Source organism: Phoenix dactylifera, unplaced genomic scaffold (genome assembly GCF_009389715.1).
Source record: "Phoenix dactylifera cultivar Barhee BC4 unplaced genomic scaffold, palm_55x_up_171113_PBpolish2nd_filt_p 000585F, whole genome shotgun sequence".
NCBI classification, from domain to species: Eukaryota; Viridiplantae; Streptophyta; class Magnoliopsida; order Arecales; family Arecaceae; genus Phoenix; species Phoenix dactylifera.
The window spans coordinates 148,630-220,718 of NW_024067985.1; positions in this window are offsets into that span (position 1 = coordinate 148,630).

Consider the following 72,089-nt stretch of genomic DNA (forward strand, 5'->3'; position numbering starts at 1 on the left):
GGACTTCGGATTCAAATCTAATCCTAATTGGATTAGGACTAAATACATCCTAATATGGATTAGGGTTTCTTAAGTCACAATTAATTATTAATCTAATGAATCAATAAGACTCCTAATTGGATTAGGATTGAAGAGTTCAATTGAGTCAAAATTGATTCAAGTTCTAATTGGATTAGGACTTACCTAGATTGGATCCATTGGTTCACCCTTGGGCTAAACCTAATAGGATTAGGGCTTGACCACATTAGGGCAATGCAAACCCTAATGTGGACTAGGGTTTACCAAGAGGGAGCCCCTCCCCCTTGATCCATTGGTGCGGCACAAGAGAGGGGGCCGGCGCCCCCTCTTTGGAAAGATGTCTAGGGCTCCTACTTAGTAGGAACCCTAGATGGCTATAAAAGGAGGTGTGAGGCCGGCGCCCTAAGAACAGAAGAACTCCTCCTTCTCCTTGCCGTGAGCCTCCCTCTCCTCTCTTCTTGTGATCAGCCGCAAGCAAGGAAGACCAAGGCCAAAGGTTGGCGGCATCCTCTTCCTCCCTTCTTCCTTCCAACGCAGGGAAAAGAAAGAAGGCTGCGTGGGGATTCTTCTTCTTCCTCTTCTTCAACCTTCTTCTTCCTCCTCTCAAGCACTTTCAAGAGTTGAAAGAAAGAGAAGAGATCAGCCATCAAAGGAGTCTTTGCAAGGGAGCTAGCACCCCGGGAAGACAAGAAAGCTTTGATCGGTTCTCTACTTCGTGTGGATACCCGTAGAGGCCGGACGTTTGAACGGCTTCAAGCGAACCCTCTTCCAAAACCACGAATTCAGATTCGCGGTGATCATCTACCCGCGCAAGGTGAAGATTTGATCTTCCTCTTAGTTCTAAAAGTTTTAATTCTTACCTAATTACGAAAGGTCTCGAAACAAGCGTTCATGCGATGAACGTCGAACCCGTGCATGCCGATTCCGCTGCCATCTGAAAATTTTTGAAATATCAGCGGCATGGGCGGGTTCCCAACATTGAGCAGCCACTGTCCAAGTACCAGCAATTTTTGTTGACCTTGGCTGCAAGACACTCCTACACAAGCAAATCATATAATCTTAGGTACCCAAGTTTTCTTGGGTCCTTCATGGTTAGTCATGTTGGTTCCTTTTGGAACCCATACCCTTTTAATTTTTCTTTTTATTTTTCCTTTTCTATAATTGCACACATTTGCTTTATGTCCTAGAGTTCCACAACAAAAGCAGGTTATTTTCTTAGTTTTACTTTCTCCTGCTTTAACAAAGAAGTTACTAAGAAGTTTCTACTTATTTTTAGGTTTATACCCTAAACCCGCTCTATTAAATACCGCTCGTTGACTATTAAGTATCATATTTAATTTTTCAGAACTATATGTAAATTTTTCTACCAAAGGTTTGTATTTTTCAAGTTCTTTAGTTAGTGTTTGTTTTTCTGCTTTTAGATCATTTAGTTCTTTTGTGAGATCCTTGTTTAAGATTTGTTTATGGCTTTTAAGCTCTAAAATTTTCTTAGTTAATTTTTCATTATCTTTACTTAAGGTATTAGTCTTTTTAGTTAAAAGTTGATTGCTTGTTTTAAGTTCTAAATTTTCTTTGGTGATAGAGTCCTTATCCTTAACTAATTTATCGTATTTATGTAAGTAAGATTGATTAGCTAGCTTTAGCTCTTTGTTCTTAAGGTTTATAGCCTTATATTCTATCATTAATTCATTAAATGCATCATAAAGTTTATCAAAAGTAAAATCAAGATGTGTATCGGACGTTACCTCATTCTCATTGGCCATGAAGCAAAAGTTGGCCTTTTCTTCTTGTTCATCATCCGATGATGATGATGATGCGTCGGAGTCCGATAAGGTGGTGACGAGAGCTTTCTTCTTCTTGTATTTGCTTTCCTTCTTTAGTAAGGGACACTCAGCTCGGATGTGCCCCGGTTTCTTGCACTCATAATACCCAATCCCCTCATTTTCCCTTTCCTTACCTTTATCCTTTCGATAGGAATTTGAGGGTCCTCTCCTTTGATGATAGGACTTCTTGTTGTTGATGAATTTTCTGAACTTGCGCACGAGGAGAGCCTCATCATCATCTCCCTCATGATCTTCTTCTTCACTGCTGCTACTGCAAGACAGATCTTTGTTAGATGATGTAGATTTAAGAGCTATTACCTTTTTCTTATGGTAGGACTCTTCTTCGCTGTGCTGCTTCATTGTTAGCTCGTGAGTCATTAGGGATCCAAGGAGCTCTTCAAGTAGGAGCTTGTTCAAGTCCTTAGCTTCTTAGATTGCCGTCACCTTGGCTTCCCATGACCTTGGTAGACAGCGAAGAATTTTCCTGACAAGATCACTGTTAGTATAATTTTTGCCAAGGCTTTTTAGGCCATTGACAATGTCAGTAAACCTAGTGAACATGCATGTGATTGATTCATTAGAATCCATTTTAAATAGTTCATACTTATGAACCAATATATTTATTTTGGATTCTTTGACTTGATTCGTGCCCTCATGGGTCACTTCAAGTCTATCCCAAATCTCTTTTGCAGAATTGCAAGTAGAGACTCTATTGAATTCATTCCTATCTAGTGAACAATAGAGCACATTCATTGCTTTCGCATTGAGTTGTGCCTTCCTAAAGTCATGGTCATCCCAATCCTTTTCTAGTTTGGGTACATTGACACCCTCTACATAGATGGATGGGATGTATGGTCCATTCACTATAATGGTCCACATCTCATAATCTTGGGCTTGGATAAACATTCTCATCCTAGCCTTCCAATATGAGTAGTCGGATCCATTAAAGAAAGGGGGTCTTTGGGTGGACTGACCCTCAATGTGGGAAGATCCAAATGGGGTTGTCATTTTGATCTTTGACTCTAAGGTAGAAGAGTTTAGGCTCTGATACCACTTGTTGCCCAGATAGACAACCCAAGAGGGGGGGTGAATTGGGTTTTAAAATACTTTAGCTATTTAAAAACGTTGAGGATGACTAATTAATGCTTTACCAAGATGATTAATTAATTGCTATGTGCTGTGAATGAAATGAGAGTAAAGAAAGAGACAAACAATCACAAACACAAGGCCTTTTATAGTGGTTCGGAGCTAACCCTTGCTCCTACGTCCACTCCCCAAGTCTCACTTGGGAATTCACTATAACCCCTAGGATTACAGCCGGTTGTTTTACAAGCTCACAACCAAACTTGTTGTTTTACGAGCTCACAACGAACTCGGTCGGTTTTCCCTGGCTCACCGACTAGAACCGCCCCGATTGTTTTCTCGGGATCACAATCGAACCCTTACACGTTGGTTTTACACTCGGCTCACCAACAAACCTCTACACCCTTGATTCAATCCCCCGATTGAACCAAGCAAAGACAAGTTGTAAATAAAAGGGACAGACAGAAAACACAGCTTCTCAAAAAGCAGATAAATAACAATATAAACTGAAGAGAAGTTAGAAGCCCTCTAACACGTTTGAGTTGGAGTTGAGTAGGGCTTCTCGAACTTCGGGTCTCCTCTTGAATGTGTGGTCGACTTGAATGCAGGAGGAGGCTCTTTCAATGTTGGGAAGAAGTAGTTGGATGCAGTTAATGCCGCTCTTCCCTCTTTTCCGTTGAAGAACAGGTTGCAGAGATTGAAGGCTTGATTTCTTTGAGTGGAATAGTTGTTCCTCCCTTGCTACAGTCCTCTGTGGCTATTTAAGCCATCCCCCACGGAAACTAGCCGTTAGAGACCTTTTTCTGCCCGTTCTGCACACTCTGCACAGCCTGACAATATGTCCGTTGGTGGGTTGGAGTCGACTCGCGCGATCAGGAGTCGACTCGGCTGTAGCGGGAGTCGACTCATGCTTTTCTGGAGTCGACTCGGCAACTGTTCCGGATTTGAATTAAAGTCGCCTCTTCGACTGGGAGTCGACTCGACTTGACCCGGAGTCGACTCGCCAACTTCTGGAGCTGACTTGGCATTTTCGGAGTCGGCTCATCCCATGGAGTCCGTGGATCTATTTTTGAACTTGGTCCACTCGAGTCGACTCGTTAATCCTGGGAGTCGACTCGGCGCTCAGAGCCCGAACTCCTGATCTTCTGTCTTTTGGCTCGTCCAGTCTTGGAGTCGACTCGAAATTCTCTGGAGTCGACTCGGCTCTCAGTTTCCGAACCTTGGCCTTCTGTCTTTTTGGTGGAGCACTGCCTTGGAGTCGACTCGTGCTGTCTTGGAGTCGACTCGGCGCTCAGAGACAGTAAATCGGTCCTCTGTCTTTTTGGGGTCACGATGTCTCGGAGTCGACTCGGGCATTGCGGGAGTCGACTCGAATCTCGGAGTCCGAAAACTGCTCTCTGACTTTTTCTTTGTGTACCACTGAGAGTCGACTCGCGCTTTCTTTGGAGTTGACCTGCCAACCATCGGAGTCGACTCGCGTTCCACAGGAGTCGACTCGAATCTCAGGGTCGAAAAACGCTCTCTGAATTTTCTGTCTGTAACTCCTTAGAGTCGACTCATACTACTCCGGAGTCGACTTGGTAAGCATCGTAGTCGACTCGCGCACTTCGGGAGTCGACTCGCTGACAGGTTTTAAGATGTGTCCTTCTGTCCATCTGTCTGTTCTCAGTCGGAGTCGACTCGTAATGGACCGGAGTCGACTCGAGCCCGTGCCAGTGATTCTGATACGCTTGGAGTCGACTCGTAATATCCTGGAGTCGACTCGAGTCTCAGACTTTGGTTCAAACTCACTTCTTAACTTATCCAAAATATCTTGAACCAAATCTAGAGACACTTAGACAAGATTTTCACTGAAACACTCAATTGAATTCATTAGTAAAACATAAGATATACTCAAATGTTTTGAGCTCATCAAAATCAAATAGGGTTTCAATCAATCACTCCACAGTTACTTAATTAGGACCTTACTCTCTGAGTAAGAGGAGCCTCCCACCTGCTTACCTGGCCAATTGTTCGATTACCTATTATGAAGAGCTCAAGTTGCAAACACTAAGACTTGATTAACCGATATTAAGTCCATATATCTTCCACCGTAGTAGAGCTGCTAAGGTCTTTCTGATGTTGATTTGTCTCGGCTGGACACAGTGGGCAAGTTGCATCGGGGGGCTGGACCTCTCTATAGACATGAGATGTTGTAGGGTAAAGGTGGGGTTGGGCACCAATAACTGTTAGGTGAGGACCCAATGACGACTTTATTTCTACGGTTATACGGTGGGTCTGACTTAACTAAGGAGTGGGACCAATAACTATTAGGTGAGGTCTTCATGACTTAGAGACCAAGTAGCACTGCAACATGCTTAAGAAGCATTATACAAGAGTTGTACACTCATCTATTTATGTGTCACCAATAACTGTTAGGTGAGGTGGCATGTAAATCGGTAGGACCGCAGTACCCACTAGAAATCCTAGTCGTGTAGGATTTCCGTTTTCCTACCAGGGAAGTGTGAGGAAATCGAGAAAATAGTGGGAGATACATTTGTTCTAAAAGACCTTAGAACAGATTAAGGATCAAGTGCAAAAGTCTAACTAGAATCTTTACTCTCTGCAGATCATAATGTCAGCCTCAAATCCTTTGACACGTATTCTTGAGACCAACCGATTGATCGGTACCAATTACAGAGACTGGCTTAGAAATTTCAAAATTGTTCTGAGTTGCGAAAAAATAGGCTATGTGCTCGACAATGATATCCCCGCATTACCAGCACGTCCGACCGCTGATCAGCGTGCGACGCATGAGAAGTGGACAGACGATGACATTAGGGTCAAGTGCTATATCATGGCATCCATGTCCAATGAACTACAATTCCAGCATGAAAATATGAAGACTGCTAGGGACATACTGGCACACCTGCAAGAGTTGTATGGTGAGCAGAGTCGCACAGCTCGTTTTGAAGTATCCAAGAGGCTCTTCAAAGCAAAGATGCGCGAGGGGCAGTCTGTCCATGATCACGGTCTGACTATGATCAAGGACCTGAAGGAGCTTGAGAAGCTCGGTATGAACATGCACAAAAAATTGCAAGTAGATCTGATCCTTCAATCCCTACCTGATTCATTTGGACAGTTTATAGTAAACTACCACATGAATAAGATTGAATGCACTAAGACTGAACTGATAAATATGTTGGTAACTACTGAGGGAGCCTTGAAAGGTTCAAGGGGCAATGTCCTTGCTGCTGAGTTGACTTCTGGTTCCAAGAGAAAGTCTACTTGGAAGAAAAAGAAGCCTGCTAAGAAGCAGAAGAAAGACAAGAAGCCAAAGAAGGAAGTTCAAAAGAAAAAGGCTAATGACAAAGGAAAATATTTCCACTGCAATGTCGACGGCCACTGGAAGAGAAACTGTCCTTCATACCTCGAGAGCCTGAAGAACAAGAAAGGTGACACACCTTCAGAAGGTATAGACTTGCTCATAATTGAAACTAATCTAACGGTTTCTTCTACTTCTAGTTGGGTTATAGATTCTGGTTCTAGTGTTCATTTGTGCACTACCATGCAGGGTCTAAAGAAAAGTAGAAGGCTGGCGGAAGGTGCGGTAACCCTTCGGGTTGGCAACGGGGCAAAAGTTGCTGCTGTGGCTGTGGGCACCTACCATCTGCGACTACCGTCTGGTTTTAGTTTATTACTTAGAGACTGCTATTATGTACCTGCTGCTAGCAGAAATTTGATTTCTGTTTCATGTCTAGCACAGGAAGGTCATGTTTTTACATTTGACAAAGACTACTGTTCTATTTATTTCAGAAATAAAATAGTCGCACGTGGTTTTATGATTAACAGTCTCTATCATTTGCATATGGATGTATCTATAAATGTGTCTGAGCAAGAAGTGAATGCCAAAGGATCCAAAAGATCCAGGGATGAGATAAACCAAAAATATTTGTGGCACCTCAAGCTTGGCCATATTGGAGAGGACAGAATGAACAAAATGGATAAAGATGGGCTTCTCGGCTCATTGACTTCCGAGTCATATCCAGTTTGCGAGTCGTGTCTTCAAGAAAAAATGGCTAGATTGCCCTTTGTAGACATGGGGAGAGGACCACTGAAATACTTACTCTGGTACACACAGATGTGTGTGGCCCATTCGATGTGCAAGCCAGAGGACGTTATTCGTACTTTATTACCTTTACCGATGATTATTCACGGTATGGGTATGTGTATCTTATGAGACACAAATCTGAATCTTTTGAAAAGTTCAAAGAGTTCAGAAATGAAGTAGAAAAACAAACTGGAAAATCTCTTAAGGCTCTTCGATCAGATCGAGGAGGAGAATACCTTAGTGGAGAATTCCGGAACTATCTCAAGGACAATGGCATAGTCTCACAATGGACTTTTTCGGGTACACCTCAACTCAACGGGTGTCAGAGAGAAGAAATCGGACTCTATTGGATATGGTTCGGTCCATGATGAGCTTCACTGATTTACCTATGTTTCTTTGGGGAGATGCCTTACTTATCGCAGTATATCTACTGAATAGAGTTTTCTCTAAATCCGTTTCTACCACACCATATGAGATATGGCATGGTAAGAAACCAAGTCTTGGTCATCTCAAAATTTGGGGATGTCCGGCCCACGTCAAAAGACTACAGACGGACAAACTAGAGGCTAGGACCATAAGTGCTCATTTTATAGGATATCCTAAAGAGTCATTAGGATACAATTTTTACGTCTAAGAGGATCACAATATGTTTGTGAGCCGTCATGCCATCTTCTTGGAAAACCAGTTTATCCTCGATAGAGGCAGTGGGAGGAAAATTGAGCTTGAAGAGAAAGTCTCTGAAAAGCAACGAGTCATGGATCCTATCGAACCCATTCATACAGAGCCAGTACACGATGTCCCTCAACCACCTCGCAGATCTAGTAGGGTCTCCCATCCTCCCGATAGATACTTAGGTATACTAGAAGAGGATATCGAGGAAATGTTCCTAGTGGGAGATAGGGATCACATACAGGATCCCAAAACCTACGACGAGGCGATATCTGATATCGATTCCGAGAAATGGTTGGAAGCTATGAAGTCAGAGTTAGACTTCATGCATTCCAACCAAGTCTGAATCTTAGTAGATCCACCAGAAGGTATTGTACCTATTGGATGCAAATGGATCTAAAAAAGGAAGATAGGTTCAGATGGAAAGGTAGAGACCTATAAAGCAAGGCTAGTGGCGAAAGGGTATAGTCAATGCGAAGGCATTGACTATCAGGAGACCTTTTCACCTGTAGCCATGCTAAAATTCATCCGAACATTGCTTGCCATTGCAGCATTTCATGATTATGAAATCTGGCAGATGGATGTGAAAACTGCTTTCCTGAATGGATATCTTGATGAAGATATCTATATGGAACAGCCTTTGGGTTTCACTTCCAATGATGGAGATCACAAGGTCTGCAAGCTGCAAAGGTCCATCTATGGACTAAAGCAAGTATCTCGGAGTTGGAACACTCATTTCGATGACGCAATCAAAACATTTGATTTCATCAAAAATGAAGAGGAACCGTGTGTTTACAAAAAGGTTAGTGGGAGTGCTGTCGTATTTTTCGTACTGTACGTGGACGACATCCTCCTGATAGGGAATGATATTTCCATGCTAACCTCGATCAAGGTCTGGTTGTCAAAAGAGTTCTCCATGAAAGACCTTGGGGAAGCATCCTATATTTTGGAAATAAAGGTATATAGAGATAGATCTAAAAGGATGCTTGGCCTATCACAGAAGATGTACATAGAGGAAGTGCTGAAAAGGTTCAGCATGGAAAACTCTAAAAGGGGTCTCTTACCCCTAAGGCATGGAATTCATCTCTCCAAGAAGATGTGCCCCAACACATCTGAAGAGATTCAATGCATGAGCAAGATCCCCTATGCATCAGCAATAGGGAGCCTCATGTATGCCATGCTATGTACACGACCTGATATAGCCCTTGCTGTGAGTGTCACAAGCAGATATCAGTTGAATCCAGGTGAAGAACACTGGACAGCTGTGAAGAATATTCTTAAGTACTTGAGAAGAACTAAAGATTTATTCTTGGTTTTTGGAGGATCATCAGAGTTGAAGATAGAAGGGTACACAGATTCAGACTTTATGACTGATGTCGATGATAGGAAGTCAACATATGGATATGTGTTCTTGTGCAATGGTAGTACGGTGAATTGGAAGAGTTCTAAACAACCGATCATTGCTGACTCTACTATGGAAGCTGAATACATCGCCGCATCTGAAGCTGCTAAGGAAGGCTTCTGTTGCCCAGATAGATAACACAAGAGGGGGGGGTGAATTGGGTTTTAAAATAACTTGGCTAATTAAAACTTTGTGGATGGTTTATTAAAAACTATAACAAGTTATTTAATTAAAACTAAGTGCTGTGAGTAGTATGCAGGGAAGAAGATGAGAGACAATGCACTACAAACACAAAGTTTTATAGTGGTTCGGAGCTAACCCTTGCTCCTACGTCCACTCCCCAAGTCTCACTTGGGAATTTCACTGTAACCCCCTTGGATTACAGCCGGTTGTTTTGCAAGCTCACAACCAAACTTGTTGTTTTACGAGCTCACAACGAACTCGGTCGGTTTTCCCAGGCTCACCGACTAGAACCAACCCCGATTGTTTTCCCGGGCTCACAATCAAACCCTTACACACGTTGGTTTTAACTTGGCTCACCAACCAACCTTAAACCCCTTGATTCAATCCCCCGATTGAATCAAGTAAATACAAGAGATAGAAGAAAACAAAAAATAGCTTCTCAAAAAGGAGATTTAAAACAATATAATCGTAAAGGAGTTAGAAGCCCTCAAATGCTTTTAAGCTGGTGAAGAGGTATGGCTTCTGGAACTCCAGTCTCCTCTTGAAAGAGTGGTCGACTTGAATGCAGGAGGAGGAAGCTTTGATTGTTGGGAAGAAGTTGTTGGAGCAGTAAATGCAGATCTCCCCTTTTTCGTTTTAGAGCACTTGGAGAGCTTGAAAACTTGAATGCTTGGAGTGGAATATCTGTTCTCTGCCTTGCTACAGTCCTCTGTGGCTATTTAACCCAACCCCCACGGAAACTAGCCGTTACTCTGCTTTTTCTGGCCGTTCTGCACACTCTGCGCAGCCTGAAAATATGACCGTTGGTGGGTTGGAGTCGACTCGCGCGATCAGGAGTCGACTCGGCTGTAGCGGGAGTCGACTCATGCTTTTCCCGAGTCGACTCGGCAACTGTTCCAATTTTGAATTAAAGTTGCCGTCACGACTAGGAGTCGACTCGTCTTGACCTGGAGTCGACTCGCCAACTTCTGGAGCTGACCTGGCAATTTTGGAGACGGCTCATCCACTGAAGTCCGTGGATCCAAATTTGAATTTTGTCCACTCGAGTCGACTCGACTGTCCTGGGAGTCGACTCGAATCTCAGAGCCCGAACTCTCGATTCTCTGTCTTTCGGCTCATCCAGTCTTGGAGTCGACTCGAACTTCCTTGGAGTCGACTCGGCTCTCAGTTTCCGAAAGTTGGTCTTCTGCCTTTTGATGTGAAGCTTGTCTTGGAGTCGACTCGAGCTGTCTGTGAGTCGACTTGAATCTCAGAGGCAGTAACATGGTCTTCTGTCTGTTGATGGTCGCTCAGTCTCGGAGTCGACTCGCGTACTGCGGGAGTCGACTCGAATCTCAGAGTCCATAAAACGCTCTCTGACTTTTTCTTTGTGTCTGCTTGGAGTCGACTCTTACTTCCTGGAATCGACTCGGTGAACATTGGAGTCGACTCGCACACTTCAGGAGTCGACTCGTTGACAGGTTCTGAGATGAAGCTTTCTGTTCTTCTTTCTGTTCTCAGTCGGAGTCGACTCGTACTAATCTGGAGTCGACTCGAGCTCGTGCCAGTGAACTTGATACGCTTGGAGTCGACTCGTGATACTCGGGAGTCGACTCGAGTCTCAGACATTGGTTCATGCAGACTTCTTAACTTATCCAAAATACTATGAACCAAGTCTAGAGACACTTGGACAGGATTTTCACTGAAACACTCAATTGAATTCATTAGTAATCACAAGATATACTCAAATGCTTTGAGCTCATCAAAATCAAACGGGGTTTTAATCAATCACTCCACAATCTCCCCCTTTTTGATGATGACAAAACTTTGAGTATATGTAAAATGAATTGCTCAATAAATAATGAAATGAAATCCATAAATGAATTCAAATGTCTGAAAATTTAATTTATCCAAGTTTAAAAGGAGTGAAACATTAAATTTCGGAGTTAAAGCTCCCCCTTTCATTTGGAATTATATAAGCCTTCATATTATGCAATCAATTGTTTGGCTTATATGTCATTAATGATTTATCTTGATTAAAATTCAGATTCTCCCCCTCAACATATGCATTCAACTATGTTTTGATTTTCTGAATTTCCTTTTAATTCTTTGAAGTTTTTGAGCTGAATTTTATCTTTTTAGAGAGAAAATCTGTCAATTTGTTCTTGAGTAGGATTCAGCTAATCTCCGAATATCCCTTGAATAGATTCTGGAGATTACTCCATTAGGAGCCCCAAAAGAGAGATAATGAGCCTCGAGGTACCGAATCCACTTAGAACAAATTTGTGTGTGTTTTTAAGAGTTTATCGTTTTATTTATTTCCATTGATTTCTTTTACATATTTTTCAATATTTCTCCCTTTTTACATATTTTATACATATTTCTCCCCCTTTTTGTCATCATATCAAACAGGAGGTAATCACACACAATCAATGGCACAACCAATCAATGGCACATAATTGAAGATAAGATGTCTACTCATTGTATTGATATGAATGTGAGTACATTTGAGCATACAATAAGTAAAGTAAAACAAGACAAAACACAAAAACATCTACGGCCTCCTCGAGGATGAGGCTCCCCCTCTCGAGGATGCATCTCCTCCTCTGGAGGATGTGGCTCCTCCTCTCGAGGATGTGGCACCTCCTCTCGAGGATGGTGCTCCTCCTCTCAATCGGCTCTGCTCCATGAGGAGGGTGACTGCATCTGTCACATGTCCGAGCTGCGTGATAATAGACGTGGTGGCTCTGCTATGTGTAGTGGAGAGCTCTGTCACCGACGCCTGAAGCCCAGTCACGGATGTCTGTAGTGCGTCCAACTTGTCGATGAGTACATTCGACAAGCGCTCAGCCCCCTCGGTGGTGGTGTGCATGTCACGACCTATCTCCTCTCGCATCTGTCGAGTGGAGCTCGTGACCTCACTCATGCTGTGGAACTGGGCCTGCACCAAGGTCCTGATGTTGTAGATCTCCTGCCGCACCACAGCCGTCATGTCTGTCACGGCTGTCAAGGATGGGACCAGGGCAGAGAAAGTGGGCGCAGAAGAGGGAGCAGGCACCGAGCCTCGGATCTCCCGAAGCAGCTCGTCCTTCAGATCTCGGACGATCTCCTGCCGCAGCTCCCGGAGCTGCTCTGGATCAATACGGACCTCCATAGATGGTGGAACTGAGGAGGAAGGTCCGGCAGAGGTGGTAGGAGCAGGAGCAGTGGATGGGAGGTCTGGATGGTCTGGAAGGTCTGGGTAGTCTGAATCTGGCTCAGGACTGGGTGATGGTCTGGTGGTCTGAGCAGTGAGAGTGGACTTCCTAACCCAGATCCCTTCTCTCTTCCGAAACCCCATCCTGTGCATAGTCCCCGTACATAAGCGATCAGTCCATCGCAAGGCACGAGAGGGTTCCCTCTCAGGAATGAGAATCTCGTACTGCCTAAAAAGAAGAGTGAATAACATCCCGTATGGGAGTGAGAGCCTAGGTCTATCTAGGGGCTCACACATATACTTATAAATGAGCTTTGGGAAGTTGATCGGGGTGTCCTGAAGGATATAAGACATAATAGCTAAGTCCCTCTCATTCATAAAATCAAATCTCCCTGTCTTAGGGAAGATGGACCTGGACAGAATGCTCAAAAGGATTCTCACTTCAATAGGAAGTGAGCTAGCCGATACCTCATCTAGGGGGGACTGAAGTGGATGCCCTAGGATGACTGTAAGGGCGTCAACCCTATCCTCAGGATGTGCAGGAGCCACCCCTACTATTGGAAGGTGGAGGATATGGGCAATGAGGTCCTCTGTGACACGCAACGGGACACCTACTACCGTGCCCTCGATACCTCCATCTCCCCGATGGACGGTACTGTAAAACTCTTGAACTAGGCCAGGATAGGTAGGAAGGTCCAAGGTGAGGAAGTACTCTAGGCCCTGGGCTCTAAGCCTATCGCCTATGGTGAACCCTTCCCGGGAGAGATAGTCGAAGTCGACATACCTCCCGGAGGTGACTGTCTTCCCGGCCAACGGCCTTGCGGGAACCGCCCTAGGCGGGGAACGAGCCGGAGGCGGTTGCCTCGCGGGATCGTGCCGCGCCTTGGAGCGCCGCTCGGGACCGGCCTCGGGACGGGACCTCTTCCTAACGACGGTCTTACGAGGCATCTTGACCTAAACGGGAAGAAAAATACCTAGAGGACGGTGAAGGACCGACAGAGGAAGCTCGGGACGGACCGGAAATGACCTAGGAACGGACGGAAACTCAATGTCCGGCGAAGAATCGACGGGAAAAGGGGTTGGAGACGATCGGGGATGACCTAGGAGTCGGCTCTAGGGCTTTTTGAACAGTGGCGGCTTGAGGAAAAGTGTTTGCGAAACGACAAACCTAGGGTTAAAAAGTCGGATCCCGACTGCGAGTCGACTCCCCTGAGTCGCGAGTCGACTCGACCTCGAGTCGACTCCAGAATATGCGCGAGTCGACTCTCCTTATGACTCCCGACAATGTGCGAGTCGACTCCCCCTCAGCTGCCAACTTTGCGAGTCGACTCCCGCAAATGCGCGAGTCGACTCCCCCTTAGGAGCCGGCTCTGAAACTTACTCGAGTCGTCTCTAACCTTGGCACGCACCTAAAAACCATGCCATAATCGTGCCAAATGAGGGAAAATCACCTAATTAAGGACTGATTTGATGATCACTGCATAGAAACTCTATTTTAACCTCATTCTAATCATCAAAATCAATTAATCTAGTGGAAACTCCCACTAGGATGGATCAATCACTCCTAATCCCCTTCTAAGCACACTAAACCTCTCTTCACTTAGGGGTTTTGTAAAAATGTCTGCTAATTGATTATCAGTACACACAAATTGGAGTGACACATCGCCATTCAATACATGATCTCTTATGAAGTGATGACTTATCTCAATGTGTTTAGTTCTTGAGTGTTGAATTGGATTTTTAGTGAGATTTATGGCACTTGTGTTATCACAATTAATGGAGATTTTATCTTGTTTAATGCCATAATCTTCTAATTGTTGTTTAATCCATAAGATTTGAGCACAACAACTCCCGGCTGCAACATATTCAGCTTCTGCAGTGGATAATGCAACCGAGTTTTGTTTCTTGCTAAACCATGAGATTAGGTTTTCTCCTAGAAATTGACAAGACCCGCTGGTACTTTTTCTATCAAGCTTACATCCAGCGAAGTCTGAATCTGTGTACCCTATTAAGTTTAGGCTAGATTCTTTAGAGTACCACAGTCCTATGTTCTTAGTTCCTATTAAGTATTTAAAGATTCTTTTAACTGCAGCTAGGTGTGATTCTTTAGGATTAGCCTGATATCTAGCACACATGCACACACTAAACATAATATCAGGTCTACTTGCAGTAAGATACAGTAAAGAACCTATCATACCTCTATAAAGTTTTTGATCTACAGATTTACCTGATTCATCTTGGTCTAACTTGCACGATGAGCTCATGGGGGTGCTGATTGATTTGTTTCCCTCCATATCAAACTTCTTGAGCATCTCCTTGATATATTTGGCTTGATTGATGAAGATGCCTCCTTCAGATTGTTTGATTTGAAGCCCGAAGAAATAGTTCAGCTCTCCCATCATGCTCATCTCAAACTCACTCTGCATCAAATCGGCAAACTCTTCGCAGAGGCGATTGTTAGTAGCACCGAAAATGATATCATCAACATAAATCTGTACTAATAGCATATCCTTATTTTTCTTTTTCAGAAATAAAGTTGTATCTACATTTCCCCTAGAGAATTCATGTTCTAATAGGAATTTACTAAGTCTCTCATACCATGCTCTAGGTGCTTGTTTTAGTCCATAAAGTGCTTTGTTCAGTTTATACACATGATTAGGGTATTGATGATTTTCAAAACCAGGAGGTTGTTCTACATACACCTCCTCATTAATAAACCCATTTAGAAAAGCACTTTTTACATCCATTTGATATAGCTTGAAGTCCTTAGAGCATGCATAAGCTAATAGAAGTCTAATCGCCTCAAGTCTAGCTACGGGAGCAAAGGTTTCATCAAAATCTATGCCTTTTTCTTGATTATAACCCTTTGCTACTAGTCTTGCCTTATTCCTTATAACAATTCCATTTTCATCTAGCTTATTTTTATATATCCATTTAGTACCTATAATTGGATATTCAGAAGGTCTCTCTACTAAATCCCACACTTTGTTTCTAGTAAATTGGTTTAGTTCTTCTTGCATTGCATTTATCCAATTTACATCATTTTCGGCTTCTTCTATATGTTTGGGCTCAAAGTGTGAAACAAAAGCTAGATGGTTATTCAAATTTCTAAGAGATGCTCTAGTCCTAACCGGTTGTGATGGATCATCTAGAATTAGTTCCTTAGGATGCCCGTGAGCATACCTCCAAGCTTTAGTTAGCCCATGATCCACTATAGGCTCTTGGTTTGATGATTCTCCTTCAATCAACTTTTGATTACCATCTTGTAATCCCATCTCATCTATCTTTTCTTCAAGTATTTCAATATCATCATCAAGATTAGCTTTCTTACTAGAGGAGATGTCACTAGAGTCATCAAATACAACATGTATAGATTCTTCTATAACTAGGGTTCTTTTATTAAAGACTCTATAGGCTTTACTAGTTGTAGAATAACCTAAGAATATTCCTTCATCAGATTTAGGGTCAAATTTCCCTAGATTATCTTTTCCATTATTATGTACAAAACACCTACATCCAAAAACATGAAAATAGTTAACCTTTGGTTTTCTGTTTTTCCACAGTTCATAAGGTGTTTTCTTTATGATGGGTCTTAATAGAACTCTATTTAATATATAGCAAGAAGTATTAATGGCTTCTCCCCAAAAGTACTTAGGGAGGTTACTTTCACATAACATCGTTCTAGCCATTTCCTCTAGTGTTCTATTTTTTCTTTCCACAACTCCATTTTGTTGTGGTGTCCTAGGTGTAGAAAAATTATGGGTTATCCCCTTTTTACTACAAAATTCATCAAATAATTGATTTTCGAATTCAGTACCATGGTCACTTCTAATGGCTATGACTGAAGACTCTCTAGCATTTGTTACTTCCTTATGGAACTTTTTAAACATGGAAAATGCTTGGTCCTTATGTGCTAGAAATATGACCCATGTGTACCTAGAGTAATCATCTACTATGACTAGACCATATTTATTTCCACCTAGGCTTGTTGTTCTAGTTGGACCAAATAAGTCCATATGTAATAGTTCTAGTGGCCTAGAGGTAGAGACACATTTTGTAGATTTAAATGAGTTCCTAGATTGTTTGCCAAATTGACATGCTTCACAAATTTTGTTCTTTTCAAATTTTAATTTTGGCAAACCTATCACGGAATCTCTTTTAACAAGTTTAGTTATTGTGTCCATGCTTGCATGACCTAACTTGCGGTGCCATAACCAACTAGCATCATTATCTTTAGTTTCATTAACAACTAAACATTGGTTATGTTTTGCAAGATCTTGTAGGTCTACCACATATACATTTCCACGTCTAATCCCTTTAAATACTAAACTATTATCATTAGGATTTGTTATAATACATAGTGATGGTTTAAACACAACATCATATCCTTTATCACATAATTGACTAATGCTTAACAAGTTATGCTTAAGACCATCGACATATCTAACATTATCTATAAAAGTAGAAGGGGTGATTTGAACTTTACCAATACCAATGATGTGATCTTGGTTGTTGTCCCCAAACGTCACAGCACCTCCCTTCTTAGCTTTCAAGGGTGAAAAATTGGTCTTTATCACCCGTCATGTGCCTTGAGCAGCCACTATCCAAATACCAGCAGTTCTTGTTGACCTTGGCTGCAAGACACTCCTACACAAGCAAATTATGTCATCTTAGGTACCCAAGTTTTCTTGGGTCCTTCATGGTTAGTCAAGTTGGTTCCTTTTGGAACCCATACCCTTTTAATTTTTCTTTTAGTTTTTCTTTTCCTATAGTCACATGCATTTGCTTTATGTCCTACTATTCCACAACAAAAGCAAGTTATTTTCTTAACTTTAGTTTCTCCAGCTTTAACAAAGAAATTACTAAGAAGTTTTTGTTTATTTCTTGGTTTATATCCTAAACCCGCTTTATTAAATACGGCTCGTTGATTATTAAGTATCATGTTTAACTTTTCAGAACTATATGTGAATTTTTCAACTAAGGGTTTGTATTTGTTTAGTTCTTCAGTTAATGTTTGATTTTCGGCTTTTAGATCATTTAGTTCTTTTGTTAGATCCTTGTTTAAGACTTGTTTATGGTTTTTGAGATCTGAAAGTTCCTTAGTTAGTTTTTCATTATCTTTCGTTAAGGTGTTAGTCTTCTTAATTAAGAGTTGGTTGCTTGTCTTAAGTTCTAGATTTTCTTTGGTAAGATTATCTTTATCCTTAATTAATGAATCATGCTTATGAATATAAGTTTGGTTAGTTACTTTTAGTTCTCTGTTTTTAACATTTATATTCTTATACTCAATCATTAATTCATTGAACGCATCATAAAGTTCATCAAATGTAAAATCAGGATGCGTGTCGGAAGTTACCTCGTTTCCGTTGGCCATGAAACAGAAATTGGCCTTCTCTTCTTGTTCATCATCTGATGAGGAGGATGATGAGTCGGAGTCCGATAGGGTAGTGACAAGTGCCTTTTTCTTCTTGTACTTACTCCCCTTCTTCAGTAAGGGGCACTCTGCTCTTATGTGACCCGGCTTCTTGCACTCGTAACAACCAATCCCCTCATTTTCCCTTTTCTTACCTTTGTCCTTGCGGTAGGAATTTGAGGGGCCTCTCCTTTGATGATAGGACTTCTTGTGGTTGATGAATTTCTTGAACTTGCGCACAAGAAGAGCCTCACCACCATCTTCCTCATCTTCTTCTTCTTCGCTGCTGCTGCTGCAAGACAAGTCCTTGTTAGAAGAAGTAGATTTAAGGGCTATTACCTTTTTCTTATGGGAGGACTCTTCCTCGTTGTGTTGTTTCATGGTGAGCTCGTGCGTCATGAGGGATCCAAGAAGCTCCTCAAGTGGTAGCTTGTTCAAGTCCTTGGCTTCTTGAATTGCTGTCACTTTAGCTTCCCACGACCTCGGTAGACACCGAAGGATTTTTCTGACAAGCTCACTGTTAGTATAGTTCTTGCCAAGGCTTTTTAGGCCATTGACAATATCAGTAAACCTAGTGAACATGGATGTGATTGTTTCATTTGAATCCATTTTAAATAGTTCATATTTATGAACCAAGATGTTTATTTTGGATTCCTTGACTTGATTCGTGCCCTCATGGGTCACTTCAAGTCTGTCCCAAATTTCTTTTGCTGAATTACAAGTTGAAATCCTATTGAATTCATTACGGTCTAAGGCACAATAGAAGACATTCATTGCTTTAGAGTTTAATTGTGCCTTCCTTATGTCATGTTCATCCCAGTCCATTTCTAGTTTAGGTACCTTGACACCATCTACGTATATGGATGGAATGTATGGCCCATTTACTACAATGGACCACATCTCATAGTCTTGGGCTTGGATGAATATTCTCATCCTAGCCTTCCAGTATGAGTAGTCGGATCCATTGAAGAAAGGGGGTCTTTGGGTGGACTGACCCTCAATGTGAGAAGATCCAAATGGGGTTGTCATTTTGATCTTTTAACTCTTGAGTGGAAGAGTTTTTGGCTCTGATACCACTTGTTGCCCAGATAGACAACCCAAGAGGGGGGGGGGGTGAATTGGGTTTTAAAATAACTTGGCTAATTAAAACTTTGTGGATGGTTTATTAAAAACTATAACAAGTTATTTAATTAAAACTAAGTGCTGTGAGTAGTATGCAGGGAAGAAGATGAGAGACAATGCACTACAAACACAAAGTTTTATAGTGGTTCGGAGCTAACCCTTGCTCCTACGTCCACTCCCCAAGTCTCACTTGGGAATTTCACTATAACCCCCTTGGATTACAGCCGGTTGTTTTGCAAGCTCACAATCAAACTTGTTGTTTTACGAGCTCACAACGAACTCGGTCGGTTTTTCCAGGCTCACCGACTAGAACCAACCCCGATTGTTTTCCCGGGCTCACAATCAAACCCTTACACACGTTGGTTTTAACTTGGCTCACCAACCAACCTTAAACCCCTTGATTCAATCCCCCGATTGAATCAAGTAAATACAAGAGATAGAAGAAAACAGAAAATAGCTTCTCAAAAAGGAGATTTAAAACAATATAATCGTAAAGGAGTTAGAAGCCCTCAAACGCTTTTAAGCTGGTGAAGAGGTATGGCTTCTGGAACTCCAGTCTCCTCTTGAAAGAGTGGTCGACTTGAATGCAGGAGGAGGAAGCTTTGATTGTTGGGAAGAAGTTGTTGGAGCAGTAAATGCAGATCTCCCCTTTTTCGTTTTAGAGCACTTGGAGAGCTTGAAAACTTGAATGCTTGGAGTGGAATATCTGTTCTCTGCCTTGCTACAGTCCTCTGTGGCTATTTAACCCAACCCCCATGGAAACTAGCCGTTACTCTGCTTTTTCTGGCCGTTCTGCACACTCTGCGCAGCCTGACAATATGACCGTTGGTGGGTTGGAGTCGACTCGCGCGATTAGGAGTCGACTCGGCTGTAGCGGGAGTCGACTCATGCTTTTTCCGAGTCGACTCGGCAACTGTTCTAATTTTGAATTAAAGTTGCCGTCACGACTAGGAGTCGACTCGTCTTGACCTGGAGTCGACTCGCCAACTTCTGGAGCTGACCTGGCAATTTTGGAGACGGCTCATCCACTGAAGTCCGTGGATCCAAATTTGAATTTTGTCCACTCGAGTCGACTCGACTGTCCTGGGAGTCGACTCGAATCTCAGAGCCCGAACTCTCGATTCTCTGTCTTTCGGCTCATCCAGTCTTGGAGTCGACTCGAACTTCCTTGGAGTCGACTCGGCTCTCAGTTTCCGAAAGTTGGTCTTCTGCCTTTTGATGTGAAGCTTGTCTTGGAGTCGACTCGAGCTGTCTGTGAGTCGACTCGAATCTCAGAGGCAGTAACATGGTCTTCTGTCTGTTGATGGTCGCTCAGTCTCGGAGTCGACTCGAATCTCAGAGTCCATAAAACGCTCTCTGACTTTTTCTTTGTGTCTGCTTGGAGTCGACTCTTACTTCCTGGAGTCGACTCGGTGAACATTGGAGTCGACTCGCGCACTTCAGGAGTCGACTCGTTGACAGGTTCTGAGATGAAGCTTTCTGTTCTTCTTTCTGTTCTCAGTCGGAGTCGACTCGTACTAATCTGGAGTCGACTCGAGCTCGTGCCAGTGAACTTGATACGCTTGGAGTCGACTCGTGATACTCGGGAGTCGACTCGAGTCTCAGACATTGGTTCATGCAGACTTCTTAACTTATCCAAAATACTATGAACCAAGTCTAGAGACACTTGGACAGGATTTTCACTGAAACACTCAATTGAATTCATTAGTAATCACAAGATATACTCAAATGCTTTGAGCTCATCAAAATCAAACGGGGTTTTAATCAATCACTCCACAGCTTCTAGTACAAGAAATTTATTGCAGAATTGGATGTGATGACATCAGATGCCATAACACTCTACTGCGATAATAATGGCGCCATAGCTCTTGCTAAGGAACCAAGGTCTCATCAGAAGTCCAAGCATATAGGGCGGCGCTTCCACCTCATACGCGACTATGTTGAGAAGAAGTATGTCGAGGTGCAGAGAGTAGACTCCGCGGACAACGTGGCAGATCCGTTCACTAAGCAGCTAAGTCAACAGAAGACTAAAGCCTACCGTGATAAGATGGGACTAAGATATATGACTGATTGGCTTTAGTGCAAGTGGGAGATTGTTAGATATATGCCCTATAAGCCAATTTTGGCTGATACATTATTAATTTTGGGACATAATTTGTACTTGACTTTATTATTATTGAATAAATGAAAGGCATCTTTTTCATTCATATTGTTATTGTGTCTATTAATCGTCCAAGAAATTAATAAGATGATGATGCATATTCTCAAGAGTTGAGAATTTGAGCCATGTATCATTAGTGATTAATTTCTAAATGCTCCTGATTGATGGATCATCACGAGGACGGTGATCGATCCGACGAGATCAGTGCACATATTACTTTTCCTGTGGATGGACGAGACTCAAGTCCACGGTGTAGGGACACTGAAGTAATAGTGCAGGTGCTTGTTAGAGAACAAGGGTACTGAGCGTGACCAATACAAGAAGTCACTTAGATGTCTATCCATTCGTCAGTGACTTGCTTGATGTCGCAGTAGTGTGACTGGTCCTTTGACCTGCGATGCTTCGGCTACACACAGTGAGGTTATTGTAGTTTAACTGCACACATACATGGTCTCTAGCCATATGGGTCCATGCAGTGTAGATTGTCTACAGTAGGTTCACTGTAGGAGTAGGGTATGCACCTATAAGGAATCTATCGATCTTGATAGATAAGGAGAGATCCTATGTGATTTATAAGACTGAGTTCGTAAGACCTCGGCCGGGGCAGTATGCACAGTGGAGAAAAAGTTTTCCACTCTCGAACTTAAGTCGAATAAATCTTCACATACGACAGACGATGGGGTTTGACGAGTTGTCCATGACCTCCGTCCTGTAGGGATCCACGATAGTAGGACTGTATCAATATTAACTGCACCTAGAGGTTCATCATTCTATTCTACTGGGTAGCCACTACATGCTGCTAGGTGTCACTGGTGGATGGTGAGACTCATAGGGAATATCTCGATGATCAATAAATACTAATGAGTTGAGTTGGAATCGTTCCAACCCATTGAAAGGAGTTTTCAATGATATTGAGATAAAGATCGCAATATATCTCACTACCAGTCAGAATAGAACCTATGGGGTCACACACACTAGAAGTATTGACCGATCCGATGGTTGAAAAGTGATTATGAATCACAAGTAATCAATTCGATTGATAATAAGTTGAAAAAGAAATGAGAATTGATTAATTGGACTTAAAACACGAATCCTACTTGGAGTGGGATTCCTAGAGTCCTAATTGGATTAGGACTGGGAGTCCTATTTGGAGTAAGACTGGGATTCCTACTTGAAGTAGGATTTCCACAATCTTAATTAGATTAGGATTTTGAATTTATTTTGGATTCCTACTTAGAATAGGATTCCTAGAAATCCTAATTGGATTAAGACTTCGGATTCAAATTAGAGTCCTAATTGGATTAGGACTAAAAATGAATAAATCCTAATTGGATTAGGATTTCTTAAGTCCTAATTAATTATTAATCTAATGAATTAACAAGACTCCTAATTGGATTAGGATTGAAGAGTTCAATTGAGTCAAAATTGATTTGAGTTCTAATTGGATTAGGACTTACCTAGATTAGACCCAAATGGTTCATGATTTGGTTAAAGCCTAATGAGATTATGACTAAACCAAATAGGGCCCTCCTAATCCTCCTTAGAGGAGGACTAGGGCAACACAAGAGGAGGGGCGTGCCCTCCTAATCCTCCTTAGAGGAGGACTAGGGCAACACAAGAGGAGGGGCTCACGCCCCTCCTCCTTTTGCTTCTTGGTGCGGCATGAAGAGAGGGGCCGGCGCCCCTCTTGGAAAGGGATCAAGGGCTCCTAATTTGTAGGAGCCCTTCATGCTTTAAAAGGAGACTTGGCGGCACCCTAGAGAATTCAATTGAAGCCCTCTCCCCTCCAAGCCGTGGCCTCCCTCTCCTCTCCCTTGGATCAGCCGCAAGCAAGGAGCAAAGAAAAGGTGGTGTTGGCGGCCTCATCTTCTTCCGTTCCTTCATCCAACGCAAAGGGGAGAAACAGGCTGCAAGGTGCTTTGGTTCTTCTCCAAAGATCCATCTTTCTTCTTCCTCCTCCCAAGCACAATCAAGGGTTGATCAAAAGGGAGGAGATCAGCCATTAAAAGAAGTCTTTGCAAGGGAGCTAGCACCCTGGGGAGACAAGGAAACCTTGATCGGTCCTCTACTTCGTGTGGATACCCGTAGAGGCCGGACGCTTGTGCGGCTTCAAGCGAACCCTCTTCCAAAACCACGATCATCAGGTTGCGGTGATCACCTACCCGCACAAAGGTGAAGATCTGATCTTCCTAATGTTTCAAATGTATTTAATCCTTATCTAACTACGAACGGTTTTCGAACAACGTTCATGCGATGAACGGTTGATCCTGCACATGCCTCTTCCGCTGCGTCTGAATTTTTAAAAATTATTCTGCGGCATGGGCGGGTTCTAACACTTTAAACTATTGAATAGACAGATTTTTCATACCCATAGTCCATGTGAAGAAGAATAAGGGTCTGAGAGTTTCACCTCCCTACAAGGTTGTGTATATCACACCACAATGGGATACCCCTCTGCAAGCTCCACCCTTATCAGCTATCACCTCCAATGATGGAAACCTACCACTGGAACATCCTGGATACACCTCACAAAACCTCCTCTCTTCTTATCAAGAAAAGGGCTACCTTGGGATGAATCAGAAAATACTTTTAGTAGGCCTCTCTTATAAAGTTTTGTCCTTGTGGGAAGTTTCTAATACTACCCTACTTAAATACAAACCACCCACATGGTCCATGGAAATGAATCAAGTGGTGATATTGGTATCCTCTAATTAATTGCTAAACATATTTGCCACCAAAAGCTTCTCTTGTTACATATACAGTCGAAAGAATGAAAGGTATATCCCCAAGATTTACATTACCCTGATAATATCTGTTGCAAGGTAGCTGCATAGCTTTAAAATCACCATTATGTTGGTTAGATTCATCAACTGCATGCATTTTAAAGCTTTAAATAAATAACATTTTGCATTTGCTATTGACTTGTCCAATATATGACTAGTTGCCGTTCTAACACAATCAAAAGTAACCTAGAATACCCAAAAAAAAAAAACATAAATGATGTACCAAAAAATAAAAACCGGAGCTGCGCAACACGGAGCCATTTCTCTAATGCGCAAAATGTATTATTCAACCTAAAAAACAGAAGACATGTATGTGGGTTTATAAGAGAGAAAAGAAAGAAAGAAAAAGCTGGCCAAAAACTAAATAATTATCAGAATTCCGTTAAAATTACATTTAGTAAGTCATTGCCCTTCTCATCTATTTGGCATATAAACAATTTCTTTAATTACAAATTACAGTTTCTCATTAGGTGGCTAATGGTGCTTGAACAGCCTCAGCCTCCATTTACATCAAAAAAAAATAATAATAATAAAAGAAAAGAAAAAAGAAATCAAGAAATTACAAAAAGGTGAGAAAAAAAGGAATGAAGTGTGAAACAAGGTAGAATGCCAAGACGTAACTAGCTACTAGATTTAGAGATCCCTGAATGGGTTCTCCCAAGTACTTGTCGTATCCATGCAGTTCATGCAACGTTGCCGATCTCGCGCGCTATACGGCCAGAGCCACCTCAAGGACAGGTACCCTTGGAGTTATTGGGGTCACTGGTGCACCCGGAAGGCCCAGAAGGCGTTGTGGAGCCCTTAGGGAGGGAAATCAAGAGGAGCCTGTCATCCTGCTGAGACCCCCGCCAGCTTTCATGGAAAGGCCTCGCTGCGTGCATGGGTTGCATGCTCGAAATCAGCAGAATGACAAGCAGCAGCTGGGCCGAGCAGATTGTTTGGCGAACACTCATAATGCCTCGAGAAAGGATTACACTTATGGCTGATGGGTTTCTCAGGTGAACCCTTCTCTTGCTTCATTGAAATGTAGGCAAAGAAGAGTATTTTTATAAGGAAGTTGGTATGCGGATTCTTGCATGGTTTCTTGTCAAAGTTTTGAATTTGAAACGTTACTTTTCAAACTACAGATTTGGTCAGCAAATGCTACTGACCGGGGCCTACGCGTCTCGCTGACCAGGCCAGAATAATATTAGTCAGCGTAGATTTTGTATTCTGTGTACATCTAGCCTTGAATCTTGAATATTTCTGCTGTGGGCCTCATTGGCCGTTTCACGATTTCGAACCCCGTTCTTGGACTTTGATGTTTCTTAGCCGTGGTCTACAAATGTTTTGAACTTTTGAACATTGAATTCCATCAATTTTTTTTTCCTAGTCATATTAATAGATTATAATGTGGGACTATGTTCTCAACAATGCAATGGTCTACCTCATTGAAATTATGGACACTAGTCTTTTTTCTTGGGGAATGGGGCAATACGGCAGCGGCCGCAACTCTTCCTCCCAATGGAGGTGGTTTTCAGTCCTACAATTAGGATCTGATTAATTAGAGATATATATGTTTAGTTCGCGGTCGAAATTTGAATCGGACTAAATTGAAATGAGCATCGGAATAGCCAAATACGTTTGGTTTGTGACGGAAATTAGAATCAAAATTGAAATTACATTTAAAAGATTAGAAGGGAGTAAGTATTAGATTCAAAAAGTTTGAAGCATTTTTATTTTTTTTGAAGCCTCGATTTTGCTTCACCTCCGCCCGAAGATCTTCTCCTCCTCCCTCTTCTCCGGCTTTGACTGACCGGCCTTCAAGCCTTGACCGAGCTTCGCCTCCACCCGAGGATCTTCTTCTCCTCCCTCCTCTCCGATGTTGACCGACCGGCCCCAAGTCCTGATCGATCGAGGTCCGCCTCCGCCTGAAGTATTGCACTATGCATCATCAATTGCTTTTGGTATTCTTATATCTACAAGAATTGGAGCTATATAATGATAAATCAATATGAAATGATAGTTGAAATAGTTTGAATTGAGTGAAATCCCCAAGCTGCTCAACTTCTAATTCCCTCTAGATATATATGACAGTTTTATAAGTTGAACATTAGTTGCCAATCTGATTCAATCATTTGAATTCATCCATGGAACATGGAAACTTAATTAAACTATTTTCCTCAATATGAAGAAAGTCTACAACCTAAAGGTTACCCTCTGTCATCCCTCTTACTGTAAATTGTTCAAATCTGCTTGATTTGTTAGCGTAAAATTATTTGAATTTTAACCTGTTACCTGCCTCCATCCCTAAATTTATAACCCTTGTATGAGATTGAAATTTTTTCATGAAAATCAATCACCATTTAGCTCCTTGTATGCTACTCTGTGTATGTGCATGTAGGACTCTCGTATTACTCTCCACTTTGTTATTCACATGTAATATGAATAAAGACACTAATATGAATACTAAAAAGAATATTATGAAGTACAAAATAATTATGCAATTGATCCTTAACTTCTTCATCTGTGTTTTTGTGTTGGAAGTTTTCAGTTCCTACTTGTTGCTTTATTCTCAACTTCAGTACTTTAATGCATGCATAGAGTCCATTTATGCCGACGCTTTCAAAAAGCATCGGAAAAAAAAAATCTCACCCTCACCTGCCCAACGCTTTCGTGATGCTTTTGGAAGCATTGGCACGAAAATTACCGATGCTTATAAGAGTCGGTCTGGAAAATGTTATTTCTTTTGCAGCGTCTTTCTCTTATAAAAAAACTTGCAGTGGCAACTCCATTTGTAGTTCCATCAATTATATATATAGCTAATTCAGTTTGGTTAATCCTCTTATATCCATGCCTGAATCCTAGTAACAAAAATATCGAAGCAACCATAGTTCTGTATTAATTGTACGAAGTTGGCTATATTTGAAGTTAGACATGGTAAGGTGAAATCAAAATTAGGATGCAAGTCACATCTCCAAATTACATACAAAGCAAAGATGATGTAATTTGGAGATTCTAGGTCTATGCATTGAATAGTCAGAAATGGTAGTTCAAATGACATGATATAGTACCTATCTGTGACCACTTGATTACATAGGCCAAGAATCTCTAATGTATATGATTTATGGTTGGTAAATAGCTTACAAGCAGGTCATGTCATACACACAACTTTCAATTGCACATCATTAGATCGACATCAAATCTTGTCAACTGCAGCCTAGTTCCTATATATACGCACTACTATACTGCACGTGCCATGCATATAAAGAATTCATCAATCCATACCCTTCTCCATGAAAAAGTAATTGTCATGGGTGGACTGGGTAAAGGAAATCTTGGGGCCAAGAGGATTTTTTTTTCTTTAAAAGGATTTCAATTGAAGATTCCAAGAGAATCTACAAAAGGCCTTTACATAGATGGAAGTAAAAGAAAAGACAGCAATCAAGGACAAGTTGATGGAACAGAAGTTAGGGAGAGGAGGGATAGACGAAGATGTGGCGTATTATTCTTTTTAATCTCCTTAGACTTGGAGACATTGATTAGAGGATAGCACAAATAGCCTATCAAATTAGTAAGGCCACTGGTGAAATCTAGTATTGTATGAAAAATTTGATTTTGAGAGGCTTGCTTGATTAGTGTGGAAGGTTTTTAATAGATGTTAAAGCACTCAATGATGAAAACTTTGGGAGAGATGATTGAGTCAGTTTTACTTATATGTTTTGACTTAAGGTCTTCTAACTTAGTAGAGCATTGAAAAAATTCTTTTAATTGATTTTACTTATTGTAGTTTAATTTGGAATCATCTGATTGAATTGACAAGAGAAACAAGATTTAATTCATGTTTAGGTTGGAGTAACTGGATCGTACAACGGTTTTGAATGTGAAAATAAGCTTGAGAGTTAATCAAGTGGGTGTGCTTGAGGCAAATTAGGTACAAGATTTAAAAGTTTATCTTTGGCTTTGCTTGAAATTTGAAATTTTAAATCTTTTTCAGTTTACAATACAAAATAATATTTTGGTTGAAATTCATTTAGTGAATTCAAAGAATTTAAGTGGTTTAGATCAGAGTACGTAGTAGAAGTGTGATGGTCTAAATTATTTTTAAGCTAGTTAGCAATATTAACACTTTGAATTAGAAAGTTTATGATAGATGATTTGATTTGAATTTCCTTATAGAGGATTCCATTGATAATGGAAAGGACAATAGTTTTGATTCTTGAATATTTTGGATATTGCTGCTATATGATTTTCGCTAGTAGGTTCCCTATCTACTATGATAAGAAAATTTTTAGCAGCTTGAATCTATGGCTAACAAATTGATTCTTGATTTTGGATCTTGATTGTTTTGGTATGGATCTCTTTTCTATAGATCTGAAGCTTATACTCCTCTATCTGTTTAAAATAATTTGAGGTTATTTATCAATCTTAAAAAATATTCATGCTCAAATTTTCTTCTGCTAAGGCAAAATTGGAGTAGTTTATGATCTTCTGATGGGTTGATTAATTAAGATCAGTCAATATCTTTGAAAAGAAACTTGGTATTCTTTTCCGAAAATAAGATGTTGATTTTTGTTACAAGAGAGGAGTTTGATTTAGATCATCTATAAGAAGAATCTTGTTTTAAGGTATTAAACCTTATTCTTATAATAAAACCTAATGATAAAATCACATCGATAAGTAAAATACTTAGAAAATTGAGAATGAGATCATAATAGAGAAACCCTAAAGTTTGAAAAATTTTGGTAAGAAATTTTCGAGGATGAAATTTCTTTTAGGAGGGAGAATATAATACCCAACCAAGAGTCAATTGGGCCTAGTCCACTTGATCGGCCTTGGTAGCTTGGGCCAGCCCAAACAACACAACATCTAGAAACTTAGAATTGAAAAAAAAAGATGCAAGTGCACTGCACGTGGAGAGGAGAAGAGACGGACTCCCAATAGGGGTGCAAATGGGTCGGGTCGGACTAGGTAATTAGTGACCTCGACCCAACCCGGTTCCTTATTTCAGTCCTAAAGTTGGACCCAAACCTAATTCAATAGAAAATCAGATCGGGTCGAGTTCATTGCTAAAATTTCTCACCCAACGAGTTATTCGGGTCGAGTCAGGTCTATCTATAATATGATCCCAATCCAAAAAATTCTGATCCGGGTCGAATCTGGGTCGGGTCCCAACCCAAAATTACGTGATTTATTTTGATAAATTAATTTGTTCTACAATCTATTATCCATAACTAGGAAAGAGAAAAAATGATTTCAGTATATAAGACTAAAATGAGAATATGTAGAGTGGTACTGCATATGGTTATGCAAAACTCTACATTATGCAAATATATTGCACCTTCTGGCTTTCCTTAGGCTTCTTATCCTATTGATAATCATTATCTTATTATTAATACACCTAGTGTTGGCATGTAATGCCATTAAATTATTAGGATTTATTGCTTCTCTTTTTGTAGAGTTACTTTTTTCTTAGAGGTACCTCCAGTGCATCCTCCATTGACCTCACTCCCTCCACAGCAGCAGTATCCATGATGGTAGCTGAAGTCAAGAAGGAGCTGTCAAGCCTGAGGAGTCTAGTTCAGGATCAGTACTTGAGCTCACAGCTATTAAGGAAGACACGAGGCAAATGCAATATACTATTAGATCAGAGCTGCTAAGGCAAAGTCAAAGTGCAGAAAGGCTTGCAAATGTATTGATAGATAAGCTTGACACAATCAATGAAAGTGTGACCCAACTGACCCAGACACAAGCTAGGACGACTTCAGAGATTATTGCACAACTAGGGAATGTCTCTAAAGGAATGAGCTTGGTTTTGCAGGCTCAGTGGTGGAGTATGGGCGCATCATCTTCTTCTACTAGACGTCCATAGATTTGTATTTTTATATTATCATTTAAAATCCTTTTGGACTTTCAATCAATGTACTCAAGTTTTGTAATCAATGAACTGAAGTCATTTTCTGAAAAATTGAGCATTGTGCCTTTTGTGTTATAACTTTGTGTGTTATGTGCCTCTACATTGATTCTTTGATACTTCACCTTTTTGCTATGATGACAAAAAGGAGGAGAAAATATGATACATTGAATGTAAAGGGAATCACTAAACTTGAACAAAATTCAAACAAAATAGAATGCAAATATTGAGGGGGAGAATTTGAAATTCTAAGAAAGCAAATTAATTAAAAGAATATAAGCCAAACAATTGAATGTATGTTTTTGAAGGCTTATATAATTCCAAATGAAAGGGGAAGCTTTAATTTTAAGTATACTGACTCATACCTTTCAATTTTGCATATACTAAATGACTAGACATTTGAATTCATTTCGAAACCATACTACAATTCACTTCTTGATTGAGCAATTCACTTTACAAATACTCAATGTTTTATCATCATCAAAAAGGAGGAGATTGTGGAGTGATTGAGTAAACCCCTATTTGATTTTGATGAGCTCAAAGCATTTGAGTATGTTGCCCAAGGAGACAACCCAAAAGAGGGGGTGAATTGGGTTTGAATTAATTATTGACAAATTAAAACTTGATTAGTAAATAATTAAATCTAATGCAGGCAGGTTAATTAAGCTACTTGACGAGGAGATTGGAAGAGATAAATAGCCAATGCAAACACAAGAAAATTTTATAGTGGTTTGGAGCCAACCCTTGCTCCTACGTCCACTCCCCAAGTTTCACTTGGGAGTTCACTATAATCCCTTGGATTATAGCCGGTTGTTTTAAAAGATCACAACCCAACTTGTTGTTTTCGCGAGATCACAACGAACTCGGTCGGTTTTCACAGGCCCACCGACTAGAACCATCCGATTGTTTTTCCGGAATTATAATCAAACCCTTACACCATTGGTTTTAACCTTGGGTCACCAACAAACCTTACAACCCTTGATTCAATCCCCTGATTGAACCAAGTAAGGAAAACAGTTTGGGAAAAGATACAAGGAAAGCTTCTTAAAAAGCAAATATGAATCAATATGAATAGAGTAAAGTTAGAAGCCCTCAAACAGATTTCGGAAGAGGAAGGGCTGATTCTCGAGTCGACTCCGGAAGATTACAAGTCGACTCCAAATGGTTCAGAGTTTCTGGCACCAGCTCGAGTCGACTTCGACTGAGAACAGAAAGAAAGACAGAAAGATGGTTTTCAGATCCTGTCAGCGAGCCGACTCCAGAAGGCTTCGAGTCGACTCCGATGCTTGACAAGTCGACTCTCTACAGATCCAAGTCGACTCCAAGGAGTAACAGACAGAAAGATAGAGAGGTGTTTTCTAGACCCTGTTATCGAGTCGACTCCAGAAGGATGCGAGTCGACTCCAACGTTTGGCGAGTCGACTCCTAATCATGCCAGAGTTGACTCAAGTTTCATTTGGGTCGACCCTCTCAGGGTTTCCAGAGAACTGTTTTCTTGAGACTTGAGGATTGGGTCGACTCACCTTTGCTTGGGTCGACCCAAGTACTGTTCATCCGTGCCATTTTTGCAGAAGTGTGCCTGATGGTTTCTTGATGTGCCGGGGTCGACTCAATCAATCTTGGGGTCGACTCAATCAATCTTGGGGTCGACTCAATCCACACTTTGCTGCAACTTAAGATTAGATTCATCCATATAATCAATGAAATAATCTTTAAACAATTTTGAATATATATCATGGTAGTGCTGTTGGGAACCCGCCCATGCCGCTGATATTTCAAAAATTAAATCAGATGGCAGCGGAAAGGGGGCATGTGCGGGATCGACGTTCATCGCATGAACGTTGTTTCATGAACCGTTCGTAGTTAGGCAAGAATTAAAAACTTTTAAAACCTTTAGAAGATCAGATCTTCACCTTGTGCGGGTAGATGATCACCGCAAACTGATGATCGTGGTTTTAGGATGAAGGTTCGTTTGAAGCCGTTCAAACGCCCGGCCTCTACGGGTATCCACACGAAGCAGAGGACCGATCAAAGCTTTCTTGTCTTCCCGGGGTGCTAGCTCCCTTGCAAAGACTTCTTTTGATGGCTGATCTCCTCTCTTTCAATCAACCCTTGATTGTGCTTGAGAGGAGGAAGAAGAAGGATGAAGAAGAGGAAGAAGAAGAATCCCCACGCAGCCCTCTTTTCTTCCTTGTGTTGGATGAAGGAAGGGAAGGGGAGGAGGACGCCAACTCTTGGACTTTTCTTCTCCCTTTGCTTGCGGCTGAACCAAGAGGAGATAGAGAGGAGGTGGCCACGGCTTGAAGAGGAGAAAAGCTTCCTTTAGGGCGCCGGCCCTAGTCCTTCTTTTATTAGGATGAAGGGCTCCTACAAGTTAGGAGCCCTTGACTACTTTCCAAGAGGGGGCGCCGGCCCCCTCTCTTCATGCCGCACCTAATCAAGGATGAGAGGGGCTCATGCCCCTCTTACTTGGTTAACCCAATCCTCTTCCAAAGAGGATTAGGTGCCCTTCTCATGGTTTAGTCCTAGTCTAATTAGGATTAACCAAAATTGGGTTCAATCTATGCTAGTCCTAATCCAATTAGGACTTGAATGAACCATGACTCAATTGAACTCTTCAATCCTAATCCAATTAGGAGTCATGTTGATTCATTAGATTAATAATTAATTTAGACTTAAGGAATCCTAATCCAATTAGGATTTGTTTAATTCTAGTCCTAATCCAATTAGGACTCTAATTTGAATTTGGAGTCCTAATCTGATTAGGACTCTAGGAATCCTACTCCAAGTAGGAATCCAAACTTAATTCAAAATTCCTAATCTTATTAGGATTGTGGGAATCCTATTCCAAGTAGGAATCCCAGTCCTACTCTAACCAGGATTCCCAGTCCAAGTAGGAATCCTAGTCCAAGTAGGATTTGTATTTAAATCTAATTAATTAATTTCCTTTGTTCCTTCTTCAACCGAATATCAATCGAATTGATTACTCGTGATTCATAATCACTATTCAACCATCGGATCGGTCAATACTTCTAGTGTGTGTGACCCCATAGGTTCTACTCTGACTGGTAGTGAGATATATTATGATCTCTATCACAATATCATTGAAAACTCCTTTCAATGGGTTGGAACGATTCCAACTCAACTCATTAGGGTTTATCGATCATCAAGATAATCCCTATGAGTCCCACCATCCACCAGTGACACCTAGCAGTATGTAGTGGCTACCCAGTAGAATAGAAAGATGAACCTCTAGGTGCAGTTAACATGTGATACAGTCCTACTATCGTGGAACCCTACAGGACGGAGGTCATGGACAACTCGTCAAACCCCATCGTCTGTCATATGTCAAGATTTATTCGACTTGAGTTCGATAGTGGAAAACTCTTTTTCCACTTTATATTACTGCCCTGGCCAAGGTCTTAGAACTCAGTCTAACAAATCACATAGGATCACTCCTCTTCTATCAAGGTCGATAGATTCCTTATAGGTGCATACCCTACTCCTACAGTGAACTTACCGCAGCCAATCTACACTGCATGGACCCATATGGCTAGAGACCATGTATGTGTGCAGTCAAACTACAATAACCTCACTGTGAGTAGCCGAAGCACCGCAGGTCAAAGGACCAGTCACACTACTGCAACATCAAGCAAGTCACTGACGAGTGGATAGACATCCAAGTGACTTCTTGTCTTGGTCACGCTCAGTACCCTTGTTCTCTAACAAGCACCTGCACTATCACTTCAGTGTCCCTACACTGTGGACTCAAGTCTCGTCCATCCGGAAGGAAAGTGATCTGTGCACTGATCGGATCGATTACCGTCCTCGTGATGATCCATTGATCAGGAGCATTTAGAAATTAATCACCAATGATACATGGCTCAAATTCTCAACTCTTGAGAATATGTATCATCATCTTATTAATTCCTTGGACGATTCATAGACACATAAATAATATGAATGAAAAGATGCCTTTTATTTATTCAATAATAAATAGTCAAATACAAAATTATGTCCCTAGAATTAATAATGTGTCAGCCAGATTGGCTTCTAGGGCATACATCTAACAATCTTCCACTTGCACTAAAGCCAATTGGTCATATATCTTAGGCCCATCTTCTCAAGGTGGGCTTCAGTCTTTTGCTGACTCAGCTGCTTAGTGAACGGGTCTGTCACGTTATCCGCGGAGTCTACTCTCTGCACCTCTACATATTTCTTCTCAACATAGTCGCGTATGAGATGGAAGCGCCGCTCTATGTGCTTGGACTTCTGATGAGACCATGGCTCCATAGCTAGTGCTATGGTGCCAATGTTATCGCAGTAAAGTGTTATGGCATCTAATGACATTACACCTAACTCTGCAATTAACTTTTAACCAGAAGGTTTCCACTGCACCCTTAGATACGGCTTAACATTCAGCTTCTAAGGTAGAATTTATAATGATTGGTTGTTTGGAACTTTTTCAATTTACTGAGCCATCATTGCACATATTCTGATGTAGACTTTCTATCATCAATATGTGTGCATCCTTCTACCTTCAACTCTGATCTTCTCCCAAAGACCAAGAATAAATCTTTAATTCTTCTCAAGCACTTAAGAATATTCTTCACAGTTGTCCAGTGTTCTTCACCTGGATTCGACTGATATCTGCTTGTGACACTCACAGCAAGAGCTATATCAGGTCGTGTACATAGCATGGCATACATGAGGCTCCCTATTGCCGATGCATAGGGTATCTTGCTCATGCGTTGAATCTCTTCAGATGTGTTGGGGCACATCTTCTTGGAGAGATGAATTCCATGCCTTAGGGGTAAGAGACCCCTCTTGGAGTTTTTCATGCTGAACCTCTTCAGCACCTCCTCTATGTACATCTTCTGTGAAAGGCCAAGCATCCTTTTAGATCTATCTCTATAGACCTTTATTCCCAAAATATAGGATGCTTCCCCCAAGGTCTTTCATGGAGAATTCTTTTGACAACCAGACCTTGACCGAGGTTAGCATGGGAATATCATTTCCTATCAGTAGGATGTCGTCCACGTACAGTACGAGAAATACGACAGCGCTCCCACTAACCTTTTTGTAAACACACGGTTCCTCTTCGTTTTTGATGAAATCAAACGTTTTGATTGCGTTATCGAAACGAGTGTTCCAACTTCGAGACGCTTGCTTTAGTCCATAGATGGACCTTTGCAGCTTGCAGACCTTGTGATCTCCATCACTGGAAGTGAAACCCAAAGGCTGTTCCATATAGATATCTTCATTAAGATATCCATTCAGGAAAGCAGTTTTCATATCCATCTGCCAGATTTCATAATCATGAAATGCTGCAATAGCAAGCAATGTTCGGATGGATTTTAGCATGGCTACAGGTGAAAAAGTCTCCTGATAGTCAATGCCTTCGCGCTGACTATACCCTTTCGCCACAAGCCTTGCCTTATAGGTCTCTACCTTTTCATCCGAACCTATCTTCCTTTTGTAGATCCATTTGCATCCAATAGGTACAATACCTTCTGGTGGGTCTACTAAGGTCCAGACTTGGTTGGAATGCATGGAGTCTAACTCTGACTTCATAGCTTCCAGCCATTTCTCGGAATCGATATCAGATATCGCCTCGTTGTAGGTTTTGGGATCCTGTATGTGATCCCTATCTCCCACTAGGAACCTTTCCTCGGTATCCTCTTCTAGTATACCTAAGTATCTATTGGGAGGATGGGAGACCCTACTAGATCTACGAGGTGGTCGAGGGACATCGTGTACTGGCTCTTTATGAATGGGTTCTATAGGATCCATGACTCGTTGCTTTTCAGAGACTTTCTCTTCAAGCTCAATTTTCCTCCCACTGCCTCTATCAAGGATAAACTGATTTTCCAAGAAGATGGCATGACGGCTCACAAACACATTGTGATCCTCTGAGACGTAAAAATTGTATCCTAATGACTCTTTAGGATATCCTATAAAACGAGCACTTATGGTCCTAGCCTCTAACTTGTCCGCCTGTAGTCTATTGACGTGGGTCGGACATCCCCAAATCTTGAGATGACCCAGACTTGGTTTCTTACCATGCCATATCTCATACGGTGTGGTAGGAACGGATTTAGAGGGAACTCTATTCAATAAATAAATCGCTGTGAGTAAGGCATCTCCCCAAAGGAACATAGGTAAATCAGTGAAGCTCATCATGGACCTGACCATATCCAATAGGGTCCGATTCCTCCTCTCTGACACCCCGTTGAGTTGAGGTGTACCCGGAGGTGTCCATTGTGAGACTATGCCGTTTTCTTTGAGATAGTCCCGGAATTCCCCACTAAGGTATTCTCCTCCTCGATCTGATCGAAGAGCCTTAAGAGATTTTCCAGTTTATTTTTCTACTTCATTCTTGAACTCTTTGAACTTTTCAAAAGATTCAGACTTGTGTCTCATAAGATACACATACCCATACCGTGAATAATCATCGGTAAAGGTAATGAAGTAAGAATAACGTCCCCTGGCTAGCACATCGAATGGGCCACATACATCTGTATGTACTAGGGTAAGTATTTCAGTGGTCCTCTCCCCATGTCCTACAAAGGGCAGTCTAGCCATTTTTCCTTGAAGACAGGACTCGCAAACTGGATATGACTCGGAAGTCAATGAGCCTAAAAGCCCATCTTTATCCATTTTGTTCATTCTGTCTTCTCCAATATGGCCAAGCCTGAGGTGCCACAAATATCTTTGGTTTATCTCATCTCTGGATCTTTTGGATCCTTTGGCACTCACTTCTTGCTCGGTAACATTCACAGATACATCCATATGTAAATGATAGAGACTGTCGATCATGAAACCACGTGCGACTATTTTATTTCTTAAATAAATAGAACAGCAGTCTTTGTCAAATGTAAAAACATGACCTTCCTGTGCTAGACATGAAACAGAAATCAAATTTCTGCTAGCAGCAGGTACATAATAGCAGTCTCTAAGTAATAAACTAAATCCAGACGGTAGTCGCAGATGGTAGGTGCCCATAGCCACAGCAGCAACTTTTGTCCCGTTGCCAACCCGAAGGGTTACCGCACCTTCCGCCAGCCTTCTACTTTCCTTTAGACCCTGCATGGTAGTGCACAAATGAGCACTAGAACCAGAATCTATAACCCAACTAGAAGTAGAAGAAACCGTTAGATTAGTTTCAATTATGAGCAAGTCTATACTTTCTGAAGGTGTGTCACCTTTCTTGTTCTTCAGGCTCTCGAGGTATGAAGGACAGTTTCTCTTCTAGTGGCCTTCGACATTGTAGTGAAAACATTTTCCTTTGTCGTTAGCCTTTTTCTTTTGAACTTCCTTCTTTGGCTTCTTGTCTTTCTTCTGCTTCTTAGCAGGCTTCTTTTTCTTCCAAGCAGACTTTCTCTTGGAACCAGAAGTCAACTCAGTAGCAAGGACATTGCCCCTTGAACCTTTCAAGGCTCCCTCAGCAGTTACCAACATGTTGATTAGTTCAGTCTTAGTGCATTCAATCTTATTCATGTGGTAGTTTACTATAAACTGACCAAATGAATCAGGAAGGGATTGAAGGATCAGATCTACTTGCAATTCCTTGTGCATGTCCATACCGAGCTTCTCAAGCTCCTCTAGGTCCTTGATCATGGTCAGACCGTGATCATGGACAGACTGCCCCTCGCGCATCTTCGCTTTGAAAAGCCTCTTGGACACTTCAAAACGAGCTGTGCGACTCTGCTCACCATACAACTCTTGCAGGTGTGCCAGTATGTCCCTAGCAGTCTTCATATTTTCATGCTGGCATTGGAGTTCATTAGACATGGATGCCATCATATAGCATTTTACTCTAATGTCATCATCCAACCACTTTTTATGCATCTCACGCTGAACATCAGTAGGACGTGTTGGTAGTGTGGGGATATCTGAATCAAGTATGTAGCCTATTTTCTCACAATCCAAAACAATTTTGAGATTTCTAAGCCAGTCTTTGTAATTGGTTCCGGTCAGTCGGTTGGTCTCAAGAATACGGGTCAAAGGGTTTGAAGCTGACATTGTATCTGCAGAGAGTAAAGATTCTAGTTAGATTTTTGTACTTGATCCTAATCTGTTCTAAGGTCTTTTAGAACAAATGTAACTCCCACTATTTTCTCGAATCCCTCACACTCCCCTGGTAGGGAAACGGAAATCCCACACGACTAGGATTTCTAGTGGGTACTGCGGTCCCACCGATTTACATGCCACCTCACCTAACAGTTATTGGTGACACATAGATGGATGAGTGTACAACTCTTGTACAATGCTTCTCAAGCATGTTGCAGTGTAACTTGGTCTCTAAGCCATGAAAACCTCACCTAACAGTTATTGGTCCCATCGCTTAGTTAAGTCAGACCCACCGTATAACCGTAGGAATAAAGTCGTCATTGGGTCCTCACCTAACAGTTATTGGTGCCCAACCCCACCTTTACCCTACAACATCTCATGTCTATAGAGAGGTCCAGCCCCCCGATGCAACTTGACCACTGTGTCCAGCCGAGACAAATCAACATCAGAAAGGCCTTAGCAGCTCTACTACAGTGGAAGACCTATTGACTTAATATTGGTTAATCAGGTCTTAGTGTTTGCAACTTGAGCCCTCCATAAGAGGTAATCGAACAATTGGCCAGGTAAGCAGGTGGGAGGCTCCCCTTACTCAGAGAGTAAGGTCCTAATTAAGTAACCACCTTTCATGCTTTCCTAGACACCAATTAGATCAATTAATCTAATATGACTTGCTCATGTCGGTTTACTCTCGACTTGATTGAGGAGGTTTTGATTTAGGTCTCAATTGGGTTTGCTACATCACATGTAAACCTATCTACCCGACTCGCTTCACATCACATGCAAACGGCACATCACAGGCAGTCATAATCGCAGCATCAAATTAAAGCTAAACTTTAAATAGGTGATGATCATGGATTCCAGTTAGGTCGTATTACAAGCACATGCACGTCAATCGATCAACTGGTCTTCAACTCTTGAATTGGTTCCAAGCCTCCTTGATTCGATCCTTGACCAACTCTTGATCCAATCGCCATCAACCGCTTAGACCCCTGTTCATCTCATGCATCGTCTTCGACTTGATCGTTGACGTACATCACATCACAGAAATACAACCAGATGTAAAATAAAAATAAAAATAAATTACATCTCCTTTTAGGAGGCACGCAGGCCTCTCAAAACATTAAATAAGATGCATGCAAGCATCTGAAAAATTACATGACATCGCAGATCACATCGCAGGTCATTACATTTGATACCAAAAGGGTTTGAATCCTATGATCATCACCATATGCAACAATTATAATTTTCAGATCTGAAAACTAACTGATTATGTCATGACATAGGTTGCTGATCATGCTAATCATGATTCTAAACTTTGTAATCTCATTAACAACGTAATTAGAATCATCATTTTATCACATAAAAATCAGCATGCAAAAATCAGCACCCCTGAAAAATCTGCATGCAGAAATTTTCAGCATGCATGATCATTCAATTTTCAGATCTAATAAGCCTTTAGATATTTAATTCTTACCTTAATCTACGAAGCCTAGGCTCTGATACCACTGTTGGGAACCCGCCCATGCCGCTGATATTTCAAAAATTAAATCAGATGGCAGCGGAAAGGGGGCATGTGCGGGATCGACGTTCATCGCATGAACGTTGTTTCATGAACCGTTCGTAGTTAGGCAAGAATTAAAAACTTTTAAAACCTTTAGAAGATCAGATCTTCACCTTGTGCGGGTAGATGATCACCGCAAACTGATGACGTGGTTTTAGGATGAAGGTTCGTTTGAAGCCGTTCAAACGCCCGGCCTCTACGGGTATCCACACGAAGCAGAGGACCGATCAAAGCTTTCTTGTCTTCCCGGGGTGCTAGCTCCCTTGCAAAGACTTCTTTTGATGGCTGATCTCCTCTCTTTCAATCAACCCTTGATTGTGCTTGAGAGGAGGAAGAAGAAGGATGAAGAAGAGGAAGAAGAAGAATCCCCACGCAGCCCTCTTTTCTTCCTTGCGTTGGATGAAGGAAGGGAAGGGGAGGAGGATGCCAACTCTTGGACTTTTCTTCTCCCTTTGCTTGCGGCTGAACCAAGAGGAGATAGAGAGGAGGTGGCCACGGCTTGAAGAGGAGAAAAGCTTACTTTAGGGCGCCGGCCCTAGTCCTTCTTTTATAAGGATGAAGGGCTCCTACAAGTTAGGAGCCCTTGACTACTTTCCAAGAGGGGGCGCCGGCCCCCTCTCTTCATGCCGCACCTAATCAAGGATGAGAGGGGCTCATGCCCCTCTTACTTGGTTAACCCAATCCTCTTTCAAAGAGGATTAGGTGCCCTTCTCATGGTTTAGTCCTAGTCTAATTAGGATTAACCAAAATTGGGTTCAATCTATGCTAGTCCTAATCCAATTAGGATTTAAATGAACCATGACTCAATTGAACTCTTCAATCCTAATCCAATTAGGAGTCATGTTGATTCATTAGATTAATAATTAATTTAGACTTAAGGAATCCTAATCCAATTAGGATTTGTTTAATTCTAGTCCTAATCCAATTAGGACTCTAATTTGAATTTGGAGTCCTAATCTGATTAGGACTCTAGGAATCCTACTCCAAGTAGGAATCCAAACTTAATTCAAAATTCCTAATCTTATTAGGATTGTGGGAATCCTATTCCAAGTAGGAATCCCAGTCCTACTCTAACCAGGATTTCCAGTCCAAGTAGAAATCCTAGTCCAAGTAGGATTTGTGTTTAAATCTAATTAATTAATTCCCTTTGTTCCTTCTTCAACCGAATATCAATCGAATTGATTACTCGTGATTCATAATTACTATTCAACCATCGGATCGGTCAATACTTCTAGTGTGTGTGACCCCATAGGTTCTACTCTGACTGGTAGTGAGATATATTATGATCTCTATCACAATATCATTGAAAACTCCTTTCAATGGGTTGGAACGATTCCAACTCAACTCATTAGGGTTTATCGATCATCAAGATAATCCCTATGAGTCCCACCATCCACCAGTGACACCTAGCAGCATGTAGTGGCTACCCAGTAGAATAGAAAGATGAACCTCTAGGTGCAGTTAACATGTGATACAGTCCTACTATCGTGGATCCCTACAGGACGGAGGTCATGGACAACTCGTCAAACCCCATCGTCTGTCATATGTCAAGATTTATTCGACTTGAGTTCGATAGTGGAAAACTCTTTTTCCACTTTATATTACTGCCCTGGCCAAGGTCTTAGAACTCAGTCTAACAAATCACATAGGATCACTCCTCTTCTATCAAGGTCGATAGATTCCTTATAGGTGCATACCCTACTCCTACAGTGAACTTACCGCAGCCAATCTACACTGCATGGACCCATATGGCTAGAGACCATGTATGTGTGCAGTCAAACTACAATAACCTCACTGTGAGTAGCCGAAGCACCGCAGGTCAAAGGACCAGTCACACTACTGCAACATCAAGCAAGTCACTGACGAGTGGATAGACATCCAAGTGACTTCTTGTCTTGGTCACGCTCAGTACCCTTGTTCTCTAACAAGCACCTGCACTATCACTTCAGTGTCCCTACACTGTGGACTCAAGTCTCGTCCATCCGGAAGGAAAGTGATCTGTGCACTGATCGGATCGATCACCGTCCTCGTGATGATCCATTGATCAGGAGCATTTAGAAATTAATCACCAATGATACATGGCTCAAATTCTCAACTCTTGAGAATATGTATCATCATCTTATTAATTCCTTGGACGATTCATAGACACATAAATAATATGAATGAAAAGATGCCTTTTATTTATTCAATAATAAATAGTCAAATACAAAATTATGTCCCTAGAATTAATAATGTGTCAGCCAGATTGGCTTCTAGGGCATACATCTAACAAGTGCTACATACTCCAAACAATAAAAATTACTATTGTCCACTTAAGAGTATGTTTCACTTGAAACTTTGTCGAATTAGAATTTAGAATTCACTATCCCTTACCTATCACAAATTTTATCTCATTAATAATCATTGAAATACATCTTAATCTCATTATACTAATGTATCGAGAGTGACAGACTTATTAATGATGTATCGAATTAACTTGTAACATACTCTTAATCATTGTATTAATCATCAAAATACCACTATCGTCCTCAATCTCCCCCTTTTTGATGATTACAAAATATTGAGTATGAGCCTATTGATACTTATCTTAAAATTAGTTTTAGAAGGGCTCAAGTTGCTGAATTTCAGCTTTTTAAATTTGAGAGTGAAGTCTCCCCCTATTTCATCCAAATGTTTCCAATTTGACCTTTTGAATTACTCCCCCTTTCTTTTATATTTCATTAAAGATGAAACTTCAAAAATTTGAGATAAAGTATGAGTTTCAGATTATGTATCGAGGTGTGAAAGGTATGTGCCAAATTCTAAAATTCTATGTGCCAAATTCTGAAATTCGATTTAAATCTTAGACTTTAACATTTTCATTGTTACAAATTGCTCCCCCTTAAATGTATACCCTTTCCTATTATAATTTTCAACTTGTTTGTCAACTTATTTCTCTTTCCTTGCTTCTCCCCCTTTTTGTTATCATCAAATAGGTGCATGGGAATAGATAAGTAGACACAATAATTAACAAACATTTCAGTTTCATTGATCAAAATGGAACATTGTAGTACAATAATGCCAAAACAAAACAAATACAATGTTCCTCAATCAAAGTACAAAGTACATGATCAACACAAAATACATATGAGAACTAGATACATATCCTAGGCTCTAATCATAATGCTAATATCAGCCTAGGGGGTATCTAATGGCTGTGATCTAGTCCTCATCCTCCTAGCATAAGTGGCGAGGGGAGGTCGAGCCTGATGGGACTGAGTCTGGCGTGGAGCTCGGTAAGCTGGATGACTCTGTGCCAAAATCTCTGACTCAGCTACCTGGGGCGCAGATGGTCCATGAACCTCTCTCTCTCTCTCCATAGTGCTCCTATCTGCTCTCTAAGATCGCTAATCTCAGCAGTCATAATATCCAATCTGCTCGTCAGTCCATCAGTAATAGTCCTCGCCTGAGCTAACATAAGCTCAGTCATCCTACTCCAAAACTCATCTGTGTATCCCGCAGGAACAGATGACGAAGGTCCAGCCTCTGAAGGTGCTGTAGGATGATCCGTAGGCTCCTCATCCTCAGGGATGGGGTCTCCAATCTCTGGTGCATCACCCTCTGGTGCATCACCCTGAATCCCAGCTCTTGCACGTACCCACTGCCCGTTCACCTTCTCATAACCCATGCGAATAAGGGATCGTGCAGTGTATGTGTCAGTGAATAGTAGATGCCTGGAGATCTCTCCCTCTACTGATATATTATGCTGTCGGAAGATCAGGGTGAATATCATACCATAAGGCAGGGAGACTCTGGAATTGCATATGACCTTTCTCATCTGCCTGAGTATCATAGCTGGGAGGTTTAGGGGAATGCCCTGAATAATGTGCTCCATGACGACCAGGTCTCGCTCAGAAATGAGATCAAATCTCCTGCTTTTCGAAAACAAAATCCGACCTATGAAGTTGTGCAACAACCTCATTTCAGCTGAAAGAGAGCTTGCTATTACATTTTCTGAATAATCAAAGTCTTCATTCTCAAGAATCAACTGCAAGGCTCTCAACTTATTTTCGGGCTTTTTTGGAGTTGCTCCTTCGCAGGAAGGCATAGAACTCACGAACCAATCCTGGGTAGATCACCACATCTAGGGAGCAAAGATACTCCCATCCTTGCCTTCGGATCCATTCCCCAAAACGGAACCCTTCTTGATCCAAAAACTCGGAGTGGATCCTTCTCCCCGTGGTAACCGGTCTCCCCGCAAATTTCGCAAGTTGGACTGAAGGGGAGGGAGGAGGAGGAGGCTCTACACGTGTCTCACCTTGTGGAGGCACTGTAGAAGGCTCTGTAGCAGCTCTATCCGCACGGGTGGTCCGTGAAACCCTCCCGGATCGCTTGGCTACGGCTCTCTTGGGTCCCATTTCTTCAAGATCTTGATATAATCTACTGTTTGGAGATGATTGGAAGAGATTTGAGAGTGGAGAATAGGGTTTTCGGAAGAGGACAAAAAGAATACAATGCCCTAGATAGCTCACGGGTCCCCCTTTTAACAATGGGGTCCCGTCGTTGGGTCGACCCTAGATTTTTCTTGGGTCGACTCAACGTTGGGTCGACCCCATTCTGGGTTGGGTCGACCCAAGTTCAGAAATTTTTCTTTCTCTTCCTTTTCCCTTTTTTAAAATTTTCCTTTCTTCCAATCCTTACAAATTCTTACTGGGACAATGATACATGAGTTAGAAATCTATAGATGACTAGTTTGACTAATGTTTCATGGGTTTTTAGAAATGGGAGGAGAGTATCATGATACAGCTTTCTCCTTTTTATATCTCCTCAATCAAAAGGATCACATATGCCTAATTTCCTCCTTAGCATGCAAAATCTATCTTCACTCAAAGATTTTGTGAATATGTCAGCTAATTGTTTCTCAGTACATATATGCTCAATACAAATGTTTCCATTTTGCACATGATCTCTAATAAAATGATATCTTATTTCAATGTGTTTGGCTTTATAGTGCTGAACCGGATTTTTAGTAAGGTTGATGGCACTAGTATTATAACACTTTATAGGAATGTTATCTAGCTTAATTCCATAGTCCTCTAGTTGTTGCTTAAGCCATAATACTTGAGCACAGCAACTGCCGGCGGCTATATATTCGGCTTCAGCCGTTGACAGTGCTACTGAATTCTGCTTTTTGCTAAACCACGATACCAAATTATTTCCTAAAAATTGACATGTTCCACTAGTGCTCTTCCTATCTAATTCGCATCCAGCAAAATCTGCATCAGAGTAGGCAAGTAATTCTATACAGGAGTCTCTTGAGTACCATAATCCTATGTTTGTAGTCCCTCTCAAATATCTAAGGATTCTTTTAACAGCACTTAAATGTGACTCCTTAGGATCTGATTGGTATCTAGCACATATTCCCACACTAAACACTATGTCTGGTCTACTAGCAGTAAGGTAAAGCAAGGATCAAATTAATCCTCTATAAAGCTTCATATCAATACTTTTTCCTTTCTCATCTTTGTCTAGCTTACTAGTGGGATTCATTGGGGTGCCTACTCCCTTGTGATTTTCATTCCCAAACTTCTTTAATATTTCCTTTGTATACTTAGTTTGATGAATGAAGATACCTTCTTTAGTTTGTTTGATTTGTAACCCGAGAAAGAAATTTAGTTCTCCCATTAAACTCATCTCGAATTCTCCTTGCATTAAATTAGCAAACTCTTTGCAAAGATTGTCATCTGTGGCACTAAAAATTATGTCATCTACATATATTTGTACCACTAGCAGATTTTTGTCTTCTCTTTTAAGAAAAAGTATTTTGTCTACATTTCCTCTACTGAAATCATTATTCAGTAGAAATTTGCTTAGTCGATCATACCAAGCCCTAGGTGCTTGTTTTAGTCCATATAATGCCTTATGTAGTCTAAACACATGATTTGGCAATTCATGATTTTCAAAACTAGGAGGTTGCTCTACATATACCTCTTTCTCTATAAAACCGTTTAAGAAGGCACTTTTTACATCCATTTGATACAACTTGAAATCCATGAAACATGCAAAAGCTAGAAGTAACCTAATAGCCTCTAATCTAGCCACGGGAGCAAATGTTTCCTCAAAGTCTATCCCTTCTTCTTGATTGTATCCCTTAGCTACAAGTCTAGCTTTATTTCTTATAACTACCCCATTTTCATCTAATTTATTTCTAAAGACCCATTTTGTTCCAATTACAGAGTTATGCTTTGGTCTCTCAGTTAATGTCCATACATTACTTCTTTTGAATTGATTTAATTCTTCTTGCATAGCATTTATCCAATTGGTGTCTTTTTCAGCTTCTTCATAAGTCTTAGGTTCTAACTGTGAAACAAAAGCAAGATAATCATTTAAATTTTTGAGAGAGGATCGAGTTCTTACCCCTTGAGATGGATCACCAATGATTAAGTCTTTAGGATGTCCATATGCATATCTCCATTCCTTTGGCAAGTCTTGAGATTGTGGTGGCACGCGATCATTTTTCTTATCTTGATTTGGCACGTCATCAAGATTCAATTTTTCAAAATTAATAATTCCTGCATCATCATCAAGGATATTTTCTTTCCTAGCAGACTCACTATCAGACTCATCAAATATGATATTAACTGACTCTTCGACTACAAGAGTTCTTTTATTAAACACTCTGTATGCCCTGCTAGATGTGGAGTATCCTAAGAAGATACCTTCATCTGACTTGGCATCAAATTTACTTAGATCCTCCTTGCCATTATTTAAAATGAAACATCTACATCCAAATACTCTAAGATATTTAGCGGTTGGTTTCTTATTCTTCCAAAGTTCATAAGGAGTTTTCTTGGTTATAGGTCATATTAAAACCCGATTTAGAATATGGCAAGCAGTGCTTATAGCTTCAGCCCAAAAGTACTTTGGAAGATTTGACTCGCACAACATCGTGCGTGCCATTTCTGCCAAGGTCCTATTTTTCCTTTCAACAACCCCATTTTGTTGAGGCGTTCTAGGTGCTGAAAATTGATGTGAGATGCCATTTTCATTACAAAATTCTTCAAAGTGTTGATTTTCAAATTCAGTTCCATGATCACTTCGAATTGCTATTAAAGTGAGCTTCTTTTCATTTATGATATTATTATAATATTTCAAGAATGCTGAAAATGCTTCATTCTTATGTGCCAAAAATGAAACCCATGTATATCTTGAAAAATCATCTACTATAACTAGTCCATACTTCTTTCCTCCTAGACTCGCAGTTCTAGTGGGTCCAAATAGATCCATATGTATGAGTTCAAAAGGCCTAGTTGTTGATACTATATTCTTTGATTTGAAGGATGAGGATGATAGTGTTATTTTGATGATTAACAAGCAATTATCTAGAGTATGCTATAAGTTAAATTGATACTTCATTTATAAGTTCATTACTCTCAGTATATTTGTTTAATTGAAAATAGATACATGGCCTTGTTCATTTGGATGAATCTAACCTTAAGAATGCAGCAAAGTGTGGTTTGAGTCGACCCATAGGTTGATTGGGTCGACCCCGGCACATCAAGAAATCATCTGGCACACTCCTGCAAAAATGGCACAAATGAACAGTGAGTTGGGTCGACCCAACCTTCAAGAACCTCAAAACACAACTGAAGAATGCTCTCTGGATTTACTGAGAGGGTCGACCCAAACAGTGGTTGAGTCGACCCACGCTTGAGTCGACCCAAACCCTGAGAGGGTCGACCCAAAGGCAAGACAGAAAGACAGACAGAAAATGGCTCTCTAGAATTACTGAGAGGGTCGACCCAAGAAGAAGTTGAGTCGACCCAAGTGGACTTTGAGTCGACCCAAAGAATGGTTGGGTCGACCCATCTGAAGGAAGGCTGAAATTGAAGTTTCTGTGGTTTCTGAGAGGGTCGACCCAGGGAATGTTTGAGTCGACCCAAGGCAAAGTTGGGTCGACCCAAGGACAGGTTGAGCCGACCCAAACACGGGCTGAACAGTAACGGCTAGTTCTGCAGATGTACTTTTTGTCCTTCCCAAGATGAGTAACGGCTAGTTTTTCAAATCTAACCATTGGGGCTTGTCCAAAGAAGGTGGGAAGCTATTTAAAGGGGCACTATTCATCAGAGAGAATATCTTTTGAGTGGAATATCAAAGAATATACAAGAAAACAAAAGTGCCCTAATCTCCTTCATCAAGAGCTTCATTCAAGAATCAAAGAAAGGGATTGAGCAGATTCAAAGAGGCATCAAGAGCTCCATCCCCCCTTGAAGAGTGAAGCATCCTTGACAAAGAAGAGCAAAGCGACTTCAAAGCGATAAATATTTTCTAACTCTTCTTTGTAGCTCACATTGTTTCATATGCTCATTTAGGAGTTTGAATCTTTTCTTTTGTTTATTAAACACTTTGTAAAGGTTCGTTGGTGAGCCCGCAAAACCAACAAAGGTTTTTGGTGAACCCGGAAAACCAAAGTGTAAAGGTTCGTTGGTGAGCCCGCAAAACTAACAAAGGTTTTTGGTGAACCCGGAAAACCAAAGTGTATAGGTTCGTTGGTGAGCCCGTAAAACCAACAAAGGTTTTTGGATTGTGAGCCCGGAAAACAATCCAACTGTAATCCGCGGAATTATAGTGAATTCCCAAGGGGACGCTTGGGGAGTGGACGTAGGTGCTAAGGAGAGCACCGAACCACTATATATTGTTGTGTTTGTGTTGTGCTTGTGCTTACGTTTATTCTTGCATCATCTTCTATCTTTGCACTAGTTTAAATCATTCAAATAGTTTAAAGAAAGCATCCACCGTACTTAATAAAGAAAACGTTTAAGGCACCAAAATTTAGAAGAAACCAATTCACCCCCCCCCCCTCTTGGCTTGTCACCTTGGGCAACAAGTGGTATCAGAGCAAGGTGCTCTAATAGTACTCATTGATCTCACAATCAAGAGTTAAAGATCAGGACAACCCAAGTGGGATGTGCAATGAGTGAGGGGCAATCCACAAATAGACCACCTCTATTTAATGGCACAAACTACACATATTGGAAAGCTAGAATGAGGATATTCATTCAAACTTCGGACTATGAACTGTGGCAAATCATCACTAGAGGACCTCACACACCCACACTTAACATAGAGGGCACTATCATACCCAAACCAGAAATGGATTGGAATGAAAATGATAGAAGATTAGCACAGTTAAATGCAAAAGCTGTAAATATACTTTACTGCTCTTTAGATGTAAATGAATTTAATAGAATATCCACTTGCACCACTGCCAAAGAAATTTGGGATAGACTTGAGGTCACACATGAAGGGACCAATCAAGTTAAGGAGTCTAAGATAAACATATTAGCACACAAGTATGAATTGTTTAAAATGAAATCTACTGAGTCAATAACTGATATGTTTACTCGTTTCACTGACATTATAAATGGGCTTAAGAGTTTAGGAAAGTCTTATTCTAACTCTGATTTGGTGCGAAAAATTCTCAGGTCTCTACCAAGGAATTGGGAGGCCAAGGTAACCGCTATTCAAGAAGCAAAGGACCTCAACACACTGCAGTTAGAGGAGCTTCTAGGATCTCTTATGACCCATGAGTTGACAATGAGGCAAAACTCAGAAGATGAGGTCAAAAGAAGAAAGCCCATTGCCCTAAAGACTACCACCCCTAAACAACTAACTGAATCGGAAGATTCAGATGATGATGAAGAAATCGATGAAGAAGGGATGGCTGTGCTTGGGAGAAGATTCAGAAAATTCATGAGAGGTAAGAATAGGTTCCATAAAAAGAAACCCTTTCTTAAAGGTAATTCAAGCAAAGAAAAGGGTAAGGACAAGTAAAAGGAAAAAGAGACTCCCATTTGCTATGAGTATAACAAACCCGGGCATTATAAGATAGATTGCCCAGATTTGAAATGGATGGCAAGAAAGTTGAAAAAGAAAAATTTCATGGCCGATTGGACTGAAAGTGAGGAATCAAGTTCGGAGGAGGAAGATCATCAAGAGACGGCCCAAATGTGTCATATGGCCAATGATGATGAGGTAGATTCTGAACTTGACTGTGATTTTACTGTGGATGAATTACATGATGCATTCTTAGAACTCATGGAAGAACATAAGAAAGTAATTAATAAAAATAAAGCTCTAAAAGAAGAAAATCAATCTCTCATTAAAGATAAGTTAAAATTGTCTCATAACTGTGAAACATTAAGTAGGAAACTTGCAAATGAAACCAAGAATCTAATTGCTGAAAATATCAAGCTAAAAGAAGATGCTGAAAAATATAAAACTTTGGTAGATAAATTTACTCTTAGTTCTACCAAATTAAATTTGATTCTTGATAGCCAAAAAGCTGTATATGATAAGGCCGGTTTAGGATATAGAACAAATAGGAAACAAAAATTATTAAAGAATATTTTTGTAAAAGCTAAAAGTGAAAATATTACTTGTCATTGTTGCAATAAGTTAGGACATAGAGCATATGAATGTAACTTTAGAAAATCTAATCAAAACAAATTAAGTAATAATCAAAAGATTAAATTCAAGAAAGTTTGGGTTCCAAAAGGAACATGGAGCACTAACCCTAAAGGACCCAACTTAGTTTGGGTACCTAAAATTTCTTCTTGATCTTGATTGCAGGTGTGTCTTGCAGCTGATAAAATGGAAAAATGATGGTATCTAGATAGTGGCTGTTCAAGACACATGACCGGTGACGAAGATCAATTTGTCACCTTGGAACCAAAGAAAGGTGGAGTAGTAACCTATGGAGACAATGGTAAAGGGTATATCGTTGGAAAGGGTAAAATTTTCATTGCTCCATTTTTTGGTATTCCTTCTCGAGCTTCTATTTCTCTATTTTTATAGAAAATGTTTTGTTAGTTAAGGGTTTGAAACATAATCTTCTTAGCATAAGTCAATTTTGTGATAAAGGATTTAAAGTTACATTTGAAGCATCTGTATGCATAATCACAAATCCTAAAGATAATAGCATTGTACTTGTAGGACAAAGGCAAAGAAATATTTACTTAGTAGATCTTCATGAATTAGGCAAGAAAAATGGTTTATGCTTAATTACTAATGAAGAAAAGAAAATTGAAACTAGTTGGCTTTGGCATCGAAGATTAGGACATGCTAGTATGGAATTAATATCAAAACTAGTTAAGAAGGAATTAATAAAGGATGTGCCAAAATTGATCTTTGAAAAGGACAAAATATGCGGACCATGTTCATTAGGAAAACAAACTAGATCATCTTTCAAATCGAAAAATGTAGTATCAACAACTAGACCATTCGAACTCATACATATGGATTTATTTGGACCTACTAGAACTACAAGTCTAGGAGGGAAGAAGTATGGACTAGTTATTGTTGATGATTTTTCAAGGTATACATGGGTTTCATTTTTGGCACATAAGAATGAAGCATTCTCAGAATTTTTGAAACTATACAATAAAATTTTAAATGAAAAGAAACTCACCTTAGTAGCAATTCGAAGTGATCATGGTACGGAATTTGAAAATCAACACTTTGAAGAATTTTGCACTAAAAATGAAATATCACATCAATTTTCAGCACCTAGAACGCCTCAACAAAATGGGGTTGTTGAAAGAAAAAATAGGACATTGGCAGAAATGGCACGCATAATGTTGTGTGAGTCAAATCTTCCAAAGTACTTTTGGGCTGAAGCTATAAACACTTCTTGCCATATTCTAAATCGAGTTTTAATACGACCTATAACCAAGAAAACTCCTTATGAACTCTGGAAGAATAAGAAACCAACTGCTAAATATTTTAAAGTGTTTGGATGTAGATGTTTCATCTTAAATAATGGCAAGGAGGACCTAAGTAAATTTGATGCCAAGTCAGATGAAGGTATCTTCTTAGGATACTCCACATCTAGCAAGGCATACAGAGTATTCAACAAAAGAACCTTAGTAGTGGAAGAGTCAGTCAATATTATATTTGATGAGTCTGATAGTGAGTTTGCTAGGAAAGAAAATACTATTGATGATGATATAGGAATTATCGACTTTGAAAAGTTGAAAATTGATGACGTGCCAAATCAAGATAAGGGAGATGATTGCGTGCCACCACAACCCCAAGACGTGCCAAAAGAATGGAGGTATGCACATGGACATCCTAAAGACTTAATTATTGGTGATCCATCTCAAGGGGTAAGAACTCGATCTTCTCTTAGAAATTTAAATGATTATCTTGCTTTCGTTTCACAATTAGAACCTAAAACTTATGAAGAGGCTGAAAAAGATACTAACTGGATAAATGCCATGCAAGAGGAATTAAATCAATTTAAAAGAAGTAATGTATGGACATTAACTGAAAGACCAAAGCATAATTCAGTAATTGGAACAAAATGGGTATTTAGAAATAAATTAGATGAAAATGGATTAGTTATAAGAAATAAGGCTAGACTTGTAGCTAAGGGATACAATCAAGAAGAAGGAATAGATTTTGATGAGACATTTGCTCCTATAGCTAGATTAGAGGCTATTAGATTACTTCTAGCATTTGCATGTTTCATGGATTTTAAATTATATCAAATAGATGTGAAGAGTGCATTCTTAAATGGTATTATTGAGGAGGAAGTATATGTAGAACAACCTCCAGGATTTGAAAATCATGAATTGCCAAATCATGTGTTTAAATTGCATAAGGCATTATATGGATTAAAACAAGCACCTAGGGCTTGGTATGATCGACTGAGCAAATTTTTAATTGATAATGATTTTTGTAGAGGGAATGTAGATAAAACTTTATTTCTCAAAAGAAAGGACAAAAATCTATTAGTGGTACAAATATATGTAGATGACATAATCTTTGGTGCCACTAATGATACTCTATGCAAAGATTTCGCTGACTTAATGCATGGAGAATTTGAAATGAGTCTAATGGGAGAACTAAGCTTCTTTCTAGGATTACAAATTAAACAAACCAAAGAAGGCATTTTCATACATCAAACTAAGTATACAAAGGAAATACTGAAGAAGTTTGGAAATGAAAATCATAAGGGAATTGGCACTCCAATGAATCCTACTAGTAAGCTAAACAAAGATGAAAAAGAGAAGAGTGTTGATATTAAGCTCTATAGAGGATTAATTGGATCCTTGCTCTATCTTACTGCTAGTAGACCCGACATTGTATTTAGTATAGGGATATGTGCTAGATACCAATCGGATCCTAAGGAGTCACATTTAAGTGCTGTTAAGAGAATCCTTAGATATTTAAGAGGAACTACCACCATTGGATTATGGTACTCGAGAGACTCCTGTCTAGATTTGCTTGCATATTCAGATGCTGACTTTGCCGGATGCAAATTAGATAGGAAGAGCACAAGTGGCACATGTCAATTCTTAGAAAATAACTTAGTGTTGCCCAGTAGATACAACCCAAGAGGGGGGGTGAATTGGGTCTTTTAAAACTTTTAAGCTATTTCTGTAACTTTTTGATTAATTATGCTAAGTTGTATAGATGCACAGTGAAAGTTAAACTTAGCAACAGTTTGATGTATAGAATGTGACTAGATTGAATATGCTTGCAACTAAAGGATGCGCGGATAAGAGTTAAGCAAGCAGTTTATCTAAGTAAGTAAGTGTGTTAGTTAGACAATGACAAGAGGCATTACAAACACAACAAACATATAGTGGTTCGGTGCACCCCAGCACCTACATCCACTCCCCAAGACCTCTTGGGAATTTCACTATAATCCTACAGATTACAGCCGGTTGTTTTACAAGCTCACAACCCAACTTGTTGTTTTACGAGCGCACAATGAACTCGGTCGGTTTTCCCAGGCTCACCGACTAGAACCACCCCGATTGTTTTTCCGGGATCACAATCGAACCCTTACACGTTGGTTTTATCCTAGGCTCACCAACAAACCTAAACCCCTTGATTCAATCCCTTGATTGAATCAAGTTACAAGATATTAAAGCAAAGGTTTAAATCAAAACAAAGCTTCTTAAACAAGCAAATATAACAATATAAACAAATAGAGTAAAGAGAAGCCCTCAAACGAGTTTTGAAGATGGAGGAGCTCGGCTTCTTCTTTACTTGACCCTCTTCTGATTTGGCACGAAGTAGAGGATCACCGAGGCAGCACACGGATGGAGAGGAAGCTTTGGGATTCTCTTGGATGCTCTTCTTCTCTCTATTACGCTTTGGATGGCCCTTTTGTGCTTATGGGAGATTTTCCTTGTAATCTCTTTCAAATCTCTTTCCTAAATGTTTTCTCCCACTTCCATATCTTCTCCCCTAGCTCTCTTCTTGTTTTTATAGCTTTAGATGGCGTGGAAACAAGAATATAGCCGTTAGAGACAAAAATAGAGCCGTTGGACACAGTCTGCACTTCCTGACAATATTACCGTTGGGATCGGAGTCGACTCGCGCGATCAGGAGTCGACTCGCCTGTTGCAGGAGTCGGCTCGTGCTTTACTGGAGACGACTCGGCCACTGTTCCAAATTTGAATTAAAGTGCATGCCTTGACTGGGAGTCGACTCGACTTAACCCGGAGTCGACTCGCCAACATCTGGAGCTGACTTGGCATTTTCGGAGTCGGCTCATCCCATAAATTCAGAGGACATTCTTTCTGATTTTCTTCCTCGAGTCGACTCGGATTCTCTTGGAGTCGACTCGGCTCTCAGAGCCCGAAAACTGATCCTCTGTATTTTTGGCTTGTCTGGTCTTGGAGTCGACTCAAACTGTTCCGGAGTCGACTCGGCTCTCAGTTTCCGAAACACAGCCTTCTGCCATTTTGGTGTAGCGCTGCCTTGGAGTCGACTCGAGTGGTCTGAGAGTCGACTCGAATCTCAGAGTCCGAAAACAGCTCTCTGACTTTTTCCTTGTGTACCACTGAGAGTCGGCTCGCACTTTCTTTGGAGTCGACCTGCCAACCATCGGAGTCGACTCGCGTTCCACAGGAGTCGACTCGAATCTCAGGGTCGAAAATCGCTCTCTGACTTTTGCCTTGTTTCCCTTAGGAATTAACTTGCCAGCTATTGGAGTCGACTCGAGTTCTTCAGGAGTCGACTCGCCTCTCAGGGTCCAAAATATCTTTTCTGTCTTTCTGTCTTGTTACTCCCTGGAGTCGACTCGTTCTACTCTGGAGCTGACCCGACAAGCATCGGAGTCGACTCGAATTCCTCAGGAGTCGACTCGAAGACTATTCTTTTGAATTTTCCTTTGAATTTGTTCCTCCAATTTGAATCCTTTGAACTTGAGACTTGGGCCAATAAATTGTAGCTTTCTTCCAACTTTTCTTGAGAGCTTTGGAGGCCTTCTTGTGTTCTTCCAACTTGTTATGTTTCTAGCAAAATAAATATCTTTCTTCTTGCAACACAAACATTAGTAATTATACTTCAAGGTTTTGTGATCATCAAAATCAATCTTTAAATCAATCCTTGGGTCATCAGTCTCCCCCTTTTTGATGATGACAAAACTTGGAGTATATGCAATATAAAATATATTGTGTTCTAGAAGTAATACATAGCTAAGTTGCATGAAGTAGAAAACATATATATGTAAAAACATACTTCATGATAATGCTTTAGATTTAATCAGCTTAACACAATCAACATATTTTAATTTAAGCTGATTTGTATTCAATTCAAGACATAAAGCATTATGAGCATATACTTAGATATTTCTCCCCCTTTTTGACAACATCAAAAAGTTAGTGAAACATTAAGCACAAAGATAAGAATACTCAAATATTTCTTTTTCTTATTGTACTCTGATTTGCATGTCAAATTATTGCACGGATATGAATCATATAAATCAAGTCAATAATGTTAGAATCAGATTAAGAAGCATAGATTAGAGCCAATTAAGATAATTTCAGAGCAGAACACATTGAATGTGATTTCAAGAAGTTTTCTAATTTGATACCACAGATAGTTTTCTAATCAAGTGTAGGTGGAATCTTTCTTAAGTTAATTCAAGAAGTACCACAAATGATATTCAAGGAAAACACGAATGGAAATCTGCCCTCTCTTCAATAATAAGTATGAAAGCTTGTTCATTTAAGATCTTTTGCCCAATCTATTAAGTATTTTATCAACATGAGAGCAATTTAATTAATTTTCAGAGTAAAAGATCAAAACTTATATACTTGAAAAATATATTATCATGTTGGATCATTAATTCTTAATGACTTCAAAGTTCTTTTATGATAATAAGAGCATTGGGGCACAAATACCAAAATATGAATTTATGCAGTTTTTTAAACATCTTAGAGCTCTTTTAAAGACTTTCTTTTATTCCTTTAGAACATAAAATAATGAATTGGCACAGAAATTGAAGTTCTAAAGAGCAGGTCAATTAGGACTCATTAGGGAATTCCAAAATAGATTTTCTACGAGATACTCAAGAAAATTTAACACGTTATTCTTCCCTTTTTTTCATTAAATTAGAGGCTCTTAAGATCAACTATTTGAATTGCAATTTGGTTCATGATTTGTGCAGAAGATATATTAACCAAATAACATGCCTCAAGGTATATAAAAAAAAATTTTCTTTCTCCCCCTTAATTGATCATTCCATTTAAGAGTTTAGAATTTTAAGATATTGTTCAATAAAATTGTCAATCTCAAAAATATGTTTTCTATAAGTTTCAGCTTATTTTCATAAGACTCAATGTATGAAATAAGTCAACCTTTATAGAACTCATCTCAAGGTATAAACTTATAATTAAAGCAAGTATTATAATATAAGGAGGTTCATCAAAATCAATCCATAAAAATCAAGATATGCTTCAAATTGAAGTAGCTTTAGGATAAGTATCTAAAGCTCCCCCTCAAAAGATGCATACTTCTTTAATCATTCTTTTCTTTTGTTGAATTTCAGATTTTAATGATAAATGTGAATAAAACTGAAACATTATGACATCAAGAATGTAGAGTGATCTAGAATTATTCAAAAATTTATAGTAATCACTCTTTCTAATCCTTTAAGAACAAGTTATGCTTTCTCCTAATCTTAGAGAAAATGTATAGAAATATTAATCAGAAAATGATTCATTTTAAGTTCAGTTTCTTTCAAAAGCATTTACATTTTCTTTCTTTTAAGAATCATTTGAGTGAGCTGAAATATTTCTAGCTTTAAGATCATTCACTCTATATATATATTCTGATGAAAGTCTTTAAGAATGTAGGAGAGAAAAACATATAGATGATCATTGAGGTATGTGTATTTATAGAAATCAATTTCTTAATCACAGTTTTTCAGCAATGTATACATGAAGCTCAATAAATTTTTTAAATATCAAAATAAAATCATATTTAGAAATTTTTGTTTGCAATCAAGATCATCGAAAGACACATCATTTGGACCAATATTAATACACTTTGAAGATAAGAAATGATATGTTTCGGATGCGTATCGGAGCAATCAACCAAGGTATCAAAATTAATTCTGTTTTTCTAAAATTAAGATTTTATTTAGAAATCATATTGAGTTTAAGCTTTTATACAAAATCAGATTCTGAATTTCATAGAGATTTTCAATAGAGGCTTTTAAGGTCATAATTTGAGATATGGATCTTCCACATTGTAGCTCATCTTAAATCATTACGATTGAAGACACGTATTTCAAACATATAAGAGCATATTCAGAATATTTGTATTTATGTTTAGCACAATCTAAACCAAAGTTAAGCAAGTTGAAGGATAAAACAAAATCAATTCATTTTGCCTAAATAGAGATATCCTTCTCTTCTCCTTTTTACAAATTTATTTAACTTTCAGATTTTAACGATGATTGTGAATGACAAATCTGAAATTTCTTTTCAATAAAACCAAACAAAAGATGTTGTGTAGCATTTCAAACATTCAATCAAATCGTCTAAGTATGAAGCATTACAAAATATTGAGAACCCATAATTCAAGGCATCATGCCACATGCAAAATATATTATGTGTTAAGTCATGCATTAAAATAATAAGAACAAGCATGTCAAGGATCAAAATCAATTCTTTTCAAATAAAACTCCCCCTATTTAAATATTATCTTGCAATGATTTCATCCTTAAAGTGTGTTTTCAAGTGATTAAAAAATTTGACTTGATTCTTTTTATGTACTTTCATTAACTTTGTCTTTCATTTTTACTTTCTTATGCTCTATACTCTATTTGCTCCCTATCCGGTGGAGTTGGAAGGGGCACGAGGTACTACCACTAGCCTCCCTCTTGTGCCGTCCCTAAGATGAGCAATATAGAAAGGTTAAAATGTTCACTCCAAACTCTCCCTGTTTAAGTGTAATTAATTATGGATTTTATCCCTTCCAAAAGAATGCTCACACAAGTCTCACAAATGTGCCGAATATATTATGCTTGTTTTGCTTTTTCTTAAGATTGGAGTATTTGCCTTTGCTTAGATTTTACATCTCTTGAATAATATCCATTTTCTTTTCTTTATCTCTCTCTTTTTGTTATTCTCAAGTAATTTACATGAAGGAGCAGAATAAAGAAATAATCAAATGTATCATATAGAGGTATATCATGCAAACAACATTTTCATTATGCCCAAGAATTCGTAGCTTCTCACAAGTCATTCTAAATCAAAGTCTTAATCATATACTTGTGTATTTCATGGTTATGATATAGCCATAGAAATATTTTAGTTTGAGCAAACCATGAAACAATTTTCAAAAGCATAAGTCAATTAATACATATATGGACATGATATCAAAAGATTAACAATTAATGATTTTAATCATGTCAAAATAAGATTTAAAGTTATTGACTTTGCTCAGCTAATTTATGAGAGAGATATCTAGAATTACTTATTCATTATATATTCTTCAAGCCAAACTAGATTTCTTATGTATGAACTTTTGGCTGAAGAAGGTCTTCTCTCTTGTTTGCATGTGAATGTTTAGTGTATCTTACATGAAGATATCCTTCAAGTTGAAATCTCTCATTTTCTTGCTTAAGGATCCTGCATTATTAATAAAGCTCTTTTCTTTCGTGAAGGACAGTCATTAGTTTCTACAAAACATTCATCCAACATATTTTTAACTAGATGACTCAATATAAGATATGACAATAGTTGCATGTTGAGTCACTTTACTCAAGAGATTGCCTAAATATAAGCAAGCACATATCACTTGAACTAAAGAGATAGTTTCATTAACCAAGATAGTTCAAGGACAAGCATGTGAGGCAATAGGAAGATTTATCAAGGTCAAATTAATTTCTTATTTTCAAAATCAATTTAGTTTAGATTTTATTTACTTAAGATAATTATCAATAAGACATGTTAGCTAAGTTTTAATCAACTTATCTTAAACGATTGTTTCTATCAAAATTCAGATTATAATTTATTAGTTATCAATAAAGTATGATTCATTAATGTTAGATTGAAGTCTTGCACAAGGTCACATAATGAGCATACAATCTGGTCTACTAGCTGTATGATAAAATAATTATTCTATCATGCTTCATTACAGCTTTAAAACAATGGATCTACTTTGCTCATCCTTTTCAAATTCTACAAGATGGGGTCATAGACATACCTTCTTTATGCCAATCTTCTATAAGAGTTTTCTAACTTTGGTCAATGAGGATCCCCTTTCTTGTTTGTCTTAATTTGGAGTTTGAGAGAAGATGTTAATTCATTCATCATACATATTTCAAACTCACCTTGCATGAGCTAAGTAAAATCTTCATATAACTCTTCATTAGTAGAACCAAAAATGATGTCATCAATGCATACTTTGAGCAAATAAGATATCACAAGTTCTTCTTTTTGATGCATAGATTTATCACTATTACTTTCTATCAAAAAGGTTACTTAAGCTTATATGTCATGCTTTTGATGCTTGTTCCAAGTTATATATTGCTTTATCATATTTGTAATGAGTGTTTTCAAATATGGTGGTTATTTAACATTTATCTTCTTTAATAGAGGAAGCACATAGGAGTCCATTCTACACACTCATTTGATAGAATATAAAGCTCATAAAGCAAGCAAATGATGATGGTGATCTTTACTTCTAATCATGCAAGAATCAAGATCTATTTCATCTTCTAAGCAAACAATTTTTCTTCATTAAGTGCATTTCTGAAAAACTCAATTTGGTTATAATTATTAACATGTTTTCAGATTGTTATATGTAAAAGATTAACCATATACATATATAATTTAATTTTAGTATCTTGATAATAAATCATTAATCTCATAAGGAACAAAATGAATTAATATTTCTACAACTCGAATCTTTTCATTGAATGTTCTATATGCATTGCTTGATGAATGATATCCAAGAATAGAAATATCTTTATCAGATTTGGCATTATTTTCATAAGAACATATCAAGCATAGTATGTACGACTGAAAAATATGAGAGATATGCAATGGTTCATTTTCTATTTTTCAGAAGATCAAAAGAAGTTTTCATCAAAAATAGATCTAATAGAAGTCATATGTATGACAAGCAGTGATGATAGCCTTAAAAAAAAACATTTAAGTAGATGACTATCATACACAATTGTCTTTTTCATTTCTTCAAGAATTCTATTAACTCTATTTTACTTAAGGTGTCCTTGGTGCTGAAATAATTAATTTCTGTATAAACTTTATCAGGATTTTGGTTTTCAACACTGTGCCATGATACTCTTTATCTTCACAGTTTGAAAACCTTTATCATTTGAAACACTTTTACATGATTTAGCAAATACAGAAAGTATTTTAATTTTATTTGCCAAGAACAAATCCAATGTAAGCTTTTGAAAACTTAGTGATGGAAACAACATCTTTAGATTTGGAAATGATTTTTGTTTGTTTCCTTAGTTAGTATGCATAGCAAAACTTTGACCTTTCAGAAGATGATCTAAGTAAGCCAATGGCAAGGTCTTTTGAGATTAAGTACATACTAGCATGAGTTGATTTTATATGCCAAAGATGGTTTCTTTAATCTTGCATATATTCAAAAGCACACCAAGTACACATTATCATATCTATGATCAATAAACAATAATGCCATGGATAAAAACTCTCAATCAAGCATATAGAGAATTCATAGAGTTATTCTTAATTAATTGATTAATCATTTAGCAACTTATCCAATAGTGAGTGGAGCATACTATAAAATGAAGTGATTTGAATATACCAAAAAAAATATCACTTATATCACAAAAATGATTAATACGTGCAAGTTATGTTTTAATCAAACACTAAAGCAAAAATAATGATGAGATGCAAGGATTACTGATTTCATTATAATTATTATTTAAAATTACTTTTCATAAGTATATTTTAAGTTTCAATGTGTCTAGAACACCCATTTGTATGAATCTATTTGTTTCATGGGTATCTTGGCACATCTAAGTCTACATCCTCATATTTTCATTTTGGGTACCCAAGCTTGCTTGGGTCCTTGAGAGTTAGGCCATATGGTTCCTTTTGGAATCCAAATCTGTTTGATAGTAATAACTTTACCATTTGATTTAATTATGTTAGAACGATAGGTAAAGTTGTTATGCCCATTCTTTTCCTTTTTGTAATAAGTTATCTTATTTAATGATTTGCTTGGTGAATTGATAACCTTTTTCTCTAGAGATTTATTGTTAAGTAAAGGAGTTAAGCCAAGTTTTGATTTATCATAAGCAACATATTGGCTTTCAAACATCATTATTAATCGTTCTGAACTTATGGTGAATTTGTTAATAAAAGATTTTAATTGATTAATTTCTTTACTTAAGTTTTGATTTTCTTTAATTAAGCTATGATTTTTCTGAATCAATTCTTCTGAAAATGACCTTAAACTTTTATTTTCAGAATTTAGTTTGTCTTGTATTTCAGTAATAGAATTTCTTTCTTTTGAAATTTCCAAATTTAGCTTTTTAAGATTTTTATTTTTCCTAGCTAATTTTCTACATTCACCATACAAATCATGAAAAGCATTTAAAAGTTCATCATAAGAATATTCTTCATGAAAGTCATTTGGTGTAAGATTAGATTCAGATTCTACTTTATCTTCTTGTACCATAAGACATAAGTTAGTTACCTCTTGTAGTTCATTGTTGCTCCTAACTTTCAATTCCTTGTCTGACTTTCTCTTGGTCAAGGCTTTCTTGCGCTTTACCTCTTTCTTCCTTTCTTCTTGCTTCCTCTTCTTCTTTGTCTTTAGGAAGCTGATTTGCCTCGGAGTCGACTCGGACCTTATTGGAGTCGACTCGGTTAACTTGAGGGTCGACTCTGGAATACTTGGAGTCGACTCGACTGAGGTGGGAGATTCAACACCTTTTTCTGCAGTCTCATTGTTAGTAGGTAATTGAAGCATAGGTGAGCTAATCTGAGATTTATCATAAATATTTTCTAAAGTATCCCAGATCTCCTTAGCAGATAAGCATGCAGAAATTTCATTAAACTTCGTTTCTTGAATAGCACAATATAACATGTTCATAGCATTAGCATTTAATTGTGCTAAGTCCTTTTCATTAATGGTTTGAGAGAGTGTATGAAGGTCATTTATTATGATTTTCCATAAATAATAGTTTTGTGATTGAATAAAAATGCGCATGCGTATTTTCCAATGTGTATAGTTTATGCCATTAAATAGTGGAGGTGTATCAATTGATTGTCCTTCTCCTAGAAAACTATCTATTTGAGTTGTCATGATCTTTGGCTCTTGATCGTAAGATCAATGATTAAACTTAGAGCACCTGCTCTGATACCACTAAGTTGGGATAACGGCTAGTTTTTTCTTGATTCCAAGTTGTCAGGATCAAGCGCTACCATTACACCAAAACCGACCGGTGTTAGTGAAGGCGCAACTCTATTTCCTTAAACCCCACCAAAGGCAGCGCCACGAGTCGACTCCGACCAGGCCTCGCCCACCCCGGACTCCGACCTGGCCTCGCCATGGGTTCAGAGACCCTCGGGTATAACCCACCTACTAACCAAGCCATCGCCGTTGGCAGGCGGCAGGACATGCTGACAGTGATCCTCCCTGTGCTGCTCAGGGACCCCGCAAGGTATGGCCCGCACAGCGGCAGAATATGTCCAACATTCCCCCCCCAACGCGATGCCTGGGTTTCGAACTCGAGACCTCTGGCTCTGATACCAGTTGTCAGGATCAAGCGCTACCATTACACCAAAACCGACCGGTGTTAGTGAAGGCGCAACTCTATTTCCTTAAACCCCACCAAAGGCAGCGCCACGAGTCGACTCCGACCAGGCCTCGCCCACCCCGGACTCCGACCTGGCCTCGCCATGGGTTCAGAGACCCTCGGGTATAACCCACCTACTAACCAAGCCATCGCCGTTGGCAGGCGGCAGGACATGCTGACAGTGATCCTCCCTGTGCTGCTCAGGGACCCCGCAAGGTATGGCCCGCACAGCGGCAGAATATGTCCAACACTTAGTATCATGGTTTAGTAAAAAGCAGAACTCAGTGGCACTGTCCACAGCTGAAGCTGAATACATAGCTGCTGGTAGTTGTTGTGCTCAAGTATTATGGCTCAAGCAACAACTAGAGGACTATGGAGTTAAACTAGATAATATTCCTATTAAGTGTGACAATACTAGTGCTATCAATCTTACTAAAAATCCAGTTCAGCACTCTAAAGCCAAACACATAGAAATAAGGTACCATTTTATTAGGGATCATGTGCAAAATGGAAATGTATGTATTGAGCATATCTGCATGGAAAAACAATTAGTTGACATATTTACAAAACCATTGAGTGAAGATAGATTCTGCATGTTAAGGAGGGAATTAGGCATATGTGATCCTTTTATTGAATAAATATAAAAGGGAGCTAGTAGTCTCATGATACATTCCTCTAACTTCAAAAATTCCATGAAACATGAGTCAAATTTGTTATCTTTAGATTTCTTACTCATGTATCAATGTCCCATAAAGAGTTTATAAGGATTGAAAGTAAGGAAAACTTTTTAGAAGCAAAAAGAAAGAGAAAACAAAATTTCTGCACTTGGGTCGACCCAACCCAGAACATGGGTCGACCCAACGTTGAGTCGACCCAAGAAAAACCTTGAGTCGACCCAACGTCGGGACCCCACTGTTATAAGGGGGCCCGAGAGCACATCTAGGGCACTGTTTGCCCTTTGTCTTCTTCCAAAAAGCCTAGTCCCCACTCTCCAATCTCCTCTAAACTCCTTCAAACAGTAGATTTTCTTAAGATCTTGGAGAAATGGGACCCAAACGAGCCGTGGCCAAGAGATCCGGAAGAGTGACTCGGATCCAACGGGAGGAAAGGCAACCTACCGAGCCATCTCCCGTGTCTCCACGACGTGAGGCACATGCGGAGGTCCCTCCTCCTCCTTCCCCCTCAGTGATTCTTGCAAGATTTGCAGGGAGGCCGGTTACTACGGGGAGAAGGATCCATTCCGAGTTTTTCAATCAAGAAGGGTTTCGGATTTGGGAATGGATCCAAAGACAAGGTTGGGAGTATCTTTGCTCCCTAGATGTGGTTATCTACCCCGGGTTGGTACAAGAATTCTATGCCTTCCTCAAGACTGGTATGGGAGGGCTTGTTTCGGAAGTGAGAGGGGTTCGAATCCGTGTATCCGAGGAGAGCTTGAGTGAGCTACTACACCTACCCTGCATAGGAGCTACTCCGGAGAGGCCAGAAGACAAAATGAGAGCTCTACAATTGATCATGGAAAATGAGAACTTCGATTTTTCCACAAAGGTAATAGCTAGTTCTCTTTCCGCTGAAATGAGATTACTACTCAACATGATCAATAGAATTTTATTTCCAAAGACCGGAAGATTCGATCTCATCTCAGAGCGAGATCTTGCTGTGATGGAGTTCATGATACGGGGGACTCCCCTAAATCTTCCGGCCATGATATTGAGGCAGATGAGGAAGGTGATGTGCAGCAACAGGGTATCACTACCTTATGGTATGATACTTACATTGATTTTCCGTCAGCATGGTTTACCTCTCGAGGAGGAGGCATCCAAGAGTCTGCATCACACTGACACGTACACTGCACGGACACTTATACGTATGGGATATCAGAAAGTGAACGGACAGTGGATTCACACTGGAGCAGGCATTCAGGATGAGGCACCAGAGGGAGATGCACCAGAGGATGAGGATGAGGAGCATATGGATCATCCTACTGCACCCTCAGAGGCTGGACCATCGTCATCCGTTCCTCAGACAGATACGGATGACTTCTGGAGCAGGATGACTGAGCTTATGTCAGCTCAGGCGAGGACTATCACTGACGGGCTGACGAGCCGATTGGACGCCCGGTTGGATGTCATGTCTGCTGAGATCAGTGATCTGAGGCAGCAGATTGGAGCACTTCGGAGAGAGAGAGACCCATGGACCTACTGTGCCACAGGCTGCTGAGTCAGAGATTTCGGCACAGAGTCATCCAGCTCGTCGTGCTCCACGCCAGACACAGTCTCACCAGGGTCGACCTCCCCTCGCCACGTATACTAGGAGGATGAGGACTAGATCCCAGTCATTACAGTCTCCCTAGGCTGATCTTAGCATCTATGTTTAGAGCCTAGGCTAGATATCTAGTTCTCATATGTATCTTGCTTTTCTCATGTATCTTTAAATCTTGATTGAGGAACATTGTATTTATTTTCATTTTGGGCATTACTATATTGAAATGTTCCTATTTTGATCAATGAAGATTGAAGTCTGTTGTTTGTTGCAACTTTCCCATGTATCTTTTTGATGATAACAAAAAGGGGGAGAAGAAAAGAAAGAGTAATCAACTTGAGAAGAAAAGAAAGAGTAATCAATTTGAGAAAAAAAGAAAGAGTAATCAACTTGAGAAGAAAAGAAAGAGTAATCAATTTGAGAAGAAAAGAAAGAGTAATCAACTTGAGAAGAAAAGAAAGAGTAATTAATTTGAGAAGTAAAGAGATATTGTTCAGTGTAAACAAAGTAAGTAACAAAAAGGAGAGAAGTAAAGATATCAAGTAGAGAAAAAGAAATAAGAATTTATGCAAGAAAAGAGAAATGATTGGGCAAACAAACTAAAAATCATATAAGAAAGTTTATACATCTAAGGGGGAGCAATTTGTAACAATGAAAATCATCAAATCAAAAATTTCTATCACAATTCAGAATTTGGCACGCACCTCTCGCACCCCGATACATAACCTGAAACTCATATTTTATCTCAAATTTTTGAAGTTTCATTGCTAATGAATTATAAATGAAAGGGGGAGCCATTCAAAAAGTCAAATTGGCAACTTTTGAATGATATAGGGGGAGATTTCACAAGTATACATGAAAAGCTGAAATTCAGCAATTTAATCCCTTTTATAAACTGATTTTAAAGACAAGTATCAATAGGCTTATACTCTTTATTTTGTAATCATCAAAAAGGGGGAGATTGAGGATGATAGTGTTATTTTGATGATTAACAAGCAATTATCTAGAGTATGCTATAAGTTAAATTGATACTTCATTTATAAGTTCATTACTCTCAGTATATTTGTTTAATTAAAAATAGATACATGGCCTTGTTCATTTGGATGAATCTAACCTTGAGAATGCAGCAAAGTGTGGTTTGAGTCGACCCATAGATTGATTGGGTCGACCCCGGCACATCAAGAAATCATCTGGCACACTCCTGCAAAAATGGCACAAATGAACAGTGAGTTGGGTCGACCCAAGGTAAGCATGAGTCGACCCAACCTTCAAGAACCTCAAAACACAACTGAAGAATGCTCTCTGGATTTACTGAGAGGGTCGACCCAAACAGTGGTTGAGTCGACCCACGCTTGAGTCGACCCAAACCCTGAGAGGGTCGACCCAAAGGCAAGACAGAAAGACAGACAGAAAATGGCTCTCTGGAATTACTGAGAGGGTCGACCCAAGAAGAAGTTGAGTCGACCCAAGTGGACTTTGAGTCGACCCAAAGAATGGTTGGGTCGACCCATCTGAAGGAAGGCTGAAATTGAAGTTTCTGTGGTTTCTGAGAGGGTCGACCCAGGGAATGTTTGAGTCGACCCAAGGCAAAGTTGGGTCGACCCAAGGACAGGTTGAGCCGACCCAAACACGGGCTGAACAGTAACGGCTAGTTCTGCAGATGTACTTTTTGTCCTTTCCAAGATGAGTAACGGCTAGTTTTTCAAATCTAACCATTGGGGCTTGTCCAAAGAAGGTGGGAAGCTATTTAAAGGGGCACTATTCATCAGAGAGAATATCTTTTGAGTGGAATATCAAAGAATACACAAGAAAACAAAAGTGCCCTAATCTCCTTCATCAAGAGCTTCATTCAAGAATCAAAGAAAGGGATTGAGCAGATTCAAAGAGGCATCAAGAGCTCCATCCCCCCTTGAAGAGTGAAGCATCCTTGACAAAGAAGAGCAAAGCGACTTCAAAGCGATAAATATTTTCTAACTCTTCTTTGTAGCTCACATTGTTTCATATGCTCATTTAGGAGTTTGAATCTTTTCTTTTGTTTATTAAACACTTTGTAAAGGTTCGTTGGTGAGCCCGCAAAACCAACAAAGATTTTTGGTGAACCCGGAAAACCAAAGTGTAAAGGTTCGTTGGTGAGCCCGCAAAACCAACAAAGGTTTTTGGTGAACCCGGAAAACCAAAGTGTATAGGTTCGTTGGTGAGCCCGTAAAACCAACAAAGGTTTTTGGATTGTGAGCCCGGAAAACAATCCAACTGTAATCCGCGGGATTATAGTGAATTCCCAAGGGGACGCTTGGGGAGTGGACGTAGGTGCTAAGGAGAGCATCGAACCACTATATATTGTTGTGTTTGTGTTGTGCTTGTGCTTACGTTTATTCTTGCATCATCTTCTATCTTTGCACTAGTTTAAATCATTCAAATAGTTTAAAGAAAGCATCCACCGCACTTAATAAAGAAAACGTTTAAGGCACCAAAATTTAGAAGAAACCAATTCACCCCCCCCCCCCCTCTTGGCTTGTCACCTTGGGCAACAAAGGATGATTTTGTTTGTTTTCCTAATGAGCATGGTCCACAAATTTTGTCCTTTTCAAAGATCAATTTTGGCACATCTTTTATTAATTCCTTCTTGACTAGTTTTGATATTAAATCCATACTAGCATGTCCTAGTCTACGATGCCAAAGCCAACTTGTTTCATTTTTCTTTTCTTCATTAGTAATTAAACATAATCTATTTTTCTTGCCTAATTCATGAAGATCTACCATGTAAATATTTCTTTGCCTTTGTCCTATAAGTACAATGCTATTATCTTTAGGATTTGTGATTATGCATACTGATGCTTCAAATGTGACTTTAAACCCTTTATCACAAAATTGACTTATGCTAAGTAGGTTATGTTTCAAACCATTAACTAATAAGACATTTTCTATGAAGGTAGATGGAGTAATGAAAATTTTACCCTTTCCAATGATATACCCTTTTCCATTGTCTCCATAAGTTACTACTCCACCCTTCTTAGACTCCAAGGTGACAAATTGGTCTACGTCACCGGTCATGTATCTTGAACAGCCGCTATCTAGATACCATCGTTTATCCACCTTATTAGCTGCAAGACACCCCTGCAATCAAGATCAAGAATGAGCTTTAGGTACCCAAACTATGTTGGGTCCTTTAGGGTTAGTACTTGATGTTCCTTTTGGAACCCAAACTTTCTTAGATTTAAGCTTATAATTGTTACTCAATTTGTTGTAGCTAGACTTTCTATAGTTACATTCATATGCTTTATGTCCTAATTTATTGCAACAATGGCAAGTTATATTTTCATTTTTAGCTTTTACAAATATGTTCTTTAAGTATTTTTGTTTCCTATTTGTTTTATATCCTAATCCAGCTTTATCATATACAGCTTTTTGACTATCAAGAATCATATTTAATTTGGTTGAGCTAAGTATAAACTTGTCTACTAAGGATTTATATTTTTCAGCATTTTCTTTTAACTTGACAATTTCAGCAATTAGATTCTTGGTTTCATTTGTGAGTCTCCTACTTAATGTTTCATAATTATTAGATAGTTTCGGCTTATCTTTGATAAGAGATTGATTTTCTTCTTTTAGAACTTTATTTTTATTGATCAGTTTTTTGTGTTCTTCCATGAGTTCTAAAAATGCATCATGTAATTCATCAACAGTAAAATCACATTCAAGTTCAGAATCTACCTCATCGTCATTGGCCATATGGCAGATTTGGGCCGTCTCTTGATGATCTTCCTCTTTCGAACTTGACTCCTCACTTTCACTCCATTCAGCCATGAAGTTCTTCTTCTTAAGTTTTCTTGCCATCCACTTTAATTTCGGGCAATCTATCTTAAAATGCCCTGGCTTGTTACACTCATAACAAATTGGTGTTTCCTTTTCTTTCTCTTTGTCCTTACCCTTTTCTTTGCTTGAGCTACCGTTGAAGAAGGGTTTCTTTTTATGAAATCTCTTCTTACCTCTCATAAATTTTCTGAATTTTCTTCCAAGCATAGCCATTCCTTCTTCATCAAGTTCATCATCATCATCAGATTCTTCCGATTCAGTTTCTTGTTTTGGAGTGGTAGACTTTAGGGCAATGGTCTTTCTTCTCTTGACCTCATCTTCTGAATTTTGCCTCATGGTCAACTCATGGGTCATGAGTGATCCTAGAAGTTCCTCCAATTGCAGTGTATTGAGGTCCTTTGCTTCCTGAATTGCGGTTACCTTGGCCTTCCAAACTCTTGGTAGAGACCTGAGAATTTTTCGCACCAATTCAGAGTTAGTATAAGACTTTCCTAGACTCTTTAGCCCATTTATGATTTCCGTAAAACGAGTAAACATTTCAGTATGGACTCAGTGGATTCCATTTTAAACAACTCATACTTATGTACTAATATGTTTATCTTTGACTCCTTAACTTGATTAATTCCTTCATGTGTGACCTCAAGTTTATCCCAAATTTCTTTTGCGGAGATGCATGTAGATATTCTATTGAACTCACTTACATCTAGTGAGCAGTAAAGTACATTTATTGCTTTAGCATTTAATTGTGCTAGTCTTTTATCATTCTCATTCCAATCCATTTCTGGTTTGGGAATGATAGTGCCCTCTATACTAATTGTGGGTGTGTGAGGTCCTCTAATTATAATATACCACAATTCATAGTCTAGAGCTTGAATAAATATCCTCATCCTAACTTTCCAGTATGTGTAATTAGTGCCATTAAATAGAGAAGGTCTATTTGTGGATTGCCCCTCACTCATAGAACATCCCACTTGGGTTGTCATGATCTTTGTCTCTTGATTGTGAGATTAACAAATACTATATGAGCACCTTGCTCTGATACCACTTGTTGCCCAAGGTGACAAGTCAAGAGGGAGGGGTGATTTGGTTTCTCTTAATTTTTACTATCTTACTTCTGTCAATTGATGAGTGAGTGAAATTAGAACAATGCACAATACAAACACACAAGAAGTATAGTGGTTCGGTGCTCTCCTAAGCACCTACGTCCACTCCCCAAGCGACCCCTTGGGAATTCACTATAATCCTGCGGATTACAGTTGGATTGTTTTCCGGGCTCACAATCTAAAAACCTTTACACTTTAGTTTTCCGGGATCACCAAGAACCTATGTTGGTTTTACGGGCTCACCAACGAACCTTCACAATTAGTTTTACGGGTTCACCAATAAACCTACATCGTTGGTTTTGCGGGCTCACCAACAAACCTTTACAAGGTGATTAATAAAAAGAAAGAAGAAAGTTGAAGCTCCTAGATGAGCAAATATAACATATATAAGCTACAAAGAAGAGTTTAGAGAATAGTTATCGCTTGATGAGACTTCTCTCTTCTTTGTCAAGAATGCTTCACTCTTCAAGGGTGGATGGAGCTCTTAATATCTCTTGGAATCTGCTCAACCACTTTCTTTTGACTTTTGAATGAAGCACTTGGATGAAGAAGATTAGGGCACTTGTCTTTCTTGTGTAAGCTTTGATATTTTGCAAAAGGATGTTTTCTTTGATGAATAGTGTCACTTTAAATAGTTTCCTTCATCCATTGGACAAGCCCCAATGGTTAGAATTCAAAAACTAGCCGTTACTCACTGTTGGGAGGTCTGAAAGTACTTCTGCAGAACTAGCCGTTATGCTTCTGCCCGTACTTGGGTCGACTCAACTTTTACTGGGGTCAACCCAACTTTCACTTGGGTCGACTCAAGCATCATTGGGGTCGACCCTCTCAGAAACCACAGAACCTTGTATTTCAGCCTTCCTTCACTTGGGTCGACTCAACACTTTTTGGGTCGACTCAAGGTTCAGTTGGGTCGACTCAACTTCCACTTGGGTCGACCCTCTCAGGGTTTTCAGAGAACCTATTTTTGAATGTCATTGCCTTTGGGTCGACTCATGTTAACTTGGGGTCGACTCAAGTTTGGGTCGACTCAAGTTTCATTTGGGTCGACCCTCTCAGGATTTCCAGAGAACTGTTTTCTTGAGGATTGGGTCGACTCATCCTTTGCTTTGGTCGACCCAAGTACTGTTCATCCGTGCCATTTTTGCAGAAGTGTGCTAGATGGTTTCTTGATGTGCCGGGATCGACTCAATCAATCTTGGGGTCAACTCAATCAATCTTGGGGTCGACTCAATCCACACTTTGCTGCAACTTAAGGTTATATTCATCCATATAATCAATGAAATAACCTTTAAACAATTTTGAATATATGTCATGGTAATACTGTTGGGAACCCGCCCATGCCGCTGATATTTCAAAAATTTTCAGATGGCAGCGGAATCGGCATGCACGGGTTCGACGTTCATCGCATGAACGCTTGTTTCGAGACCTTTCGTAATTAGGTAAGAATTAAAACTTTTAGAACTAATAGGAAGATCAAATCTTCACCTTGCGCGGGTAGATGATCACCGCGAATCTGAATTCGTGGTTTTGGAAGAGGGTTCGTTTGAAGCCGTTCAAACGTCCGGCCTCTACGGGTATCCACACGAAGTAGAGAACCGATCAAAGCTTTCTTGTCTTCCCGGGGTGCTAGCTCCCTTGCAAAGACTCCTTTGATGGCTGATCTCTTCTCTTTCTTTCAACTCTTGAAAGTGCTTGAGAGGAGGAAGAAGAAGAAGGAACTCAAGGAAGAAGAACACAGCTTCTGCAGCCTTCTTTCTTTTCCCTGCGTTGGAAGAAGGATTGGAGGAAGAGGATGACGCCAACGCTTGGACTTTGCTCTCCCTTTGCTTGCGGCTGAACCAAGAGAGGAGGGGGCTGGTGGCGGCAGCAAGAGGAGGAAGAGAGCTCTTAGCTAGGGCGCCGGCCTCATGCCTCCTTATAAAGCCATCTAGGGCTCCTACAATCTAGGAGCCCTAGACATATTGCCTAAGAGGGAAGGGGGGCGCCGGCCCTTCTCTTCATGCCGCACACAAGGAGAGGAGGAGGGGCGTGAACCCTCCTTCTTGTGATGCCCTAATCCTCTTCCAAAGAGGATTGGGTGCCTCTCTTATGGTTTAATCCCAATCCAATTAGGATTAGCCAAATTGGGTTCAATCTATGCTAGTCCTAATCCAATTAGGATTTGAATGAACCATGACTCAATTGAACTCTTCAATCCTAATCCAATTAGGAGTCATGTTGATTCATTAGATTAATAATTAATTTAGACTTAAGGAATCCTAATCTAATTAGGATGTATTTAATTTTAGTCCTAATCTAATTAGGACTCTATTTGAATCTGAAGTCCTAATCCTATTAGGATTTCTAGGAATCCTACTCCAAGTAGGA